The sequence below is a fragment of the Phoenix dactylifera genome, chromosome 2, assembly GCF_051530095.1.
Source record: "Phoenix dactylifera cultivar Ajwa chromosome 2, Ajwa_hap1_PhDact_Kaust_v1.1, whole genome shotgun sequence".
Taxonomy (NCBI): Eukaryota; Viridiplantae; Streptophyta; class Magnoliopsida; order Arecales; family Arecaceae; genus Phoenix; species Phoenix dactylifera.
In genome coordinates, this window is record NC_143191.1 from 30,536,187 (window position 1) to 30,608,275 (window position 72,089).

The 72,089-nt window shown below is 38.6% G+C and overlaps 4 protein-coding genes and 1 long non-coding RNA gene across 12 annotated transcripts in view; 4 read left to right on the top strand and 1 right to left on the bottom strand.

Moving 5' to 3' along the window:
• Positions 1–7,355, top strand: part of LOC103718856 (mediator of RNA polymerase II transcription subunit 11) — a 9,640-nt gene extending 2,285 nt beyond the window's left edge. The window contains exons 1-4 of one of the 3 annotated variants that reach the window (XM_017845650.5): positions 2,331–2,486; positions 2,591–2,707; positions 4,480–4,674; positions 7,098–7,355. In XM_017845650.5, the coding sequence (XP_017701139.2) occupies positions 2,433–2,486; positions 2,591–2,707; positions 4,480–4,656 (348 nt within the window). In that variant the 5' untranslated portion in view covers positions 2,331–2,432 and the 3' untranslated portion in view covers positions 4,657–4,674; positions 7,098–7,355. Of the gene's footprint in view, positions 1–2,330; positions 2,487–2,590; positions 2,708–4,479; positions 4,675–6,363; positions 6,412–7,097 lie in introns of those variants that run through there. The other 2 variants (XR_015975268.1, XM_039130060.2) reach the window with 2 other exon arrangements.
• Positions 7,356–9,632: 2,277 nt separating this feature from the next.
• On the top strand, positions 9,633–15,039 carry LOC103718855 (small ribosomal subunit protein bS21c-like). Of its 4 annotated transcripts, none has more exons than XR_005513305.3 (4): positions 9,633–10,119; positions 12,975–13,109; positions 13,487–13,664; positions 13,936–15,039. XR_005513305.3 is itself a non-coding variant. In XM_039130049.3 (3 exons), exons 1-2 carry the CDS (start codon positions 9,713–9,715, stop codon positions 13,102–13,104), a joined length of 537 nt encoding a protein of 178 aa, XP_038985977.1. In that variant the 5' UTR covers positions 9,633–9,712; the 3' UTR covers positions 13,105–13,109; positions 13,936–15,039. The 4 variants fall into 4 exon arrangements, 2 of the variants coding, with proteins under 2 accessions (XP_038985977.1, XP_088571986.1); XR_015975269.2 differs by having other exon boundaries at positions 13,518–13,664; XM_039130049.3 differs by lacking the exon at positions 13,487–13,664.
• Positions 15,040–33,535: 18,496 nt separating this feature from the next.
• LOC148714668 (uncharacterized) lies at positions 33,536–37,062 on the top strand. Its single transcript, XR_015975270.1, has 3 exons — positions 33,536–33,656; positions 34,186–34,276; positions 36,925–37,062. It is a non-coding gene; the product is annotated as an uncharacterized LOC148714668 (long non-coding RNA).
• LOC103718854 (uncharacterized) lies at positions 36,098–42,304 on the bottom strand. Its single transcript, XM_008807850.6, has 5 exons — positions 41,831–42,304; positions 41,623–41,722; positions 41,307–41,406; positions 39,662–39,723; positions 36,098–39,491 (listed from the first exon to the last, which is right to left on the bottom strand). The coding sequence occupies exons 1-5, from the start codon at positions 42,009–42,011 to the stop codon at positions 39,164–39,166; spliced, it is 771 nt and encodes a 256-aa protein (XP_008806072.1). The 5' UTR covers positions 42,012–42,304; the 3' UTR covers positions 36,098–39,163.
• Positions 42,305–60,555: 18,251 nt separating this feature from the next.
• On the top strand, positions 60,556–63,994 carry LOC108511699 (putative pentatricopeptide repeat-containing protein At3g13770, mitochondrial). 3 transcript variants are annotated; one of them, XM_088715861.2, is made up of 2 exons: positions 60,556–62,514; positions 62,582–63,994. In XM_088715861.2, exons 1-2 carry the CDS (start codon positions 60,897–60,899, stop codon positions 62,614–62,616), a joined length of 1,653 nt encoding a protein of 550 aa, XP_088571987.2. In that variant the 5' UTR covers positions 60,556–60,896; the 3' UTR covers positions 62,617–63,994. The 3 variants fall into 3 exon arrangements, with proteins under 3 accessions (XP_088571987.2, XP_026664996.3, XP_017701144.4); XM_026809195.4 differs by having other exon boundaries at positions 60,556–62,397; positions 62,582–62,713; XM_017845655.5 differs by having other exon boundaries at positions 60,568–62,076; positions 62,440–63,994.
• Positions 63,995–72,089: the final 8,095 nt, after the last annotated feature.

A 72,089-nucleotide genomic window follows, 5' to 3' on the forward strand; every position in this document is an offset into this window, starting at 1 on the left:
AAGAAGCTTGTATTTGCTTTAAATTCTTGTTCTAATATCTTATAACTTGATTCAATCAAGGGATTGAATCAAGGGGTTAAGGTTTGTTGGTGAGCCAAAGGAAAAACCAACGGTGTAAGATTGTGGTTGGTGAACCGGAAAAAACCAACTGGGATTCATTGTGAATCCTGAAAAACAATCGGTTGGTTCTAGTCGGTGAGCCTGTGAAAACCGACCGAGTTTGTTGTGATCTCGTGAAAACAACAAGTTAGGTTGTGAGCTTGTAAAAAAACCGGCTGTAATCTGAGGGATTATAGTGAAATTCCCAAGAGGTCTTGGGGAGTGGATGTAGGTGCTGGGGTGCACCGAACCACTATACGTCTTTGTGTTTGTGATGCCTTATCTCTTGTGTTTCATGCCTTACATTCATACTTGATTGTGTAATATCTCTAGCTTTGTTTCCTATTGATTTATAAGTGACTGTTTAGAACTTGCTTAGCTTCCACTCCATCTTTACCATTCACATAGATTATAATTGCTCGAGCTTAATCTTCCACTACTTTACTTGTAATTGCCTAGAGCTTAAGTAAATAACATCTTATCATTTCGCTGCATTCAATTCAAAGTAAATTAAGGAATATAATTTTTTAGAAAACCCAGTTTACTCCCCCTCTTGGGTTGTCACCTTGGGCAACATACATCAACTATATAACCCATTTAACAAATGAGTCGAATAAAATTAAAAGCAGGTCTTAAATGGGTTTTAAATGTATTACACATGTCAAATCATGACGCGACCTAACTCTTAAACGAGTTGAATGAGCCAAAATGCTAAACTTGAGCTAAGATGTTAAACTTGAAGCAGAGCCATATTATAAATGGGTTAGGTCAACCTATTTATGACTTAGACCTGTTTATGCCAAACCAAAACCTGCTTAAAGTGAGTCGGCTATGGGTCAAGTTGGTGGGTTGGGTCATAATTGCTAACATAGGTGTATACTGTCAAACCCAAGGTTCGCCGAATCGGTACCGGGATCTGTGCTGGTCGGCTGCAGTACGGTACTGGTTCGGTATGGGGTGAACCGGATGGTTCACCCTATTTAATAGACCATGATCCAAGCCTTTTAAAGAGGTGGAGAATGGGGTTTGAACCCCAGTTTAATAGACCATGATCCAAGTCTTTTAAAGAGGTGGAGAATGGGGTCTGAACCGGTGCGAATCGAGTGCTTCACACCGGTTCTACTTGAAACCACTCGATTTAGGGCGGTTCGGAGTCGTTCGGGCGATGGGATTGCAAAATTTATGGCCGAACTGACACCAGTGGGTCAGTTCGGTACAGGGTGAACCGGGCAATTCGGCATACTTTGGTCAAATCTTTTGGTGTTATAGACTAACACATTAAAAAAAAATTTGTTAGCTATTCGGCATGCTTGCTTGATGGATCCATGACCAGGTTGATTTTAACTAGTCACTAACAAAGCAGATTGTGACCACTAGATTAAACTTCAATGTAGGTTGTGAAGGTAGATCCTGCTGGTGGAGTCCCCATCACCAACAACCCTGACCTATGACTGAAATCCTTCATAGTATCCCCCCTCCCTCATTCTTCCTTCAAGAAGGGCACAGTGAAGATAGAAAAGTTGACACGAGGCAAAAAAGAACAATTGACTAGGAAAACCAGCATACAAATGCTTAAACATATGTCCATGTACACTATTTTGAACATATAAATTGCAGCATGCTTGAAATCCTAACATTTTGGCCAGGCAAAAATCCTAACCAGAGACATATTTCAAACAATCATTAGTATTCAAAGTATACGGAGCCGAGTGAAAGTAGTCAAACATTGTGCTCTAGCATTTATAGGATGAATTTACTTCCATAGAAATATGCATGTTTTATCTAAGGCAGTCATGGAGACCTGCAGATCTGAACCCAATCCCAACCTCTAGAGGCAGAGGTCCAAAGACCCACCACGATCTGAACCAGACAGGCGTGGCTGGTTGGACTAGGAAATTGCTGAGCTGGTCTCTAGGCTAAACACCCATTAAAGATCATCCAAATTGGATGATTTTCTATTAAATCACTAACCTAGTAGTCTTGCTCCCACGAAACAAATGCAAATATGGAGGAGGAAGCCGGCTCCGATCGAGAAGAGGCGGTGAGGTCTCGCCGGGTGCCTGCGATCCGACGAGGCTATTCTGGAGGAGTGAAATAGGGCTATAAGTGGATCGGGTCGGGTCCAGATCCTGATTGACCCAGATCCGATTCTGGCTAGTCTTAGGTTTCTAGATCCGTATTGGACCCAGACATCTTGCGGGTCGGATGCATCGGATCCCCTCACGGGCGCGCTTCCTTGGCTCCTGCTCTATTTCTCTGCCCTCGGAGCCTCTCCGCCCCTTACCCTGCCACCCCTTTTCCCCCTTTCCCATTCATCTGTGGTCCGAGACGAGATGGGTCCTCAGGGCCAGACCACCTCTCTCCAACGCCTGTATCTCGTCGAGAAGGTAATACCCCGAATTCCTAATATCGGTTTCTTCTCTCCTCCTCTGGCTGCGTTTTTCTGACGGAAGGTCCTTTTTTTCTTGCCTTGGCGCTTGGGCGCGGGCAGCGAATAGTTCGGGTGGTGGAGCTGGCGGGATCGGTGATGGACGAACTTGCCAATTCCACTGGGGCCCGAACGGACATCCTCACCATGCACTGCCGCGAGTTCATGCAGTCCATCAAGGTATCTACTCTTCCCAGCTCGCTGGATTTGTCGATATTTTATTTCTTGTTGTTCTTCTCTGGCAAAATGATCTCATGGGCTCAAGTCACAAAAAGAAAAATTAGGAAAAAAGAGAGAAAAATATGGGCTCAGTTTCGATGAGTTTGATCTGGGGTTGGTCTCTGCCGATCTGGAAGATTTGTGGAAGGAGACTCCCCGTAGACGGAGAACACGGCATCTATGAAAGGCTTAAAGTGAGGATGGCAGCCTCATTTATTCTTGGAATGGTGCAAGATTTTATTGAAGAAGAAGAAGAAGAAGGTAGGTGCTTTGATGTTTGGTGACAGGGCTCTGGTTTGGAAATGCAAGGAGATGGCAGGCTTTTGGTGTTTAACATGAAACTAATCGTCAAACCATTTTATTTTGCGGCCTCCTAGACTGTGATAGAGAACCAAAGTGTGTGCTTTTATGCTCTAGTATTGATCAGGTCTGTTCCAAATAAAGTCCGACTATTGTTTGGAGAAAGCCACACGGAATTTGTCTAAAACTTACAGAATATGATTTTAGGTTGTGTGGTGGTACTTATGGCTTGGTAGGCACCGGCTTAGTTGTTATACCTGTTGAACTATTGAAATCCTCATTTTCTAATAAATTTAACTGTTTATGTATTTATTTTCTTCATGGAAATATAGATCTGCTATTTTGAAGTGCACAATTTGGATTAAATGATGGCATAAAACTAGTTTTTTTAACTGATAATTATATTCTGTATTACAATTTTGGCTTATTTGGCCCCATGATCACCTATAACAACTCAAAACGGCAAAATATAGTCCTCCAAGAAGCCAATGCTGAGATACAATATCATAAACCTTTCCATAAAAATTTGGGAAACATCATTATGATGAATGATTTAGCCCGTAATGTGAGGAGACTAGCCAAATGTATGGTCTTGGATCTTGATTGCTATTTTTGTATGCTGCTCGTGATCTTAGTAACAAATCTGAAATCTCAACAGTTTATGTTCCAAATTATATTCAAGAAATCATTTCTAATCATCATTAGGAAAACACTGTTTTAGGAAACAAGACTTCAAAAGCAAGAACTTTGGTTGAAGCGAAACATGCAGTAGGATATAGATGCCAAAAATGTTAAATTCCAAGTTGATCTGTTGAAAGATAAAAGTGAAAGTTTGTAAGAGCCAAATCCCTCACCAAATGCAATTGTTGATAAATAAAATACCTATTTGATGAAAGATATTACCAGCAGTCCGTTAACTTGCGTTACATTGGGAGCTTAGTTGTAGAAAATTGTAATCTTTCTTGTCATTATTTGTCATAACTAAAGTGCGGACAAAATGATGATAATCATATCTGACTGAAGTTGTATGATACATCTGTTAATGTAAAGCAGTATGTAGTAAAGAAGGCATGCTAACATTTGGCTTATCAGCTGCAATGGCAGTTTTTGGTCAAGTTGAGCAAGTTATTTTTATTTTCTTTGGGCAAAGGGTTTAATGTTGTTGTTTTCTGCATAGGAGCCCATAAAGCTCCTACTTCTGAATGTCAACAATGAACTATATATTTTACGCATGCTAATATAGTAGATATTTTTCCTTTAAAACGTGCACCGTAAAGTATTTCCTCTTTACGCTTTTCTTTGACATCTTACTTTCTTAATATTTTCATAAGGCTTGTTTAGTACGATAGTTTCTTTTTATGTATTATGCCTAAACAAAATAAATATATGTCATGTGATTTAAGAAAGTCACAGAAAGTTCTATTCTGGAACAGGAGATTCAAACAACATTGCGTGAGGAAATCAAAAGTGCGTGTGAGTATCGTCCATTCGAGAAGTGTGATTATAGTGCCAGAATTTCTAATGAGATTTGTTGCAAGAAATTGGAATACATTATTGAGCAGTTGGATGGCATGCAACAAAGCATTGATCAGTGTAAAGATGGAATATGAGAAGCTAAACTTCATCTGGTAAGTATATAAGTATAATACTTCTCCCAGCTTAAAATTATCATGACACAACTGCTTATCAAATAAAAAGTGTTTTCTTGCTAGAACACTTCCTATCGCAAGAGACATGCTTTTTGATGTTTATCCAGTTTTCCTAAATTCGAGAACTTGACTGGGATATATTGTGAATGCAATTGATTATATAGAGTAGTGCTTATAATATTTCCAAGGAAGAAAATACCCTGCACTGTTCAATAGTTAATCAATCTGTTGTGTACTCTTGATGCATGAATCATTCTTAAAAAACCAATATATTATAGCCTAACAGAATGTCATTGCATACATTTACTTTATACTGTCTTATAAAATCAAAGCCCAACATATCTCCCTATAGACTTAGCATAATTTTCCAAGATTTCGTATAAAGAACTGTGAGAAAAGAAAGGAAACTAAATTCCTTTCGAGGTTTTGCATGATAGGATGACATGACAAGTAACATGCTGAACACCATTGTTCTTAGCTTGACACTTTGCAGTTACAAGCACGTTACATTAGTAGACTCCACAGACATCCTTTATTCCAACTAACATCAGACCACATTGTCACTTGTCACCTACATATCAATAGATCCACCATCTCGGTCATTTGCATCCTGATGAGGAATTCCATAAGATTTACCATCTCAAGGTCTGCATTTTTATTATTACTAAGGTGTTTAATACCTCATTATGTGTTGGAGACATTTTCTACTTTCCAGTACACCTATTGAAAGGTTAAAATGAGTGGGGTCATTCTGTTCTTTTCTTAAGGAATATGTGCCTGTTTTCTTCCTCATTAGCTATTCATTGTTGCATGGACCTCTCTGAACTTTGTGTACTTTATGGAGTTTTCTCACAAACCAAATTACATAATTGAAGTCATAACTTGCCATTTTATATGATAGCATAGTTTCTCGAAGTCACCTTTTGAATGCAACTACATGAAGCATAATAGGGAACCGATTCAACTTAGTTTTCAAACAATGGGAAACATGCCAAAAAATGTTTGGCTGAATCACAAGGGGAACCAGTGGAAACATCATGGACTTACTTTGTCATGATGCGATTTGACCAAGCTAGACCCAAACATGCGCTAGACATCCCTTGCAATCCTGGGGGAGGGGGGCACTGAGCCAACTTCTGGGCTGGTCATACATGCTTCATCATTCAAGCTTTGCTTCAGCTTGAGTGGATCTCAGCTATGAGTATTCATGCTTGAGCATTTTAGTCACTTAAGGTAGCTGATTATGAAGCTGAGCCAGGGTTATTAAGTTCACAGTCCAGGGCCTATCAATGTTTTTCCTGCTTGCGAGTCAAGTCTGTAGCTTCAGCTTGGCCATTTCCCAATTGGACAAATTTAAATGACCTTAGGCTGAGCTGTTCATGAACAATTTGAAACCTTACTTTGTAGCCAGATGAGCATAGATCTGCATCTCAAACTTTTTGCATGGTTTGAGGTTGGCCTTAGTGGACTGGACAGGTCTGTAACTGGGTAACAAGTTTGGGCATCTTCCCCCCAGCTGCTTGACACTTGGGAAGCTGAGGTGGTGGGGTTGGACTGCTGTTCCAGCTCATTGTTCTCATTTATCGAAAAAATGAAGAAGAATATTATGTAGATCCTGAAACTATTATTTCTATCATTAGTCTTAGGACTATGCATTACATTTTGCAGGGCAAATGACATAAGATTATTGCACATAGCCTGTTTCTTCCAAAGCAGGTAAATAAATTCCCTTGTCAATTATTCATCTGCAAATAAAACTTCGAGAATCTGAGGTTATATGTTGTATGTGCGTGGTAAGAATGCACCAAGATTTTCTTAGATTGGTACCAGAGAGAAGTATTTGCATCATAAGAACATTGCTCGAGACTGCTTTCTTATTTGCTGATTTGCTTACTTCCACATTCTTGTTATTCTGCTGTGCCTCGGCACTTAAGCCACGAATGACTCCTTCCAGACAAGGCAACTTTTGGGATGGCCTAGTGACTGTCTTTTCTTAGGTATGCAAATCTCCTTGTTTTGCCGCGCAGGTTCAACCATCTTGAGTTTGAGCCTCTTTGTGATAATGAGATTCAGTTACCCTTGTTTTGGTACATTATAGATACCAAATACATTTGCATAGTAGCTCCCAGTTTTGTAGTTTCCCATGGACTACTTCCTCGGGTCGGTTGATTTAATTGAAAACACATTTTGGGTTATTCCTTCTTATTGGACCTATGCTGGTTCTTCACCTATCTATCATCGATACGAAGTCCTTCAATGTGTTTATTATTGGCACATGCTTCTGCTCATTTAACATCTCATGCAACAGGAAGGCCATTTACCAGTCAGCTCCAGCAAAATCATAATTACAATCAGTAGATTTGCATGATGTTTGACTAATGCACTTCTCAATTTCTTTTCAGGATTAGACATGCAATTTTCTTTCTTATGGTGAGATCAGCTGTGAATATTATGTCGTCGGGGCTGCAATACAGCTTGAAGGAAATCGGTCAACATGGAAAATTAAATGCCTCTTAATAGCACAGGATAATGAATCAATGGATGGAGAACTTGCTACTAGCAATTATTTGAACTCTCGGCTCTCTTTTATATTATGAGATACATTCGGTAAACTTATTGTAGAATGGAATTTAGTTATGACTTCAGATGCATTAGTTGGATGGGGTCATTGTTTGAAGGCCATGCTAGTGATAATATGCTTCAATTATATTTAGCATTACTTTACTCAAGAATTTATAGACAAGATTCATGAATGCCTAGCAAACCACTCAAACATAGAACATGATAAATGATCCAAATAACACACCCAAGGCGTAACATCTTTCTTAATAATTGTGACTAGAAGAGGCACCGGACCTTAATTTGACCGCCTAGTGAATAGCTCCATAGCTGATCACTGGAGAGTATCAAAGACTCGAGTACCATGAAATGCATCCATACGTGAATAGGTGGCTATGAGGCGCAAGTTATCACAACCTAGAACATATGTGAAATTTAGGTGTCTATGAAGCACAAGTAATCATAACCTAGAATCTCATTCAAACAGGCCAAGAGCGTCATCCAAAAATACTAATCGGAATGTATTATTTAAATTTCTTGGTCAAGTATTCAATATTTATTTAGTGAATAACTGATGTGGGACTAAACACATATTTGCATGAGTTTTTACATGTTTTTCTCATTTAAGCTATGATATTTTCGTTAAGTTAAGAATTCAAATCTATTTAAATTTAATTACAAATATCACGATCAATTTGTGGTCAATTTTAGATCTGTTCTGATATCATTTGTCACAATTTAGGATTTTATTTTTGTTCTTTTATGAGTATCTAATATTTATTCAGTAAATAATGGATGTGGGACTAAACAAATGTCAAGATGAATCCTCAAACAAGCTTCAGCAAATGGCCTGAGGGGAAATAATTGTGGTGATTACGATCGCAATTGTTTACTTCAGCGATCAAGTGGTCGACATGGATCCACTGTTCTCTCGGTCCTTATGGCAAAAGGTGGTACGGCGACCAGTCTACCAGGCTCTCTGGTCCATATCTTTCAAGGTTTTTTTTTTTTTTCACGGTGCCATCGCCTAGTAATGCTGTCCATCAAAAACTATAATTTACCGTTATAAGTAAACAGGCATAACGGTTACTTTTCGCCCGTTTCAAACCCTATATTGAAATTTCTGAAAACAAATAATTTGTTGGTATTAGACGTATATTGAGAAACAACAAAACATAATACTAAAATAATAATTTCATACTCAATTAATGAATAAATTTTCAAAAATTAATATTAATAAATTAAGTTTATTTAAAGTACTACAATCAAACAAAACTGAAAATACTAAAGATGGCCGCAATTTTCATCATTTCATGAGATTGCATCAAAATAAAAATTAAATAATGATCATTGTTCCGAACCTATGAGATATAATTGCCTTGCAGATTTTTTTTTTTTTTTTTTGCTTAAACGGGTTCTTCAGACAACGCGTGTCCGAATACACCCAAGAACATCAAAATACAGAATCTCACGTAGTGCCAATGGCAGCTCCCGCTCTCCTGCCCACAGGGCGTATCCCGAGTGGTGTGCTGCGTATGCAGCTACCCAATCAGCCGCCCCGTTGGCCTCCCTAAATACATGCTTAGCCTCAAAGGCCGCACCATCCCTCACCATCATCCTAATGTCCCGAATCAGAGGATGGCTGCAGATGTATTTAATCTAATCATGATGAGCAATTTTGGTCAATGCAAATTAGAATAAGATTTTTTACATTGATATTTTTTTAAATATCGAATTTTGCATGAATATTCTTCCAAAATTGATATTGATATGTATACTCTCGCAAAACACTTGTTTTGCTATTATATTTTTTTATCTTTATTTTTGCATACGTACCCACGCCATCTAATGTCGTTAAAAAATTAACAGTTTCAAATTAAAAATGACTAAAATGCCCTTAATGGGTCGATGTGCAAAAAGAAATGCTTAGCCGAGAAAAAAAAGCGATTGCGATTGCATTTACAAGAGATAAAAAAGTAATTTTAAATTTTATTTTATTTTAATTAAAATACATATGATTTTTACTAATGGTGTTAGAAGAACCGTTATATTAAAGGCATTTGTGCAAAAAAATGTTTTATAAGAATAAAAAATAAAAAAGTATTTACGTAAATATGAATTTTTAGAAAGATATTCATGCAAAAAAAATCTATTAGAATACCATAGTAAACTATATTTCATTCACATACTCATTTAACCTAAAATAATAATAATAATAATAATAATAATAATAATAATAATAATAATAATAATAATAATAATAATAATAATAATAATAAAATATAAAAAGTAAAACAATTTTTTTTTTAATTTTTAATTTTTAATTTTTTTTTGGGACAAGAAAATTCCACCCTCTTTTCCCTCCATATAACATCCTTTTCCCCGCTTCTCAACGGATAAGCTCTCCAGTCTCCACTCTCCAGCACCCTCTCTTCTCCTCCTTTGAACAGGAAAACCGATGGCGGCTTCCTGTAATTTTTTCCAACTCCCCTTCGCCAGGAGCCCCGCCTTCCCCTTCCTCCTTTCATCTCACCCTTACCTCCCAACCCCCTCCCGCCGCTCCTTCGCCCTATGCTCCGCCTCGCTCCCTCTCCGGCCGCCGTCCGCGGCGGGGCCGCTCGACCCTGCCGTCGCCGCTGTGAACCCGGCCCTCCGGCACGCGAACGTGCTCTTCTTCAAGTCGGGCTACAACGTCCAGGTCTTGGTGGACGATAACGAGTCCGAGGAGGCCCTCATGCGGCGGTTCCGGCGGGAGGTGTCGAGGGCCGGGGTGATCCAGGAGTGCAAGCGGCGGAGGTTCTTCGAGAACAAGCAGGAAGAGAAGAAGCGGAAGGCTCGTGAAGCGGGGCGAAGGAATAGGAGGAGGTGATGCGCCAATTTCCCCCTAATTTCCCTTTTCTGTAGTATTATCTGTGATTTTTCGGTAAAAAGAAAGAATTTTCAATAGAAATGGAGACTAACTAAGGAAATGTATTCACTGGATTCTAGATTTATATATTTCAATTAATTGTTTGGATCTTGTCTTCAGCGAGAAAAAAATCCAACATCGATGTTGATTTATAAAGTTTTTTTTTTTTTTGAATCATGGAGGAATACTGTTGGTCACATGATGCTTCCTCTCCAATTCACCTAGGTCTAATTATAGTACATATGTATTCAATTATCTCTCCATTTTTATTTTTTTTTGAATTATAGGTCCAGAATGACGAATTCAATTGTGCACTAGTATCTCTTTGTCATCGATTTTGGCACCAGACTCAAAAATATCTATTTTCATTAAAATGGTGTTTTCTTCCAAAATGGAATGCATATTAATATTTCCAGTTTCTTCAGAAATGGCATTTAACCTTTAAATAATAGTATGAAGTGTGTAGACCCTTATGCGAAGTTCCATTCATTGCAAAGAAGTGGACCATCTTCTATGTTGTGTAAATTAAATGAAAGAAAGCATATCCATTAGGGTTTGGGGACAATAACTTTAATCTAGAGAAAACAGATGTCCGTTTGTGGCAGAAAAACTGCTAACTACTGATGACTAAGAATCAATATTACTTGCTTGTTGGGCTTCAGCAACAAGCTAAAGAAAGGTTGTCTGATGATAGCTTAGAGTACCCTATACTATGGGCTTGTGGTGTCTGTTGAGTATGCGCCTCCATGAAAATTCCAGTCCCTGTGCTAGATAGATGTAGAAGACAAGGTGTAGGTTCTTAGTTTTTGTTTGGACAAGATAAACATTGGAGGTTCATCATGATAGGTTGCAACAAGGTAAGTATAACCTATCTAAGGATGAAGGGTTTAGAAGAGGTTTCTTATAGGAAATTGACCACAGAAACCTTGAAATGGATATGGTACGAATAACACAAGGATCTAGTTTTTTAGCAAACCAGCTAAAAAATGCATGTAAAATGCAGGGAAAGCTTGTTGATAGCCAGGATGCTATAAATATGGGTGGATATTTGCTGAATATCGGATGAACAAAATAATATGGCTTTATTAAACAGTTAAGACTATTTAAAGTCATATCTTATGGGTATCTCATTAAATAAAAGTGAAGGTTGGTGTGGTGGAAGTAGAGACACCAAAATAAGGGTTGCCACAATATAATGCTTATGACATATAGAAATTAAGTTGAACTACCTGATTATTGTCACACTCCTACTCTGTTTGTTTGTTACAGACTGATATGTACCAACACAGACCATAAAATTCCTTTTATATTTTTTCTTTATTCATCATTTGAGTTTATTATGTCCTCGTTGAAGTGTAAAATCTGGTTTCTAAAGTCAATCCTAGGATTAGAAACATTCATAATGCAAAATGATCAGCTACTTGAAATTAAAGTGCAAAGATCTGTTTTCTATTCTTAATGAGGTGAAATCAAACCATTTATAATTCCATACATACCAACACTTCATGTATCTTTAGTCAATACAGACTGTTTGTGTTGTTATCATGCATATCAAATTTTCTGAATTGTAGATGTATATGTAACCATAAAATAGAAAATGCATTAAAATGGAGAGTAATTGAATACATGTCTAGTATGTCCAGACAAAAAAAGAGTAGACTAAAGAGATGATATATGTGGTATATTTATAAAGTATTAAATATTCATCCATTAAATTATAACTTCTCAGGCATGAAACTTTATGTGAATGATTCTTTTTTTTTGTATCTTAGTACTTAATATTACTCGATTGCCTATTACATTGTTTTTTTGTATATCCCAAGTTCTTAATACTTCATTATTATTTCTCTTAATATGGAAATTCAAACTTATTACTTGTCCTAGGGGTTTCAACCACTTTTGTTGTGAATACATGAGCATGCTTGTATATATAAACTTTTTAACGAAGTTTTTTCTTCATACAAATAATCCATAAGCAGTTAGAAATAAATTATAAATTGTTTTAGTTACAACCCAGTAAACCCAGGATAGTGTATCCATGCATGTCAAAGCCGTGCTTTCTATGCTGGATTGCACGACATCATCATGCCACATGTCGGCACAATGAAGTATGTGGTATGCCAACATTTTAACTGGCAGCGGTACAACAAACATTAAATAAATACTACAGATAGATGGACATAGATCTACATCCTACCTTTCATTTTTCCATGTGGATTTGACCAGTCCCACCAACCAACCCATTGTCAAATGGTTAAATAACTCATAGAGTTCTTTATGGAAGAATTCCGAGCTGAGATGAACTATCTCAAGCTTGTCAACGCATTCCATGCATGTCAATGCATTGTCAGCGCATTGTCAAATGGCTCAACTGTCTCAAGCTTGAAATACAGCATTGTTAACGATCCCTGTGCCCTAGCATCCTAAACTGTTTGCTGCTTTGTGTAAACTGCTGGTCACATGTCCCATATTAATCAAAGACATACTGTATTTTATATAATTGATACAAGTTTGCTATTAATTGTTGTATAATCTTAGTCGGAGTTATATTGATTTACTTATGCTGCATAACTACATATGTTTCCATGTAATATTTTGTACGGTTGATCAATTAACTGCTTAGAGTTGGTCCTAGACATGCTTCTGACAATTTCATTCTCCATACTAATAAATGAGGTGCTTCTGATCCATTCTATGTGGCTATTGCGAACAAAATAGTACATATAGAAATTTATGCACCCATAATTAAGAATATTAATTACCATGAGGTCCATGACAAGAGTAAATCTCTGAAAGCTCCTATTCTTTTCAGACGATCAGGGCCAAGATTCTTCTCATCGCCATCCTCATCGTCGGCAGCAGCAGCAGCAGATGGTGGTGCTGCTCCTAAAGACGACGTAGATGACAACTGGGATCTGCCAGAGGGTGACCTTCCTTACTGAAAGTTGTAAGCATTAATGCTCAGTTTTTACAGATGCAATCTTTGTATGATCAGTTACTAGTTCTAATGAATTGTACAAATTGCTCTTCCTTTGATATCTGCACCTTCAATAGCATGGATGGTCGCACAAGTTATCAAGGACCTCGTCTGAGTTCTTTTAAAATTTTTATGAGGATCAAGTGGTAGAGTTGTACTTATGCTAAAAATTGGTTCAAATTGTACTCTGAACATTTATATTCTTTGCAAATCATGTCTTCTGGTATCTTTTTTCTTTCAAAATCAATTACTTACAGGGTCGGCCCTATTCATAGATAATCTTTTCTGCTATCTAGTCCAACCTAGCACTGTAAATGAAGATAAAATTAACTTAAATCCACTAACAGATGAGTCGCCAAAATACCTGCACTCCTGCAGGGGGTTTCGGATGTTATGAAACATTACAATCTTTGATGGCATGATTACTGGTGTGGCATGCCCGCGCTGCGAACCGAATTGCATTGGTTCAAGCATGTACTCACAATGTGGGCTTGGGGTAGCTGCTTAGTTGTTAAAGGTTTAAAGGTAATGGACATTTTTTTTTTCCTTTTAAGCATCCATATTTCAATTCTACCTATAACTATTCACATACAAGACCTGCCTTAATCCACACTTCTTGTATGATGCACGCCAATTATTGGTACTTTTTATCTCAGAAAAAATATTGGTATTTAAAAAAAATAAAATAAAAAGGGCTAAAAAGAAAAAAATAAAAAGAGAAAGAATATTCTTTCTTCGTGTAAATAAATAAGTAATTTATTTTAATCAGATCATATGACAACTATTTTTCTTTCAGGTAGTACATATTTATCGGAAGGCGAATAGTACGGCAGACTGAGTCGTCTCTTTTATGGCCCGGCATTTGGGTGGAGTGATTTGGACTAGGGTTGGCGATATACCTTACTCTCTGTATCACCTTTTTTTTCTTTTGATTTGGCAAGTTGTACTCATGTCAAAACTATATGAATGTCATTTTTAACCAAAAAAAAATGAAAAAAACAAACACCTTGCTGCAGATGCCAGAAATCAAGGAAATATATCTGTGGGAGCAGGCTACCTTCAAAACTGAAAAGCTCCAACAAAAGCAAATTTCGGACTCGGTCATAGGAAAGAGCGGTCACCAAACCCCGACCACTCATTTTCCAACGGCTCCTAACGACTATTGTTTGAAGAACCTCCCCTCAAATTAACCAACCAATGGTTTTCCCTCCCCTCCGGCCCTTTTTAAGTGCCTTCCCTCTCCATCCCTTCCTTGTCACCTTTTCTCATCTCCCTCAGCACCCGATCATCACATTCCTTGACGATGGCCTCCGTTCGCGCATGCATTGTCCTTGCCATTCTCGCATGCTTGCTGCTGATGAGATCAGCTCAAGTCGCCGGAGAGACGGTAGAGACGCCCCAAGAGAGCGCTGTGGGGACGAGCGCCAGGACCACCGGCCACCACTGCGATCCGGCCAGCGGGACCTGCCGCCCCGGCGACCCTGACTCATCTGAGAACCAAGCAGAGGGGTCGGCGCCGACCGATGACGACGAAACCAATCATGGAGACCTCGACGACGACGTAACAGAGATGCTTGAGCAGGAGTTGATTGTCTTGGGTCACTGAGAAAGCTATGCCATCTTTCTTCTGTTAATAACATCCCTCCACTCATCAGCTGCGTTTGTTGTTTTGGAGGGCCGTTTTGAAGGGACTGCATTTCAATTTTAAGTATTTGCTTTGGAAAATGTAGCTGAGATTCTATATTTATGCAATCAACTAACTTCAGCAGTTTAGGGAGTTAGAGCAATTTCATGAGAGCTATGCTATGTAGTATATATGGTTGTTGCATATTGTACCAATATGGTGATATGGATATGATCTAAATAAAATAGTTGCTGGATAGATGTGGGGCTTGGATCAGGAAATCTAATTTTTGAGTCATATATATTCTCGGTTTTGGAGTTCTAAGGCTGGTTTAAGTTTGTTTATATCCAACTATAGAGGTCTGTTTGCGTGCTAGATCACCCAATCCATGAGATATCTCTCGCATGGTGCGAGCTGCCAAGTAGAGATCGAGGAGGGAGAGAGAGGTCAAAGGAATTGGGAGGAGTAATATCCATGGGATATCTTGATCTCTAGCCCCTGGCTTTCGGTTCCGAGGTCCATTTATTCTCGTACAACAAATATTATTATGGTAAAACAAACGGGCTCTCTCTCGGGCTTCTTCTCTCTTCCGCCTTATCCCATTGTTTAGGCTATCGCACTCTTGGGGCAGATATCACTAAATCGGCTGGCCTTAATACCTGATTTGGAGTGCCATGGTCACTGGGTTTTTTGACTGTGACATTATACTTGGAATATAAGGAAGAATAGGTTAGAAGAGAAGACAAAAAAAAAAATGAAAGGAAAAAAAAAAGATGGCAGAATTGTAAGAAAGCAAGCTATTATAGTGCTGCTACACTAGCTTCCCTTGCCAAATGATTCTTTATTTAATGAACATTCAAGCAAATCCATCTTTGGATAAAGAAAAAAGAATAGCAGGTCAAAGAGCCAAATATCCATTAAAATTAGTGCGTCAATCAAATCCTTGAAAATGAATCATGTTGATTAGAAATATGTGGTTCTATCTAGGAACTAAACCCATGCCAACTTCACTTTGGTAATCCTCCAAGATAAGGTAACCTTGTGAACTTACCCTAGAAAGATCAATTTTTTGAATCGTGTTCTCATATTTTTATTTGAGATTCATTTTGATGCAACCATTGATAGTTTATTTCTTATGAATTCTTCACCTAGCACTACAATATCCACCAATCATCTCTACTACTATAGTGCAAACTCCTATTAAGCTATTATAGTACGGCTTATAAATAAAAATCCAACTGCCTATCAGTCCAATTATAATTAGAGGAAAAATATCCCCTAGACTAACTTCTTGCCTCCGTTGCTCTCTTAGATATGGACACAACTATATATGGACGAGAGTGGCCTCTTTTCCTCTATATACCAACCTGCTTATTTACTTCATGATGTGAATGAAAAACACAAGAAATAAACAAGCTTGAAAAGTGTGCACAAACGTGCATGCACATGCATGCGTATGTTTATGTGTCAAATATTCTACAAACAATCTTAGTCAATAAGATCACATCCATGATCGATCCATCTAATGTCCATGCTCTTCAATAATCCACATGCATTGGAGTACCGAATACCTTCATGCCATGTTAATTTAATAATTTCTTTTGGTTGTTCATTGTAAGACCAGTTGCAGTTCAAATTACTGCAACTTTTTTCTGTTCTATTCCATGTCGCATTGACCTTCGGCTTTCTCCATTCCCAGCAGACCGTGGCATCAAAATGCCATCCTAACATCCTTATTTCTTAAAACAAGTTCCGTGTTGTACAGATTGATGGAATGCCACTTAGAGCATCAGATTGATTAATTTTCAGATTTGTCCAATCAAATTGTTCTTGTATAAAATTTTCATATCAAGTTTTCACCACCCTTCTGTTTTTTTTTTTTTTTTTTATCTATCTTATTTGATAATTCATATAATATTGTTCAAGGAATTTGTAATACTCATCATCACACGTCTCCTTCCATCAAAATGGGATTAGTTGTGTAAGAACCCGGAACTGGGCCCGGTCCACTCGACCGGCCCAGTCCCAAACCTTGGCCTCACGTGCAACGCACGTGAGGCAGCGGGATGGATCCTCCATCCCGAAGAAGAAGGAGGAGCCCTGTTTTAGGGCTTCCTTCTCCTTCCTCTCCTCCTTTGAGCTCACTGAAAGAGAGAGCCGCCGCACGCAGGGGGGGTTCTTCTTCGTATTGCCACCGAGAGAGAGGGAGAGAGAGAGAGAGAGAGGGAGAGAGAGAGAGAGAGAGAAGCCACGGCACCGGGTGGTCTTCTTCTTCCTTGCCGCCGCAGAAGAGAGGCGCCAGATCTTCGTCGGGGCTAAGGTAAACTTCTCCTTCTCCTTGCTTGGTAATTAGCCATGGTGAGTGGTGATTTTGAGCCGGCCGATCATCGGATTTTGGCCCAAAAAAAAAGAAGGATGCTTTGCTTCGGCTTGATGCGTTAGCCGACGGTGTGCTCGCCGCCGCCTGCCGCCGGGGGTGGTCGGGCTTGTTCCGCCGCCTTCTGTCGCCGTCGGGGCCGGCCACCATGGCCGCCCCGGAGTCCGACCGAGAGGGAAGAAGAAGAAGAAGGGGATTTCACGGGACCCCCTGTTTCACCGAAGGAGAAGAGGGGGAGTCGGGAGAGAAAAGAAGAAAGAAAAGAAAAAGAAAAGAAGAAAAAGAAAAAAAAATGAATAAGAGAGGGGGTGGTTTACGGGTATGAACCCGCACTTGGGGTGCTAGGCACTACTGCAGGGCCACCCATGGAAGGATATTAAAAATTTAAGTCTTTGTATATATATATTATGATGAATTTTAAAAGAAAAAAATGGTTTTTGAATATTAGGTTCTGCGAGGGATTTGCGGAATTAATTAGATTTATTGTGGATCGCGTTCGCAAGGTAAGTGATGTAACCTCTTTTCTAGATTTATCAGCAAACTATAGGTATGTTTTACGAATCGAATTATTCGTGATTTCGAATTTGATGCATGGATTATATGTATATTTTTAGAATATTGTATGACTCTGATTGAACGTATTTGCTTCTGATTTGAATTGTGTTTAATTGCTTTGACATTATACTTTTCGGCTTGGAACACTGAACATAATATAAAAAAAAAAAGATAAAGACTTGAAATAGATTCAGACTTGCAGTCGGGCTATGTTGAGGACCCTGTCAATGGGGGCTAATACATTGGTACCGCAAGAAGAATAGTCGGTGATATGATCCTGCCACAGGGAACATGTGGCCACAGTTCCTGGCTGTTGAGTTGAATCCGATAAATTGAAATAACATAAGATATGAACAATATTTGGTTTTGACACTGCAGGTTTTCATGACTGAATTATGAAATAGAAAACTAATTGAACTTCGACCTGGCTATGTTGAGGACCCCGCCAATAGGGGCAGATACGTTGGCAATTGATTGTCCTAAAGGACTCACCGCAAGAAGATTAGTCGGTGTTGATGACCCTGCCACAGGGAATATGTGGTCATAGTCAAGGATCGACAAGATGAATTGAATATGTGAAAGAATCTCGAAACCGTGAAAAGAATCTTATTAATTTAAGACATATTTGACTTGTACTTTGGAACTGCATCTATATTTATTTTTCACATATTACTGCTTGATTTATCTAGTTAGAGTGTTCATTACTTACTGGGCTGTCTAGCTCATTATACCATCTCTTGTTGTTTTACAGATTTCGAGAACTAGACTATTGGGGATTCAAAATGGAAGAGCGACTAGAAGAATTGTGGCCCAAATTATCTTAGATTAGGGTTATTTAAGTTGAATTGATTATTATGGACATTTATCATGATTATTGGACTTTGCAAGGTTTTGTTTTTTTAAGAATTAGGTTTCTGCATGTTGGTCAATTATTGTTCCTTTACGTATTTAGAACTGTGAGACCTTATGACTTGAATCAGTCAATGGAATAAGATTGCATTAATTCAGTTAAATTAATTTAGATTTATAAAATTTAGATGTTTGGTGAAGATGCCTTGCATGCTCGTGGGGAGAGTTTCCTACGGGTGTGTGGCGGTTGGCGCGACCCCCGATTCGCAATCTCGGGTCGGAGGCATGACAACTTAAGTGGTATCAGAGCGGACTTGGATAGAATCTAAGACAAAGAATCATACCCGATATGAGTATAGGTGGGTAGACACTAGGGACATTGGGACGTTAGGTGTAAAGAATGTGATGATTATTCTTATAAAAAAAATTATTTTAATTCGGTGAGCTTTCTTTTTATGAATCTGCTGTTATTTGATGCATATAGGTTAGGATGCCTCAACGTCGGGCGAAAAAGACTACTATTGGTGCTACGAATGAGACACCGAATCGGCACGCTGACAGCACACCCCAACGGGCTATGAGGATCCCTCAGCAGGAGGGAGTCGTGAGCCCTCAAACAGGACAGGAACCGGGCTTAGGCCAGGTTATGCAGACCATAGTAGGCCTTATGCAAATGCAACAGCAGGTGCAACAGCAGTTGCTCCAACAACAAGCGCAGTTGCTCCAGACACAGCCACAGCAAGGACGAGGGGAACAGTGTGAACATCATAGCAGCATAGCTGAATTTAAGAGGCTGGCTCCTCCAGCTTTTCAGAGGACTACAGAACCTTTGGAAGCAGACAATTGGCTTACAGAGATGGAAAAAGCATTTGCTGTCTTAAGATGCTGGGACGATGAAAAACTTCTGTTTGCATCATACATGTTGCAGGGAGAAGCATTTAATTGGTGGCAGATGTTGGAGCATAAATTTGAGCATGATGGGGAACCTCTCACTTGGGATAAATTTCGAAAAGCATTCTATGATAAATATTTTCCTCGGAGTGTAAGGACACAGAAAGAACAAGAATTTATCCATTTGAAGCAAAGGGGCATGACAGTGGCCGAATATGAAGCCAAATTCACAGAACTAGCCAAATTTGTTTCGAAATTGGTAGAGGATGAGCAAGACCGAGTGCACAAGTTTGAGATGGGATTGAAGACTGAAATTAGGAAGCAAGTGGTACCCTATGAGTTGACTACCTATGCAGCTGTGGTCAATAAAGCTTTAATCATTGAAAGGGAAGTCAACGAAGCTTTTGCTGAAAGGGAAAGAAACCAAAAGAAAAGAAACAGACCTGCTGAATTTAAAGGGGGAAACAAGAATTTCAAGAATCCAGCTCAGAAGCCAAATAAAGATAGAAATCTCAAAAATAAGAGTGGGAAGTGTTCAAGATGTGGCGGTAATCATGAATTTGCAAATTGTCCCTGGGTTACAGGTTCTTGTTTTCATTACGGACAGAAAGGTCATAAAATTGCAGACTGCCCACAAAGAAACGAGAATAAATCTACGCAGGCAATGGAAGGAAGCCAAAGGCCAAAGACTCAAGGAAGGGTATTTGCACTTACACAGCAAGATGTACAAGCTTCTAATGCAGTGGTGACAGGTACTATTCCTGTATCTGATATTTATGCTTATGTCTTATTTGATCCTGGTGCCACACATTCATTTATATCCTCAAACTTTGTCAAAACACATGACATATTGTGTGAATCCATGACCACTAAGTTCTATGTGGAGACACCAATAGGCGGTATGTTGAGCACTGATGTTATATGCAAGTCATGTAAAATTAAAATAATAGCTAGGGAGTTACCTGTGAATCTGATTGTACTTGATATGCGGGATTTTGATGTCATTCTGGGGATGAATTGGCTTGCTACCTATCATGGCTCAGTAGACTGTTATAGCAAGAGGGTAAACTTCCAAATTCCGGGGGAATCGGCATTCAGTTTCTGTGGGAACCAGGAAACTGCTTTTCCTCATATTATCTCGGCTTTGCAAGCTGGACGAATGTTAAGGAAAGGATGCACAGGTTATCTGGCCTCAGTAATTGATATACAACAAGATGAACTAAAGATAGAGGATATTCCTATAGTGAATGAATTTTCGGACGTCTTTTCCGAGGAGTTATCAGGATTGCCACCGGACAGAGAAATTGAATTCACTATTGATCTTGTACCTGGTTCAGGTCCGATTTCTAAAGCTCCTTATCGAATGGCCCCAGCTGAATTAAAAGAATTGAAAGACCAGTTGCAAGATTTACTGGACAAGGGTTTTATACGACCTAGTGTGTCACCTTGGGGAGCTCCAGTGCTCTTTGTGAAAAAGAAATATGGAAGCATGAGACTCTGCATTGACTATACAGAATTGAATAAAGTCCCTATAAAGAACAAGTACCCTTTGCCTCGAATAGATGATTTATTTGACCAGCTGCAAGGTGCACATGTTTTCTCTAAGATTGATCTCCGCACAGGATATCATCAGCTAAAGATCAAAGCGGAAGATGTACCCAAGACTGCATTCAGAACTTGTTATGAACATTATGAATTCTTGGTGATGCCTTTTGGATTGACGAATGCCCCAGCAGCTTTTATGGACTTAATGAACATAATATTTAAATCCTTTCTAGATCAATTTGTGGTGGTGTTCATTGATGACATTTTAATTTATTCAAAAGGGAAAGAAGAACATGTGGAACATTTACGAAGTGTACTTCAACTCTTAAGGAGGGAGAAGCTCTATGCTAAATTTAAGAAATGTGAGTTTTGGTTGAATGAGATATCGTTTTTGGGGCATATCATATCTGGAGATGGGATTTCTATGGATCCAGCAAAAGTGGAAGCTGTAGTGCAATGGAACAGGCCAACTAATGTTTCTGAGATTCGCAGCTTTCTAGGAATGGCAGGCTATTACAGACGATTTATGGAAGGGTTTTCCTCTATAGCTATACCTTTGACTCGCTTAACTCAAAAAGGGGTTAAGTTTGAATGGACTGAAGATTGTGGACGAGGCTTTTAGGAATTAAAGAGGCGATTGGTTACAGCACCTATTCTTACTATACCTACGGGTGATGATGGATTCACAAATTATAGTGATGCTTCAAGGAAGGGACTTGGTTGTGTTTTGATACAGCACGGTAAAGTAGTAGCCTATGCCTCTAGACAATTAAAATCTTATGAGCAAAATTATCCTACTTATGATTTGGAGTTAGCAGCTGTGATTTTTGCTCTCAAGATTTGGAGACATCATCTTTACGGAGTACGATGCGAGGTGTTTACAGATCACAAGAGTTTGAAATATATATTTACCTAGAAGGAACTGAATTTGAGACAAAGAAGATGGCTGGAATTGTTGAAGGACTATGATCTAACGATTAATTATCACCCTGGAAAAGCTAATATTGTTGTAGATGCTTTAAGTAGAAAGTCAATAGTAAATATGGCCACTTTGATTACTAGCCAACGACATATTTTGGAAGATGTGAGGAAACTTGAATTAGAGATCCGAGTACTTGGCTCGGGGACTCAATTGGCTTATATGCAGGTTCAGCCGACACTCATAGAGAGGATCAAGACAGCTCAGCGTAATGACCAGCAGTTATTGAAGATTCGGGAGTCAGTAGAAGCAGGAGATATATCTGAATTCGGGATACATGAGAATGGATCTTTGAGGTATCGGAATAGAATTTGTGTACCTATGGATTTGGAAATTAAACAGGAAATTCTTAAAGAAGCTCATCAGTCTGGATATACAGTGCACCCGGGAGGAACTAAGATGTATAGAGATTTAAAGAAATTGTATTGGTGGAACAACATGAAAAGGAAAATTGCTCAATTCGTGGCACAATGTCTAGTATGTCAGCAGGTTAAGGCCGAACACCAAAGACCAGCAGGGCCGCTTCAACCTCTTGACATTCCAATATGGAAGTGGGAACAAATTTCCATGGACTTTGTAACAGGACTGCCAAAGACTCTCAGTTCTAACGATGCCGTGTGGGTGATAGTGGATAGGCTAACCAAATCGGCACACTTTTTACCTATCAAAGTTGGGTTCGGTCTGGAAAGGCTAGCTAAATTATACATTAAAGAGATTGTGAGACTGCACGGTATTCTAGTGTCCATTGTGTCTGATCGAGATACTAGATTTGTATCATAATTTTGGAAAAGCTTGCATAAGGCTTTAGGAACAAAGTTATGTTTTAGTACTGCCTTTCACCCTCAGACCGATGGCCAGTCTGAGAGGACCATTCAGATTCTCAAGGACATGTTAAGAGCTTGCGTCATAGATATGAAGGGTTCTTGGGATGAGCATCTACCTCTGATAGAATTTGCATATAACAACAGTTATCAGAGTAGCATACAGAAAGCACCTTATGAAGCTTTATACGGAAGAAAATGTCGTTCGTCAATTTGTTGGGATGATATTAGTGAACGAAGATTGTTGGGCCCTGAACTTGTACAACAGACAGTTGAGAAAATTCAGCTAATCAGAGATCGCCTTCGGACTGCACAAAGTAGACAGAAGAGTTATGCGGATAATAGAAGACGAGAATTAGAATTTCAAGTTGGTGACCATGTATTTCTTAAAATATCACCTACAAAGGGAGTTGCAAGATTCGGTATTCGAGGAAAATTGAATCCTATATTTGTTGGTCCGTTCGAGATCTTAGAAAGAATTGGTAAGGTGGCTTATAGACTTGCCTTGCCGCCTTCTCTGGCTGGTGTACATGATGTTTTCTATGTCTCAATGTTGAAGAAATATATACCAGAACCAAGTAGTGTCACGGAGCTTGAGCCGTTACAAGTTAGAGAAGATCTATCATATAAGGAGCATCCAGTGCGAATAGTGGACAGAAAAGATCAAGTTTTGAGACACCGTGTTATACCTTATGTCAAGGTGCAGTAGAGCCATCATACAGAAAGAGAAGCTACCTGGGAACTGGAAGATGAGATGAAGCAGAAATACCCTCAACTTTTTTGAAACTGCAGGTACGGAAATTTCGGGAACGAAATTTTCTTTTTAGGAGGGTGGGATGTAAGAACCCGGAACTGGGCCCGATCCACTCGACCGGCCCAGTCCCAGACCTTGGCCTCACGTGCAACGCACGTGAGGCAGCGGGATGGATCCTCCATCCCGAAGAAGGAGGAGCCCTGTTTTAGGGCTTCCTTCTCCTTCCTCTCCTCCTTTGAGCCCACCGAAAGAGAGAGCCGCCGTACGCAGGGGGGGTTCTTCTTCGTGTTGCCACCGAGAGAGAGGGAGAGAGAGAGAGAGAGAGAGAGAAGCTACGGCACCAGGTGGTCTTCTTCTTCCTTGCCACCGGAGAAGAGAGGCATCGGATCTTCGTCGGGGCTAAGGTAAACTTCTTCTCCTTGCTTGGTAATTAGCCATGGTGAGTGGTGATTTTGAGCCGGCCGATCGTCGGATTTTGGCCCAAAAAAAAAGGATGCTTTGCTTCGGCTTGATGCGTTAGCCGACGGCGTGCTCGCCGCCGCCTACCGCCGGGGGTGGTCGGGCTTGTTCCGCCGCCTCCTGCCGCCGTCGGGGCCGGCCACCATGGCCGCCCCGGAGTCCGACCGAGAGGGAAGAAGAAGAAGAAGAAGGGGGGGTCATGGGACCCTCTGTTTCACCGAAGGAGAAGAGGGGGAGTCGGGAGAGAAAAGAAAAAAAGGAAAGAAAAAAAAAAGAAAAGAAGGAAAAAAGAAAAAGAAAAGAAGAAAAAAAATGAATAAGAGAGGGGGTGGTTTACGGGTATGAACCCGCACTCGTGGTGCTAGGCACTACTGCAAGGCCACCCATGGGAGGATATTAAAAATTTAAGTCTTTGTATATATATATATTGTGATGAATTTTAAAAGAAGAAAATAGTTTTTGAATATTAGGTTCTGCGAGGGATTTGCAGAATTAATTAGATTTATTGTGGATCGCGTTCGCAAGGTAAGTGATGTAACCTCTTTTCTAGATTTATCAGCAAACTATAGGTATGTTTTACGAATTGAATTATTCGTGATTTCGAATTTGATGCATGGATTATATGTATATTTTTAGAATATTGTATGACTCTGATTGAACGTATTTGCTTCTGATTTGAATTGTGTTTAATTGCTCTGACATTGTACTTTTTGGCTTGGAACACTGAACATAATATAAAAAAAAAGATAAAGACTTGAAATAGATTCAGACTTGCAGTCGGGCTATGTTGAGGACCCTGTCAATGGGGGCTAATACATTGGTACCTCAAGAAGAATAGTCGGTGATATGACCCTGCCACAGGGAACATGTGGCCATAGTTCCTGGCTGTTGAGTTGAATCTGATAAATTGAAATAACATAAGATATGAACAATATTTGGTTTTGACACTGCAGGATTTCATGACTGAATTATGAAATAGAGAACTAATTGAACTTCGACCTGGCTATGTTGAGGACCCCGCCAATGGGGGCAGATACGTTGGCAATTGATTGTCCTGAAGGACTCACCGCAAGAAGATTAGTCGGTGTTGATGACCCAGTCACAGGGAACATGTGGTCATAGTACAGGATCGACAAGATGAATTGAATATGTAAAAGAATCTCGAAACCTTGAAAAGAATCTTATTAATTTAAGACATATTTGACTTGTACTTTGGAACTGCATTTATATTTATTTTCCACATATTACTGCTTGATTTATCTAGTTAGAGTGTTCATTACTTACTGGGCTGTCTAGCTCATTATACCATCTCTTGTTGTTTTACAGATTCCAAGAACTAGACTATTGGGGATTCAAAATGGGAGAGCGACTAGAAGAATTGTGGCCCAAATTATCTTAGATTAGGGTTATTTAAGTTGAATTGATTATTATGGACATTTATCATGATTATTGGACTTTGCAAGATTTTGTCATTGTAAGAATTAGGTTTCTGCATGTTGGTCAATTATTGTTCCGCTGCTTATTTAGAACTGTGAGATCTTATGACTTGAATCAATCGATGGAATAAGATTTCATTTATTCAGTTAAATTAATTTAGATTTATAAAATTGAGATGTTTGGTGAAAATGCCTTGCATGCTTGTGGGGAGAGTTTTTTATAGGTGTGTGGCAGTTGGCGCGACTCCTGGTCCGCAATGTCGGGTCGGGGGCGTGACAAGTTGTGAAGGAAAACTTTCAGTCATGAATGAAGGGAAAGCAGATTCTCTCAACGAGGTCTAATGTTTTGAACCTGGCTTCAGGACTGAATTGGGCTGACGCGGCCTGTTGCTTCGTTTTGGAATTCTCACCACCGCTTCTAATTAATATGGCCTCGTAGTGCGGAGGTCCAGTGCCAAGCAACCCCGCTTAGTAGAAGGAGCTGTCCTCCTTTGCCTTCACAAGCAGACAAATGCCTTGGCCTCATTGCCATGCATGATTGAAACATGGGCTTTCCAAGCCTTCATCACTTACACGCCAAGGTGGTCCATATGCCTTTGGAATGAGAGAGATAGCGAGGAGGAGGAGAGAGAGGAGAGAAAGGAGGAACAGAGAACTTCCCTTTCCCCTAACACACTCATCCTCTCCACCAGCACTACGCAAAGAGAAATGCACCACCTCAAAAGAGCCGGATCTTCAACTACTCACGAAAACATCTTTAGAAGTACTCATCTTTATAGAAAGTCGCCAACTTTTTTTTTTATTTAAAGCCTAGTTTTCTCTTAAGATAAGTAAGAAGTCGGTTCCATGTCATCATGATTAGAAGTTCAGATGAATGCCCCCATGGATGACTTTCAGATATTTAAAGCGTGTTGGAATGCAAAAGTGATCTTGGGTCTTCATCTTACAATTAGACGAGTTATATCGGCATGAGGAGATTCAAGTGTGTGGGAGCAGAGAAATGGTGGCCCTAAAGGTAACAATGAAACACAGAAGCCTAAAGAACAAAATAGCTAAAATAGACTCCTATATTAACAATACAAACAGCAGCTTGCTCCATTTAGGAGTTTAACTTCCACCGAGATACGAGGCAAACTGCCACCAAGTTCGACCCTTAAATTTAGGACTGATTATTATATTCCTAGATGACCATAGAAGAGAACCAAGAGACTATTGTTACTGAAATATTATTGTGGAAGGCTTCTTATAGGACTAAAGCTACCATATCTTAAAAAAAGAAATCTATTATACCTTTTGAGTAAGGTTATTATTATCATTACTACCATTAGCTTTGTTGATCATGTTGTTGCTGATTATATTGTCATGGTAATTAGTTTATTAAGCAGGAGATGGAGATACGCTGAGCATTGCTAAGATCATAACGTAGCATTACAAATCCAAAAATTGTCTGAAAAAGAGAGTATTGTAGGAGAATAAATGAGGAGGTTTTATATGCAAAGCTGCTTGGCTGCATTGCCATATGGATCGACTTTGAGACATCTCAACATGTTCTTATTAATATTCCTTTTTTCAGTATAATGTAATGATTATTTCCTCAAAAGAGATGGGAAGAGGCTGACTGCGCATGCGACCATATGATTGTGCATGTATGTGCATGCGGGCGTGCATGTGTGTGCATGTGTGCATGCATAGGTATGTGCACTTAGGAGTCATCTCAATCTAGTGTTAAGTTTGCGAAGAACATATATCAATCATCATAACATCTACAGGTTGTAACTAATTATCAACTTAAGGCTAGTCAATATGATGCAAAAGAACCAATTCATAGACCACCAACCTAGTGATTTTCTCCTAATTAATTGGATGAGAGTGAACATTGCACAAATAATAATAAAATTTTACTACATACCCTTAATTTATAAGAATTTCTTTCAGCTAGGGTGTTTTAGAGATCATATCCATGCTCTCCTACTCGATCTAGGCACCTAACTTGACAGCTGTTAGCACTATTTTTGATGGGAAGGGAGGTGAAGAATGCCACGCTGCGTTTATTAAACCATAAAAGGTATTTAACGACAACAGTTAACACTAATGATGCAACCACACTCCACTTGGCAACTTCAGGATGTGAAGTTTTTGGAGAAAAAACTTATCGAATCTGTATTTGTAACTACTTTTTGCTTGCATTTTGCAAACCATATTAAAATTACCACTTGTTCAAAAAACTTTAGTTAATAGAATAAAATAGATTTATTTATATATTTTATATTTTCTTACAATTAAGTTTATGATAATTTGCAAAGTATGGATACATGGTGTTTCACGTGCCATATGCATGCAAAATATCTATTAACTACAATGTTAGGCAGAACAAAACAAATAATAAAAACTATTGTTGAATACAAATAATGTTTGCACTTCCACTATTATTATTGTTGGAGCTGCTTCTACTGCTAGTGCTGCTATTGTTCCTACCGTTGTTGTTGTTGTTGCTGCTGATGCTACTATCATATACTCTCTCACACACTCTCTCTCAAACATTATACTATTTAATACATTTGATCATTATATATATATATATATATATATATATATATATATATATATATATATATATATATATATATATATATATATATATATATATATATATATATATATATGAAAATATCTATGTGATCGTAAGAGCTGAAACTTGCCACTTTGTTAGGAGTTATGCACTATGGAGTCTATACCCATATTTCATGGTTCTTTATGTTTGAGAAATTAGGCTGCAAGTAATTAAGTAGCATGGCAATGCTTGAGATGCAATTGAGTCGAGATAAGCTTGGAAAGAACTTGGATTGATGAGTACTTGAAGGTTGATTTTCTTTCAAGCTTGGATTAGTCTAATCGATTTGAACATGAGCATGGAAAAATTACACACATTCAACCTAGGATTACCCAACCATGGTTTGGGCTCTAGCCCAGCGGTTGCACTCCTTTTCCACTCAAAAGAGGCTTAATGATAAAACATTGGAATTGCAAGACATGGTTAATTAGTGGCACTACTTCCATTTTTGAGGTCCAAAAACTCTTGCCACTTGTAGCACATGTAGTTGATGCAGGCACGATTTATAAAGGTTATCCAATCTGACCCACGCCCTCGCCCTCATGTGCATTGCATGATCGTACGTGCCCCATGTACCCCCAAACCCAACCGTTTCAGCAAAGATATGGCTCCATGGATGAACACCAGCACCCAAGTTAATTACCTTCAAAATTTATGGTAGGATAAAAGCCACGAGCATGTTAGTTTGCCTTTACTACCATGTTGATACCGACAAAGAAAAAAGCTTGAATCACTAGAAAGTAGACTGCACAATGGCATAGGAACATAAGCATGCCCAGTCTAGAGGATCTTTTCTGAATGATGGGCAGTAAAAGAGGCGACCCAATAGTAGCTCTATTCGCCTCATAAAGTACGTGTATGGCTTGGAAGGCACAACACTCCCTCAGCAGTCGCCGAATTTCACGCAGCAGCAGATGCTCAATCTCTCGCCCCACCTCTTGGATGTGCTTAATATCCTCGGTTGAGTCTTCCTCGAGGATGATGCACCCCGTCTCAAGCACCTGTCTCGCATAAGAGAGCCCCTCTTATGCTGCCTTAAGCTTCGTTCCAAAAGCTGACACCTCTAAGGATCGACGTCCCCTTGCAACAACCAACTTGGAATCCTGGTCTCTGATCACGAATGCCACTCCAGCTCTGTCTCCATCAATAGGCACACCACCATCGAAGTTCACCTTTAGATGACCAGAAGGTAGAGGCTCCCAAGAAACAAGAACATACCTGAGCACTGCTATAACAGAGAAGGAGTCCCAGATATTCCTAGCCATCCCAGATGAAGCCGCCACGGTAGCCTCAGTGACCTCTGTAGCCTGACAAAGAGCCCTCTCCATGACAGACCTCAGGGGTGCCCTCTTGTCCTCGAAAACTCTCTCATTCATGTCCAGCCAAATGTGATAAGCCAAGTAGACAGCAACAATTTCCCACCAAGCGATACTTGGAGATCGCATGGCAGACCTCACTAGCCGAATAAGATTCCCAGCTGACATGACGGACCCCAATAAGGAGAATGAGGCCCTCCTCTAGATCCGTGTGGCCCATGGGCACTCAAGCAAAACATGGCTGACAGTCTCCACCGACTCCGGGCAGTTCACGCATATCAGAGAGACCCTGACCTCCTTCTGGCCAGCAGACTCCTGGTCGGCAGACAATCCCAATCTACCTTCCAAGTGAACAGAGTCACACGGGGTGGACCCGCATCCTCCATATTCATCCACCATCAAATTGCCGAAGGCCTTGCTAACCATCCCAGTTCGTAGGTCCACAGAGCGCACCCTGGACCTCCATGTGGCCGCCCAAATTTGTCTGTCCTCTGAAACACCCTAGGGTAACGGGATAGCTAGGATCCTCTCAGCAAGCTGCATCCCGGCCGGACGCCTCCCTGATCAGCACCTTGTCCCACCGACCCTCTCTAGGGATCAACAGATCACTAACTCTGAGCTCGGCCACCCTCGCTGCATCGACCATCGTCGGCACCCAACATAGTGGAAGCTTCGTCACCCACATATCCTCCAAGACATCAATGGACTGTCCATGCCCTATCACCCACCTAATCTCCTATAGCACTAATGGGGCGTGAGAGTAGATCTCTCTCCAGATAAAAAAACAGTGATCGCCATGAGCGCCCCATACTTGGCCCTCAGTAAGGTGCTCCACAGGTTGTCCAGTTCTAGGACAAATCTAGCGGCTCATCTCGCAGTCGAGACCTCCTGCCTCGCCACCAGTGATTGAATCCCCAAGCCACTCTATTACAACAGCTGACAGACGACCTCCTATGCCACCAAGTGAATGCCTCCCCCGCCATGCCGTCTACCCCAAATAAAGTTTCTGAATAGCTGCTCCAATGACCTCAGTAGTGACAGTAGAACCATGGTATTCGCCAATATATACACTAGAATCGAGCTCAACACCGACCGCACCAAGGTGATTCTACCCATCATGGAAAGAGCATCCCTCTGCCAACCCTCCACTCTACGCCTGATACTCAGCTCGATATCAGAACAGTCGCTACAGCGAAGACGACGGCCAGTGATAGGCACCCCAAATACCTCATCATACTCTCCTGCTTGCCTACCCCGAGAATCTCTTTGATAGAGGCATTTGTTTGTGGCTTAGTCTTTGGGATGGAGCATATAGTAGACTTGGCCCTATTCACCTGCTGACCAGAGGCAGAATAGTAACCCACCAGGATGTCTCGAATCACCCTCGCTGCTCGTCTAGTCGCTCAAATCGACAGCAAACAGTCGTCGGCAAAGAGAAAGTGCGATATCTGAACCGACTCCGCCCTCGGTCTGTAAACCTCGAAGGCCTGAGCCTCCGACATGCATCATAAAGCCCTGGATAAGGCATCCGAACACAGGATGAAGAGCAAAGGAGACAGCGGGCAGCCCTGACGGAGGCCGGCTGTGGACTCAAAGAATTGTGTGGATGAGCCATTCACTCGAATGGCGAAGGATGAAGTACTCACACAACCTAGTACCCAACTAATTTATTACTCATGAAAGCCAAAACCCACCAGAGAACTTCGTAAGAACTCCCAAATCATCCTGTCGTAAGCCCTCTCCATGTCAAGTTTGATGCTCATCAAACTCCTCCGTGCTGGAGTTCTCTGTAAGTCGAACATAAACTCCTGGGCAATAAGGACATTGTCCGTGATACTTTGCCCTCCCACAAAGGCTCCCTGCTCCGGACTGATCAGTCTAGATAGGATGCCCCACAGCCTGGTGACAAGCATCTTTGTCGTAGCCTTGTACAATATAGTACATAGACTGATTGACCGGTAGTGACACGGCTCCATACCATCCTGTCTCTTTAAAATCAACGTGACAAATGTCCTCTTTCAATCTGCTGGTAGAGATGCTGAGCTAAAGAAGAATTTTTTTTTTTTCAGAAACAAAGCTAACACATAAAAAACTATATCGAACAATAAGTAAATATTAATATATATATATTATATCCCATACATTAATGATGTCGCAGATGACATTCTATCCAAAAGAAGCGAAGGGCCGGCCATGCTATTATTCATATGCCTCAGAAGATTGGGAAAGTATGTGTGCTTTTAGTCTTTAATATATAATATCAACATGTGCATGAGGGGTGGAAATCGGGGAAAAGATCAACGTGCGCTGAGGGTAAGGATGCTGGTGAGAGCAAAACATGGATGTCTCTTTGTCCACCACCTTGACTAAGACCATGTTGACCTCCAAATCCTTTTGAGTCATCACTCCTATAGAAGAGATAGAAAGAAGAGAGATACCAAGTCCTAGGATCTGATGTGTGTGTGTGTGTGTGTGTTTGAGAGAGAGAGAGAGAGAAAGAACTAAAGATGGAGAGAGAAGGGAGGATGATGGATTATGGTTAAGGCGTGGGAATCTGGTTAGAAGGTAGAGGCACGCCACCTGAGCCAATCCTATCATGAGGTCAAGAAGGCTTTCATACCTTTTTCCCTTTGTTTCCCTCGCTTCACCTAATTTTGAAGGAGAAAACCACCCGAGCTCGGACCCGATCTATTTCTCGGTTCACCTTATCAGATAACAACACTCCACATCTGCCATCTGCCACGTTCCTCATCTTTCATGGGGCCCAACCAAAATACAAATGTCTACCAAACGTTCCTTCGTACCAAGATCTTTTAGCAGGAAGTATAGAAGAGAAGGTGAGGGTTCTAAGTTCCTGGTGCTGCCAAAAGAGAAAGGAAATACGAAAAGAGGGGGTGCAGCCCAAGGTTGGTTGTCCCCGCCTGCGGTGTCATGGCAGAACCACTTTAACGCCGTTGTCCCCGCTTGTGGTTGGGGGATTGCAAGTGTGGGAAGTCGAGAGAGAAGGGAGAGAGTTCATCTTTGTACGTGTTTCCGAAACTTCTTTCTAGGCGCACACATTCTGCGCTCCTGCTCCCAAGGCTCATAAAAATAATAATATAAAGATTCTTCTCACTCCTTCCCCAACCAAACCACCTTAGCTTCCCTCTCTCTCTCCCCCCCTCTAACTCTGCCCTACGTTCTTCCAAGAATAAAATTCTAGATGTGAAGTGTTTTAAACAAATGAGGTACGTGGAAAAGGAGCGGTTTGGTGTTATCCGAGTGGGGGAATATTGCAGGTGGGCATGCGCAGGAGAGGTGGTTCAGTAGAGCCCTTTCTCTCTCTCTCTCTCTATATATATATATATTCTATTTTATTTTTATGATGTATTATATTATGGTGTTCATTGATGCATGGTACAACAAGCTAAGCGTGACTCACCTTCTAAAGTTGAGTTCCGGCTTTGGTTCACCCCCCCTCCCTTCCATCATTTCCCTCACCTTCTCCTCCCCATGACTCAACATCCCGAGGCACCGCTCCCTCCTCCTTTATATCCTCCATACCCTCCCCTTCCCCGAACTGCATCGCTTCCTTCCCCTCTTCTTGTTTCCAACACCTATACCTTCCTCATTCTATGACTTCTATGGCTTCCTCAATCGTTTCTGGCTTGTCGCCCAGTCGTGGAAGCCATGCAAGAAAGCAACATCATCTATAGATCTAAGCATCATCATCCAATGCCACAAGCCATGTAGAAGAGCTAGCAAACTCTGATGTCATGGGTTTTTTAAGTTCTAGGATAGCTCGGGGTGAATGCTAGCTTGTTGGGACCCTAGCTAGTGAAGCCAACCTGTCCTCCTCCTTCCTCCTTTGCCATGAACCTTAGTGTGATCCCAAGGGATAAGGATAACGCTATCCCGCGTAACACTTTAGCCCTGGCACACGCTCCACCAACTGGTGCTTCCCACTGAGCATTGTTATAATAATTGCTCGGTTATCTTTCTTGCACAATAGTAGGGTGGAGGAGACAGTGGTGGGGTGTTTTTAGGTAAGGCTTGCAATGAGAAGCCATGACCTAAGCTAACAGCATATTCTATTGGATGTGCGGCCATAGCTGGTGGATTAGGTAAGAAGGCGACGTTGCTTCTATCGGGTCGAAGGAAATTAAGAGTTCTGCATGGATGGTTCAGTGGATGAAAGAAGCGATATTGGTGAGGTTCAATCCGATGATGGGCTTTACGTATGATCGCAAACCAATCTCAGATTGAGCCGCGCCAATATCACTTTCTCCATTGCTCGATCTCCTTCTCAACAACAACGCAGGTTCTTCCTTTCTACTTAAATATCTTCTCCTCCGTCGCGCTCTTCTAATTCTTATGCTTTATCCTGCCTTTCTTTTCAAATGAATGTATATTATGCATCTATTGATCCATGCAATATCTAGATTGGCCAACTTATGGATGTTACTTGGAGATTAAAATTGTTTCTCTTAATCAAGAATCAATATTTCGAAAATTTGTGGTCTTCAGGGTCTTCGGCTTCCATTAAGGTTTGATAATTGCTTCCTTGGGGGAGGCAACGGTTATGCATCTGCAAGCTATAAATGGATGCAAACGAATCATTAACACATCCAATTTAGCGTGGTTAATTGCCAATGGTGGAATTTTTCATTCCTTTTATTGTACGTCTACAATTAGTGTTTACTATTACGTATTGTTTGTTTCCGTCAAATTGTTTCTGTGACAAGTTTCTCCATGCATGCTAATACTGATATATGAAACAGATTCTTTCGAGCAGAATTTTATGAAAACAAAGTGAATCTACTACCTGCTAAATGTTTCCTATGGTTTAGGTAGCTGGATAAGCTAACGGTTTGAGAAAGGCTTCTTGGATCGTAATCCATCATCATCTTCTTCGGCGATATTTCACAGCTTCTGATCACAGTTATGTTTTCATTTCCCCATTTCCTGAGAAAAGATTATAGATGTGCAGTTATCTTTTATATTTATCTAATGAAAACTTTCTAGAGTATGCTTCTCTACGTTGTGTATGAAGGCCTCTTAGCATGTTTTCTCATGTGTTTCACTTTACTTCTATACCCAATACTTACAAATGTTAAAGAGTACCATGTATTTCAAGTAACATTTCAGTTAGTATCTGAAAGTGATTTTTCTGAATGCTGTAGCACAAGTTAACATGTATTTGATAACAAAGCATGACAAGCATTTGAGCAAGCTTCCAGAGGTTGTTATAGTTAGTGAACATTGGAACATGGGTCATAGCAGTCCATTCAACATATCTGCATGAGCAATTGCAAAATAATGAACATCAGTAGTTAGACAAGGAAGCAAATTAGAAATGAGATTTTCCAATATCATGCTAAGAATAATTAGGATTTCCAGCAAATTAAAGATGCATGTCATTCGCTTGATGAGAAATAAAATGAAATATCGAAATTTCACGTGGCTGAACAAGAAATTGAGATGAAGAAACATAAAAAAAAAAGGAACATAAAAAGGTCAGTTGTAGCATTTAGCTAGAGAATTCTACGATATGTAATACTAATATTTAATGAATATAAAATTATAAAATATTTTTAAGGATAAAATTAATTTTTAGATGACAAAACAAAAAATGTAGATGACATTTCATGTCTGAATGAAATACATGGAGGATGTTGGTGATTTATAAATGTCAAATATCGCTCTCAATTTTATATATAAAAGAAACACTTCTTTAGATCAAAAAATAAAGGGTTAAGAGAGGACATAGATTTGATATACTGAAGAATGATGTGGGTTGCTTCCAACGGAAAAAAAAAAAGAAACAATAAATTCCAGTGTTGCTGCCTTCGGCCATGAGAGGATATAGAAATTTCTTTCTTCCAATGACTGGAAAACAGGTCTCCTAGAGACCTGAGTTATATGCATTTACGGCTCATGTCAAGTCTATATTTATTGTGTAATTGTTGAAACTCCAATTCATGAATTTGAAACTCCAAAGGCTTTTGAGCATCTTAGAGTCCGCAAGCAAATGGAAGGATTCTTTTTCTTTTTTTCTTTTTTTTTTTTTGTTGGTTGGTGGGGGGGGGGGGGGATCGTATACTACTTTCCTTCCTTCAGAGGACTGACTTCAACAAAAACTTCATTCGTGTATCTTGGGTACATCTAAGATAGAAGGTTGAAGTTCTCTAAATGTACTCTCTCTCTCTCTCTCTCTCTCTCTCCCCCAAAGAAAAATCATCCTATGTCGTTTCAAAGATAGTGCACTGTATTTGTGTTTCATATTTGAAAGTGTAAATGGTGGTTCAAAATTCAAGAGCTACTATAGTATCAAACGACCAAAATCACTTATCTAAAAGTTTCAACATTTTGTTTTTCTTTTTTGGTACATTAAATGTTTCTGTTTTGAAAGTAGCATGAATGTCATTTGGTCTTTACTCAAACAAATGGAGAAAGCATTGAAGAGATTCTTGTTTTGAAGTAATGTCCTATAGGTAGTTCTACAATCAATAAGTTCTTCACATTTAAGATGAATTTTTCCCACCACCTGTATCAATAGAATATTCACAATACTTTCTCCATGTCATAGTTTACTGTTCTTCTGATGATACTAGTGTGCTTTAGCGTGGAATCTTTTTCAATCTTTAGCTGATAACAAGATTTTCTTTTTGTGACCTTTTCTTGCTATGTATATTGGAACTACAGGATCTCAAGTCACACTATCTACTCTACATGAAGAACAACTCTGTGTGAGACATTGAGTTGTTTTGATACTTAAAGATATATATCTTCTCATCCACATTTGAATTTGCAGATCCTTGAGTATAGTAGTATGGTGGTTAAAATTTTGTCAGCCATTTAGCGATGCGCATTAAGGTTCATGCAAGATAAGAAAAACTTCAATCCATCCCTCCTCAATAGTTAAAGCTACTTGGAAGCTTAGTTCTGCATTTAAAACTGCAACTAGTTCTGGCCCTTTATGCTAATAGACCATGGAATCTGGTTACAGTAGCTCATATTGCCTCCAGCACACAAGCATAAGAGCATTTCTGACAGAATACCTAAGATCTATCATATCAGGAATTTTATCAACCATGCCTCCAAGTTGATTCGTTCATAGCATTTTCTTGTTTCTTTTTTTTTTCCCTTTTTTCATAGGTTAACCACTATACAAGTTGAAATATGCAAAAGCCTCTGCTTTAAAGTTTATAGGTTAGAAATCCCCTGGTAATAATAGAAGGATGCTGCAACTAAGATGCCCAAAGAGAAGATGTTTAAGACCCGTTCTCCATTAGCCCATAAAGCTCTTTTTTTGAAGATCTGTTTTACAGAGAAAGAGAAGCACATTTCTCCTATCTCTTCCACCGTAAACAGTTGCAGAAAATGTCTCTGTGCTTCTCTCATGACAGGCGATGAATTCTCCAATCATATATCTTTTTGAAGAATATGCATGCCCATTCTAACTATCACCTTTAGTAATTGTCATGCCATGGGCAACTTTAGACTGTTTTGCTCTTTTTCTTTCCTTTTTCTCTTTTCAGACCATATTCTTTCGATAAATTCTAACTTTTTTCTTTTGACTGCTACAGGGGATTCTAACAAGTTTCCCAAGAACATGCTTCCTTTCAGTGTTTTTCGCAAGCTCAAGTGATTCCATGTTCCTGAACTGGTTTGTTGACCATGATTGGAGGGAGTAAAATCTCTATGATCATATGCACGCACCCAAGTGTGAGATTTCTCATTCTGAAACCAGCCTTGCCATTGCTATAACATTTTAAAACTAAATTTTATTTGACCGACCACCCTTCAGCACACCAAGATTTAGTGTGTGCTTGTTTAATAATTGTGATCTTGAAATGACCCTATCTGCTTCTCAACATTGAGATCCTCCAAGCCTTTCTGACCCATATAGGAAAGAACAGATGCTCAATAGGGGCATAGAGGTCATAGCACTGGCTCAAGAAAATGCATCCCTTCAATCTCTTTATAACTTCTATCTGGCTAAAGATTGTAGTGAGAAAAAATATATATTTCATTAGAGCTATAGAAATCTAGTGCACCTGCTTTTTTTTCTTTTTTTTTTTGTTTGATAAAAGTACGAATACGTTTGTCTTAAATCAGTCACCAAGAAATTTGCATGGGGACAACAGTATACTTACAGATCATCCAAGCAGCGAGATTATATCAGCCATTAAGGCTATGTCATTTTACTTTCAGAAAAAGAGAGTCTATGTTGTCCGAGTGGAGTGCACTTGAACTAACTTGACACGCAGTTGTTTGTGCTAGCTCCTCCCAGAATGTGATGATTTCTTCTATTATTAGACCAAGAGGCTACATAGTTATGAGGGCATTATAGAACCTTAATACGAGGTCGACATGATTGAGTACCCTAAAGGCCTTGATAGGGGAAAGAGGATTTCAATAAATTAGAATTCACTTGGTTCCAGAGGAAATATATTTGCGCATGAACTGAATTTATAAAATTAATGGATACTGATTCTTTTCATCACTGAAATTCCAATTTTATCCCATCATAATCTTTTCCGATCTCAAGCTTACTGGTCACAGATTTCCAGAGGAATGCTCCTTGGGGAGACCATAGCCTAGTGACAAATATTTTTAGTAGTATTCTTATATGACTTTGAACAGGTTAATTAGTTTGCGATCCAAAACTATTAGCTGGGCTATAGTCCCATGAAAAATACAATACATTGATCATGTTCCACTCTTGATCCAACTGATGATATTTCTACAATTATCAATTTTTATGAAAGAAAGCCACATCAGGACACATCTTTGACGAAAAGGGTCCATATACTATAGGTTGCTTACTGACTATGTTTGTTTGAATACAAAATGAGCCAAGCTCAAGATGTACTTTAAGGCTCCACTAGTAAAGGACCCGACTCAAATTAAAGTATGGGTTCAAGAATACTCGTGAGCCGGTCTCGAACAAGCTGACATCTGCTCAAGCTGGAACATCCTCTCAGACATGATCAACCCAAGCATAAAACAGCTAAAATCTTGGCTTGGCTCTGCTCAGTTAATTGCTTAATATATGAACCATGTTCTCCTTAGCAATGATATACACTTGTAGACAAATAAGGTGGATACAGTCTGATCTGAGGACAACAGAACCTTTTCAAGTCTTAAATTATAATTCACTAGTATCTTTCAGGTCCGATCTCACAGAAATTGTTTTGGTTGTCCTTTACTGTAACAATCATGTTCATAAATCAACAGTCTTGAAAAGCTTTAGTTTCCTGTCGATTCAAGAACCTAATTTTCTGGCACTCAGGTAAAGAGCCTCTTGCAGTCATGATATTGTTACATGTCCTAACTTAGCTCCTTCAGCTGACTGAAGTACATTGCTCAGAAAACTACGTCATACCTTTCATACAGTTTGTACTAGTTATAATTATATGCAAAACATACCATTATAGATGCTAATTATTCTACAAATATGGAATTTACTCCTTATTAATTATGGTTGTATCTACGCAATTTGGAAATTCACTTAAAGTTGTCGGAACATAAATTATTTCTCCATGCTAATTGAGAGGTTCTAAATATGTTATACATCACATGAAGTATTTAAGTTTAAAAAACAAAGAAAAAAGAAAGAAAGAAATAAAAAAAAAAAATGATCAGCCGAAATCATTTACGCTATAACCAACTCTGAGTTCACCAAATTAACCCAAGAATGCAAGATCGGGGTGTTTATAAGGCATATAGAGAGAATGAATCTTATCTGGGTGGGCAAAATGTAAAGTGAGTCCTTGACACAAAATGTAGCAATTCTGGGCTGCAGGCATTCTCGTTTACTCACTAAGGAACCCAAAAGCACTTCGCTTCCACTATGGAGTTTCTATTGGATTGATACTGTCTCACCTTTGATCCCACTCTTTGGTGATTGCTGACAGTTTTTGAATGAAGAGACAGGTCATCTGATTTTGATCTCCGTGAACTCCTGGAGTTGGACAACCACCCACGGAAGAAATGACCCAATTTGGATTCCTTGTGTCTTACAAGGCTTTCACCTTCATCATAGTTATCTCCATGCTCATCTATGGATGGACTGGCATCCATATAATCACCATTCTTATCCTTGTCATTCTCCTCAATTACTTCAAGGATCTCTGGTGCTGTCACCGACCTTTAAGACAAAAAGAATTCAGTTGTGTGTGTCATAAAAGGGCCTTGCTCACAAACATATAAACATAACAAGCCTGCTTGCTTGTAAATGAAATAGAAGCTCCATATGAAGAAGCTCAACAATCACAAGTGGTTCTAATAAATAAAAGAGTACATTTTGTTGGGCCTTACCTCCTGTGGGGTCTCCAATTGCTTTCACTGTAGTTCAGTGAAACATGTCTCATAAAATGGAGCTGCATAAAGGATAAAATAAATAACAACTTTTCAGTGTAAATACAATTGGATTTAGAATATATGGAGACTAATCAATACAGCAATAATATGTCAAAGCCAGAAATAAACACACGTTCTACTTAGCAGATGTAATGTTCGCATGTAATGTTCATATGTTCTGTATATGACAAAAGAGTATGCGATACCGATTACAACATTATGATGATGAAATTCAAAACAGGAAAACCGTTAAGACAAATGAATTGGAAAGAACATAAGCTAATAATGCCCAGATCAGTTTCTCCTTTTTGAAAGACAGTTCTTCAAAAAGATAAAGCTAATTTACTCTTTGGGTTATATCCCAAGGAGCAGATTCAAGAAGTGAGGTTGTTAAAGATTAGGAAAATTTAAGAAATTTCTGCAAAAGTTAACATTATATATTGTGAAGCAATAAAATTATTTCATGGTTCCACTTTTCCTCAGCAGAATGTGTGTAACTGTGAAGCAATGAAGAACTGGACATGAACCAAAAGAGGGAGAAGGGCAAAAAAAAGCAAAGCATGAAACAGTATACTTCAGTATATGGTCCGAGTACCTGATGTGGTCTGCCCATTTTTACTTAATGGTAAGAATAAATGGCCATTGGAACCTTGTAATGTTGGACAAGCGTTGAGAAGTTTTGGGCTAAGGTCAACCACAATTATGCATCATAAGATATAGGGGTCCAACTCAGTTCATATTATAATCATAGAAGGTGGGACTTTTTTACAATTTAATAATATTGGAAGGAGTTTGAGAACTATCCAATGAGTAATAAAAAGGTGATTCCTGTCATCATGGTACAATTTCCAGCCTAGAAAGGAAAGTAAAGTTCATGCTTGTGCCGTTGGTATGCTCTTGCACATTTTCATAATATCCAAAACATATATTCTTATAGGCTCCGTTACGTACTTAGCAAGGTTACACATACTAATGAATATTTTCAGGTATACCATAAAAATAAAAGATGGCTTCTAGCATATTAAAGATATTTTAAGCTAAGTCCACCAATTATAACCTATTACCTAACCATGATTTCCATAATCAATTGATGAACCCACGTAATCATTCTAAGAGGCTAGTGATCCAAAAGTAATTTGCATTTTTAAGTGCAAAGGATGAGTTTTAATAGCACCAGTAATTACATATTAGTAAATCTTGTATCAACAACACTCAAGAACTTCAAAAGTGAATGACGACATGAGTCCTAAAGCGAACTCACAGGTGGCACTGGATATCATACAGGCACACCTCTAGTCCACAAACATTACATTATCTAGCCACAATGTTGAAGAGCAATGGCTACCAAACTATACAAAAACATTTTATGAGGATTGAAAGCACTATACATCAAGTCAATATTAAAGGAGAACTTTATTTAATATATAAGAATGCAGCATAGGTTTCAAACATGATCTTAATTTCATATGAACATCGAGTGGATATCAAAGGAGAGCTTCATTTGAGATATAAGAATATCGCATAGCTTTCAACCATGATCATATTTTCATATCAACAAATAGATAGGCTATACTCAAAATCTCGTGTCATCAATCATGCTAACCTCATCGCCATCTTTGATTCCAAAGCTTCGAAGAGTTGTGTGATCATCGGTTAATTTAAAGCCTTCGTAGGATAAGCAAAAATGACCCCACACAAGCGACCTGCCATAAATAAGACAGACCCATTGGTATCCCCTGAATTAAAGAAATCTCTGACTGGTTACTAGTAAGTTTATGCTCAAAATCCCAATCTATCCGTTATCATAAGAAAAAACAGAAAGAATCGAAACCAATACGACATACACATGACTACTGTAAGCAAATAAAGGAAAATAAATTGAAGAAGGAAGAACAAAGAACAGGGGTAATGATTTGAACCAAGAAATATTGCATCCTCCATCCTTGGCAGAGTTGTTGAATATATTCTCGATCGCCATCTTCAGCTGCCACACGGCGGCCGTCCGCGAAATCTGGACATCTGCCGGCAACGCAAAACCAAGAAATCTCATCGCCCGCAGCTCGATGCCGAATTCACCAAGAAAATAAAAAAGAAAAAAAAAGATGGGGTTTTTTTTATTAATTATACCGAAGGAGGTGGCGTCCAATTTGATGATAGTGAGCTTGATGAGCTGCTCGGGGAGGCGGTGGTAGGAGAAGCTGCGGCGGCGATTGGCGGGGACGCCGATGCCGACGTCGTCTTCGACGCCTGGGAACAGCGGTGGCGGAGGCGGCTGCCGAAGCTCCTCCGACTCCTCATGGATGGCCATCGTACCGCATTCCCCGTCCCCTCACCTACCCCTCTCTCTGGGGGCCCTCCAGCCTTTTATGACGTCCATCTCGCGGGCGAGGGCGAGAAGGGGGAGGAGAGGACGAGGACAAAGTGATGTTCGGCCCTTTCGCTTTTCTTGGTATTGTTTCCTTTTTTTTTCTTTTGCCTTAGGTGGGGGGCGACGACGGCGAAGATTAATATTTGGGGGAGGAGGAGATGAAAAGGAGGAGGTTAGGATGTGAGGGATCATGCGCTGTGGCGGTTGCCGGTTAATGGCGGAGGGCTTGGAAATCGGGGAGATCTCTTGATTTGGTGGTAACGGCTAGATACGGACCCAAACCGAACCCGGAGCTCGGGCTAGCGCGTGCTTAAATTGGGTCACTTACCATTGCGGTAGCTACGTGGCAGAGAAAAACCCATAGTGGTGGCATGGCCAAGATGGTCTTTAATCAAGATAATTTAATCCCTCACGATCTAAGATCCAAAACTACGCTCCACATATTCCATTAAAATATATTCATTAATTATATCAAATGTAATATAATTTAATACTAATATATTTATTAATATAATATATATATATATATTATTAATTATATAAAATATTAGACTTTGTACTCCGCATCCCGTTCGGCCGGATCGCCCGAGTTGCATGCGCCACAACTGGAGCCATTTGCTACTGCCCATCCAGTACAAGCGATGCTTGGCCGGCACCGAGGCACCCTCGAACGTTTTGAATATATGGCATGGTATGCACTTGCTGCATGGGGCCGCTGATGCACTGAAGGGTTTGGTGCCGCACGGTGGCAGCCGCATCATACGGAAAGATTGCGTTGCCCGGCTGCTATATAATATTGATATAATATATTGAATCTAAAATTACAATTAATGGAAAATCTTTTATAGTGAATAATATATATATATATATATATATTATTCGGTATCAAAATAATTCTATTTTAACACAAAAATATCTATTCTAGTATAAAATACATCTATTCATTTAATAAAATTAAATCACAAAATTGCAAATCCTACAAATCCACTAATATTAAATTAAAAATATAAGTTAGAGAAAATAGTCTGATTGAAGGCAGGTCGAAGCGCGTAGACGCTATTCCAAAGAAGTGTTTGTTTATTTTTTTTGTTAGTAATATATAATTCAATAAATCATTCTAAAAAAATAATAATTTGTTTAACCTGCAAGAGGTTTATCGTACCTCCATTTGGACTCCTCAAGGAGTAATTTTCAGATCCCATTCAAACGAAAAATTCAAAAATTGGTTAATATATAATAATTAATTCATTGAATTGATATTTTAGATCTCAATTACAATAATTGATTTGCTAGCATAAAATTAGTAATTAATTATTCCAATAAGGTAATAAATCTTATAATTTATTGAATTGACATTTTAGATCTCAATTACAATAATTGATTTGCTAGCATAAAATTAGTAACCAATTATTCTAATAAGGTAATAAATCTTATAATTCATTGAATTGACATTTTAGATCTCAATTACAATAATTGATTTGCTAGTACAAAATTAGTAATCAATTATTCTAATAAGATAATAAATCTTATAATTCATTGAATTGACATTTTATTTCTCAATTATAATAATTGATTTGCTAGCACAAAATTAGTAATCAATTATTCTAATAAGATAATAAATCTTATAATTCATTGAATTGACATTTTAGATCTCAATTGCAATATTTGATTTGCTGGCACAAAATTAGTAATTAATTATTGCTAATTCGAAAAATTCAAAAGAAAAATTTGAAAATTGGTTAATTCGTTACAATAAATTTAAGTTTGCACTTAGGTTTTTGTAAAAATTGAATTTGTGTGATTTTTAGTGATTATACTAACAATAGTGTTAAAAAAAAGCTTGTCAAAAAGGCATACTTACCTAAGAAAGGTTGGTACTTAAGTGAGCCTAGTACTCCACCACCAATCTGGAGCTGATCTGACTATTATTTTTTGGATATATCAACTAGACATTCAAAATTTAATCCAAATTTTTAGTGCAATCTTTTGACATAGGCTTTTTGCCTTTATTCAGATTTCTATCCCTTCTCTATAACCTTGAACCTATGGCCTCAAATACTAGTGACCACCTTAGTGCCAAACCTGAAAAATTTGATAGCCATAACTTTAGGAGGTGGTAGAACCAAATGTAGTTCTGGCTCACCACATTAGGGTTGATCTTAGTCATAGGTGAAAGCACTACTGAAGTTGATGACGGGTCCAACCCAACTACTTCATGATATGATGCTTGCCAAAACTCAAACTGGAACTCAACCTCCTCCAACACTGAACCTTCTACCTCCACCAGCACACCCTCTAGGACACCTGATAAAATAAACTATCATTGCATCCAAAGAATCCTAAGCGCCTTTTCTGAGAGGCTGTATGATATTTATTACACAGCCAAGAGTGCCAAAGAACTCTGGGACATCCTAAAAAGCAAATATAGTCTTGATGATGCTGGGGTGAAGAGGTTGAAGGCCTCCGACTTCAATAACTTTAGAATGGTGACTCAAAGCCTATGAATGACCAAATTCATGATTTTGAAATCCTGATCCGCCAACTTAGTGCTAATGGAATCAATTTGGATGAATCATTCCAGGTAGCCTATCTGATAGATAAACTATCTAATTTTTGGTCTGATTTTGCTAAAACTCTTAGCCATACCCAAGGAGGTCTTACCCTAACCTAAGTTTTGAACTCTATTAGAATAGAAGAGCAGCATAGGCTCAGGAGTAAAACCTCTACTAGACACAAGAATAATGTTTATAATGTAGAAGCCCCATCTAGAAAAAATCAGAATCGACCCTTCAAAAATAAGCATTACAAAAAGAAACCTTACAACCCTAGGATCCCTAACCACCATAATGGAAAACCTATCCAATCCCAGGAGCAGAAGAAGAAGAAAGAGGATGGTGGTGTCCGTTTTAGTTATGTGTGTGGTCGGACCAACCATTTGTCTCCCCAATGCTTCTATAAGAAGACTGCACCTCTTCAATCCAAGAAGAAGGGTCCACACACAATCAGTGCTCAAGTCAACATGGTGACTTCCGACGCTGACTCCTCTGAGATAGCTTTTAGGCCTGTTTTCTTCACTCCTGAAGTTAACATGACTTTACAAGCCCTTGATTGATGGATTGATACCGGAGCTGGTATTCATATTTGTTCGGATCGCTCCTGGTTTTTTTCTTACCAGGTCTTAAGTGGAGGAGCTGTGGTCATGGCAAATAGCTCGGAGGCGCGTGTGCTAGGAGTGGGACGAGTGGACTTAAAGCTTACCTTTGAAAAAGTCCTGTCCCTGCACGGCGTCCAACATGTTCTAGTTGTTAGGAGAAACCTCATTAGTAGTTTCTTGCTTGTTCAGCAAGACTATCGTCTTATTTTTGAGTCCAATAAAGTTATAATTTCTCATGGTGTAATGTTTATTGGAAAAGGGTTACTAAGTGAAGGATTATTTAAGTTGAATGTAATAGCTCCTTCAATGAATGAAAATTCTTTGATTATGAATATAGAACCTCCTTCTATTTGGTATGGTAGATTAGGTCATGTAAATTATAATTCAATTAAGCAACTAATAAACCTAAATCTAATACCAAAAAGTGATCTTAAGAACCATGAGAAATATCAAATTTGTGTAGAAGCCAAACTTCCTAGGAAGCCTTTTAAAACTATTAATAGGAATTCGGATCTATTAGAGTTGATCCATACTGATGTTTGTGACTTGAGTAGAACTTCTAGGGGAAGTAACAGATACTTTGTGACCTTAATAGATGATCTATCCAAGTTCTGTTACATCTACCTAATTAAACCAAGAATGAGGTGCTTAGCAAATTTAAGATTTTTAAGATCGCAGTTGAGAACCAACAGGAGAAGAAAATTAAAATTCTCAAATCAGATCGGGGAGGTGAATATATATCAAATGACATAATTCAATTTTGTGAAGATCATGGAATCATTCATGAAGTGACTGCACCCTATTCTCCCCAATCAAATGGAGTAGCAGAAAGGAGAATAGGACTTTAATGGATATCGTTAACTCCATGCTTATAAGCTCAGGAGTACTAGAGAATTTGTGGGGGGGAGCTCTAGTTTCAGCCTATTATATCCTTAATAGGATTTCCTCTAAAAATAATGATCTAACCCCATATAAACTTTGGAAATATAGAAAACCCAATCTTAGCTATTTGAAAGTGTGGGGGTGCTTTGCAAAAATGAAAATACCTGATTTTAAAAAAAAAAAGAAAATAGGACCTGAAACAGTAGATGCGATATTCATAGGATATGCAGCTAATAGTAATGCCAATAGATTTCTGATGATTAATTCAGAAGAAAATGATATTAGTAATAACACCATCATTGAAGCCAGAAATGCAACATATTTTAAAGACATCTTTCTATTTAGGACTAGAGTAGATAGTGGTATAGCTAGTAGCTCTAGTAGAATAAGGACAAGCGAAATAGAAGTAGAAGCAGAATCTAGAAGGAGTAAGAGATCCAGGGTAGAAAAAACATTTGAAGATGACTTCTATACCTTTCTTATAAAAAACTCTCCAACTACCTTTGATGATGCAATGAAATCCTTGGATTCACCTTTTTGGAGAGAAGTTATGGACAATGAGATGTAGTCAATTATCCAAAATCATACTTGTGAATTGACTGATCTTCCTTCTGGCTGTAAAACTAGAGGGTACAAATGAATCTTTAAGAAGAAACTTAGGCTTGATGGCTCTATAGATAAATTTAAGACTAGATTAGTTGCCAAGGATTTTACTCATAGACCTGAGGTAGATTTTTTTGATGTCTATGCACTTGTAGCTAGGATTACAACTATTAAGGTCCTTATAGCATTAGCCTCCATCCATATATTAGTAATTCATCATATGGATGTCAAGATAGTTTTTCTAAATGGAGACTTAAATGAAGAAGTCTATATGGACTAGCCAGAGGGATTTGTAATCCCAGGCCAAAATAATAAAGTTTGCAGACTGGTCAGATCTTTCTATGGTCTTAAACAAGCGCCCAAGTAATGACACTTGAAATTTGATAAAACCATAATGATATTTGGGTTTGAAATCAATAGCACAGACGAATGTGTATATCATAAGAGAGTTGGATACAAATTTGTGATCTTATACCTCTATATAGATGATATACTGATCTTTGGGACAGATCTTCAGATAGTTGATAAAGTAAAATAATTCTTAAGTCATAAGTTTGATATGAAAGGCTTGGGAGAAGCTGAATTAATTTTAAATACCACAATAACTAGAAGTGCAAATAGAATTAAATTATCCCAAAGTCATTATATTGACAAGATACTCAATAAATTTAATCATTCCGATTGTCAGCCTATCTCTACTCTCTTTGATCTCTTTACACACCTTAAGAAGAACTTAGGAATTCCTATCCTTCAAAGCCTATATGCTTAAATCATAGGCTCACTAGGATTCCTAGCAAACTACACCAGGCCAGACATAGCATATGTTGTAAATAGACTTAGTAGATATACTGTTAATCCAAATAGAGATCATTGGACAACATTAGAGAGGGTCCATGGTATCTTAAAGGTACCACGTCCTATAGTTTGTACTTTAGTGGGTTTCCTACTGTTCTAAAAAGCTATAGTGATGCCAACTGGATCAGCGATACCTTAGATATTAAATCCACCACATGATATGTCTTTCTCCCAGGAGGTGCTGCTATGTCTTGGAAATCCACCAAACAAACCTTGATATCTAGGAGTACCATGGAGTCTGAACTAATAGCTTTAGACACCACTAGCACTGAGGCTGAGTGGCTCAGAAATCTACTTATAGACCTTCCTGTAGATGAGTCACCTTTACCGCCTGTCTCCTTACATTGTAACTATAAATCTACTATAGATAAGTGCAACCAAGAAAATGCCAATGTAAAAAATGAACAGGCACTTAAAAGTGCATCATAAATCATTAAGATATAAATTGAAAAATAACATTATTGCTCTAAATTTTGTAAAATCAGAATATAATTTGGTTGATCAACTTACAAAAGGTTATCTAGAATAGTGGTTCTAGAGTCGTCGAGGGGGATGAGGCTTAACCCATAGAGATAGATCACCACGGTGGGAGCCCAACCTTAAAAGGTTCAATGGGTAGAAATAAACCGAAATGTGACTAAGAGGAGCACTGTTTTATATTTTCCTCATCTCTATGGCGCTAGTGCTCGTAAAAGCAAGTGGTAGGATGAGTTTGTTTGTATAACTCTTAATGAGTCCGAGACCCAAGAAGCAGGAGCTTCTTTGCTAGCTTTCTTATTAGGACTCACCTATATGTGCAGTCGTGAGGCCGCGATTATGAAAAAAGGACGATTTCCTAAAAAGCACATGATAGATACCTGCTCATGGCCATATTAGTTCAACCCGCTTAGAATCTAGATCGGGTTATATTTTGTGTGCTGTTGATTTATTCTGAGCCATAGACCGAGGTTCAAGGTTAAGACCACCTTGGCTCCACAAATGTAATCAATTGTCACAAAGTAAAGGTTCAAACCGAATGGTACCTATACCTATTACATAATATAAGATATCCAACATTTTGTTTTGATTTTAAAATTATTTAAAAATTAATTTTGTGGGGGATTGTGGAAAAAATTAAATACGCATGCGGTCTTCTTGGGCTGCATGCATGTTTGAAATTGGAAACGCCCATTGGGCATTTTGGTGGGAATGACGTGGGCCAATCGCGAAACGTCCGCTAGGACGTTCACTTTGGGAATAAATGGGCACGCGCCAATGGGCACCAACTGGCGTCCACTGATGCACGTTGCCAGCGTCCGAATGAAGAGCACGGACGCATCCACAAAAAGATCCATTTGCCCCTGCACAATTATCCCTATAAATACCCCTTGATTTCATTTCTTTCGCAATACGGAAAAAAATAGAGAAAAATACTAAGAAAATTATGGAGAAAGTTCTTCCTCCTGTTAGCCACTTATGATTTTTATTTTTGCTTTTTTATATTTTATCCTTTTTCTTTCGTTCTTCACTGGATCTGCAAGTCCGATCGGATTCGTTTTAACTTCTTCTGAGACGTACCAAAGAAGTTGTAGGGTCGTCGTCGTATCTCATAGGAGAATTGTCTGGAGACCTATATATAGAGGCAAACACTTCTTTAGGACAGCGTCTACGTGCTTCGACCTGCCTTCAATCAGGCAATTTCCTCTAATTTATATTTTTAATTTAATATTAGTAGATCTATAGGATTTGCAATTCTGTGATTTAATTTTATTAAATGAATAGATTTATTTTGTGCTAGAATAAATTTCTTTTGTGTTAAAATAGAATTATTTTGATGTCGAATATATATATTATTCCCTATAAAGATTTTTCATTAATTGTAATTTTAGATTCATTTGTTTATTTAGATAATATATTGCTAACAATAATTTCTACGAGTGTGGTTTCGACTTGATTTAAATCTAGGCCTTGGTTTATAATACAAATTGAACTTATCTGCAATCTGAATGAAACATGAATCACAATTTTGATCGTTATCGTGGTTTAGTAAGATGCGCCATCTAAATTGCGTTTGGGTTTGAAAATATTTTCTTGCAGATTAAAGCTCAGAGGATTGGGTTGGCGCAGGTCCATTTTTGCGAGTTATTGATATGGTTTTGATCTATTTTGGGACTGTTTTGATCCTTTAACCCAACAAAATCAACCTGTGTTCAACTTGTATGTAATGCATAGGATACACCGGCATCTGGCCTGTTCAACATAACGTGCTTCGTTATAGGCCAAGTTGAAATATCTTCTAGTTAAAGAGAGTTTTGGATTGAAATTTTAGCTCTAAGTAATTATGGATCAAGCTTGGGATAGAATTTTGTGAATTAAATAATGTTGCACAATCAACTATACTTGTTTTAAATATGTATTGATATTTTGATAATCTAGGTTTGTTCATAATCTAGTTTGAACACTTTATTCTCAATATCTGATCTAAGTACCTTGTAGATAAAATGTGGCTCGCATCATCCATAAGCATTTAAGCCATGTTCATCCAAATTTCAAAGTGAAGCCAGCAAACTTTGACTACTCTATACAAAACTTATAAATAGAGGACTTAAATCTAATTCGGAGATTTAATTAGGAAACTAAAGTACGTTTTCTTAGCAAGCTCTACCTATAAAATGATACCAAAACCTTAGGCTATCTTTATATGAGACTTGGGACTGAAACACTTAGGCCCCATTAAGCAATCTTTCGGGAGAGCCAGAAAGTACTTTCTGACTCTCAAAAAATACTTTTGAATGATATAGTGGTATTTGGTAAAAAATCTAAAAACTATTTTGGTTTTATCAGAAAGTTAAAAAGGTCTATATGAGAAAAGCTCCATTTTGGAGCTTCTTCCCAAAAGTACTTTCTTGCAGATATCATGAGAAAATATTATACAATGTAATAATATATTAATATATAATAATAATATAATACGTTATATTAAAATATTGTATTATAATTGTCAAGTGAAATTAGCTATGTTTACTATTAAGTCATATTATATCATATTATCAGGCTATAAGTATATTATATTATATCATATTCCAGTAACATATTACATTATATTCTATCATATCATATCTTATCAAATTATATTATTGTACTATGTAATAATACATTGCTATATTATATTATATTAAAATATTATGTCAGATTATCTTATATTATAATATATTATACTATGTGATAATATTTTAATATGTAATATTACATTGTACTATATTCTATTGCCTTTTATTGTTATTTTATAATATTAAAAGTATTTTCTCAATTTGATTACTAACTCATATTAAAGTTCAAAATACTTTAGAAATATAGTTACCAATAGCAAATAGATTTTTATAAAAGCTCTACCTTGCAAAGCTCTGCTTCTTAAAACTCTACTTCCAAAAGCTTCAAAAACATGGCTTAAGTACTAAAAGAAAGGACTTAGAAATAGCTTGCCCTTACTATAATAAATCAACAAAACCTGCCAACTTCAGAATCTTGTTACCTAAAACTTGTTGGGATCTAAGTTTCATGTAGGAAAAGAGATAATTTTCCTTTGGAATCACAAATATAGGGTGAATTCAGCAAGTTTTGGTGACGTTATATGAAATAACTTTAAAACTTATATTTAATTTAACAATCAACTTAGGACATTGAAATGTTTTTTCTTTAACATATTTCCATTTGTACATCAACGTCGCCAGAGCTTTCCCGCTCTATTCCGAAGTTTTAACTTAAGAACTCACAAATAATTTAAGGAATAACAGACTTAGAAATAATTTTCTTCGAACAATTCTGTGTATAAAATGAAGTCAGCAGATCGCCTATTTCATATGAAGCTTGTAATTGGAGCTTGTTAACAATTCACGGATCAACTAGAGGCTTAAATCCTACTTTTTCTAAGTGCTTTACATAAAGTAGAGTCGCATAAGCCCTGCCGACTTCTTATGAAGCTTCATTCTCTCCATTGCCGGCAATGGGGATGGTATGTTCCCTCTTACACCAAAATCCTTTCTAGAATCCTTCTCTTCCTCCTCTTCAAATGATTTTAAAAGTTAAATGAAAGCTAATCAGCAGCAGCCGATTCCGTACGTCCTAATTTTGTAGATAATTGTCTCAAGGACAAATCATGGGCTTTAACTATTGAGAGACCCTTCAGCTAAGTTGAGATCCAATCTATGGTTGTACGTGATGGTTGTAGGCTTTTTCTTGTAATGCGATTAACATCACATCCTTTTTCACCCTTATATAAGGAACCGGGAGAATTTAATCTAGTCCAAGTTCTGCTACATCATGTCTTCCTTGGTCTCGACAGACTGAAATAGCTATAGGATTCATTTGGCATTGTCTTGGACAGGCTCACCTGTTTGGGCCTATTTCAAGCATAGCTCATGCACTGCCAAGGCCCAGCCCGTTGATTTTATTAGGCTCTTAGCCTTAACTGCCTTGACTATTATTTTAAAAACACTTATTGTGTAATTCATACTTTCTTAAATGTAAGCGATCAATAGTGGGGCTTATTGGACATCAATTTAGAGGAGAAATTTTCTTGCCAAATTTATTCAACAATTACTTTGTGTAGTCTTCTCTTTGTGCGGTTTTCTCATAAGAATGTATGTAGTATATATTATTTTTTCTTTTGACATTTGCTTGCATTGACGATGCTAACATATAACTTGTACCAATTTATCTACTAGTAACTTGATTTGATTTGTAAATGTCCACCCTATTATTTTTTTCAAGAAACAAAATGTATCATATCTTATCGAGAGAAGAAGGAGAGATCCACCTGCAATATAATTATCTGGTCTAAACTTTTATAGATGTATTGTCCAAGAATCTAATCCATAATCTTTAGTTGCTAATTGATATAATATATTTTTGCAACTCTTTCTTGTTAGTATATCTCCTAATTGTAGGAGACTTGATGTGACCCACTTGATCAAGTTTACCCACATCAGGATAAATACAACCTCGTTTAAATGGTGACTTAATCCAATCTGATTAGAGGTTATTCTAAGTTTATTTTATTAGGTGGTTTTCGTGATAGATGAAAATTAATTAGAGATAAACCTTAAAGATAAGGATTGAGGTTTCTAATCTAACACTTAAATAAGCCTGTGGATCCATCACCTAAGGCACTCAAGTCCCGCATAGGTTAGAAGCTCTGGATCTCTTCCTCACTCTCTCTCGCAGGTTTCTTCTTTCTCTTCCCTCTCTCGTGTGAGTGCTTCATCAGAGGTGGGTGGTTGGTGCTTAATCAGAAGTGTTTAATTTCGAGGGCGCTTAATCAACGATAGCCGGAGGTCAGTAAAAACTTTGTTTAATTTATTATTTCGCTGCGCAATAGTTTTCCCACATTTCTTTCCCTTGTACAACAGATTTTTGGTCATGAATAATGCAAGAATGAATCATAAATTCCATGAATAAATCATGACTAATCAAATATTTCTTGATTAAAATAATCTGGAGAATCATTTTAGTCAGAGGAAAAATAATACTTTGAGAAATTTTCAGTAGTACAGAGAATGTAGTTACCCTGATCTAATAATCTTTCGCGGAGTTGGCTTCAAACAAATCTCATATTCTCTCTTTATTTATCTTTCCAGTGGGGACTTCAGACTCAAAATAAAAGAATTCCTTAAAAAAGAAGATTGAAGAAATTTCTCTAAAAAAAGGAAAAGATCATGAAGAAGCTGTAGTTAGTGGCCAGGGCCCTTGCTACTAGACCCAGAAGTCAGCATCTCCTCCAAGCTCTTCCTCAAATGACTCCATCTCTCCTGGCCCAAAGCAATGGAGACTAAACCAGCAGCCGGTCGAGCAACGTCGTCGAGGATCTCAGCATCATGGCAATAAATCCCATTAATCTTTGATGGTGGTCGAAGAACTCTTGAATACACATAACGAGGGGGAGCCATCGCCACCAAAGACACCAGCACGACGATGGTCCAGGCTGTGCTCGTCATAGCCATCTTCCAGTATTCTCCACCTCTTGATGTGTTGTCTCTCCTGCTGCTATCTCTAACCTTGACACAAGAAAATAACTTGTGTTCCTATATGTGTGTGTGAGTGTATATATATAGGGCTTTGGACGGTGGCCATGCGTGTGAGCCTATAAAAAGTGAACGTGCCTTGTCTTCTGCTCATATTCTTCTTTAGCATGTACGAGTAAAGGAGACTTTCTGTTGTTAATTACGTTCAGACATGGGCGGTGGTCTAATGGCTCTCTCGGCAGTCAGAGTTTTACGCTCGCCCGTCTCCTTGCTGCTTCCTTACTTCCCATGTTTCCTTTGTGGAAGGTGGACGGTTAGCTGGATCGGACCCGGCAAATCGATCGGTGCACATGGAGTTGGAGAAGGGAGACACAGGAGTGAATAGAGGTTTCATGTGAGGTACCATAACCAATGCCGGTGTGATACGCCCAGCTCCTCCAAGGTGGTCAAACCATTAGACCACGTTAAAGGCAATTTCGATGGCGGCATGTCGGCATATGGAGTGTATGGTGGAGTGGGCTTTGTGATCATAGACCATCTCGGTAGGATGATAGTGGCGGGGGGTCGGCGCACCATCGAACTGACCGTCATTGAGGTAGAGCTTCGAGCCACCTAAGAGGGCATTTCTTTTGTGAGGAGGGTCTTTGGAGCGGACAGGTCCACCTTGAGGGGGACTTCTCCACGGTGATCGGTTGGATACGGAAAGTGGATCGTTATGGGGACGGTCACCCATTGATCAGTGAGACTCGTGGACTAGTCAGAGAGATAGAGTCTTTTTAGGCAACACATGTGTTTCGGAAAGCAAACAGAACTGCAGACTGGGTTGCCTCCTTCGTTGCCCGACACTCCAGAGATTTCATCTGGTCCACGACCGATGAGATTCCTTCTTCGTTGTATCATTTTCTTTTATTTGACTTGGCTGGCTGTACCATTTAAGAGCTATGTGAAACATCGTTTTCACAAAAAAAAAAAAAAAAAAAAAAGAATAAAAAAAAAGGGCGGTCAAACCATGGCAGCTCGCAGGGCTGTGAATGGGTGGGAAAACATTGGCATCCCGGTCTGTGGAATTGTTTTTTCCTTGATTTTTTTTCTTTTGATTTGCCAACTATGAAGCATAGTACGGTATATACTGGCTGGTTGAAGAAGGCTCTCCTTTACCTCTTTCAGAAGAGTTGTGAAGGAACAAGAAAAAGAAAAGATGAAGACAAGATAAAATACTCTGGTTTTTTCGAGGGAACCAAAACCTCCAATGAGAACACCAAGTGCTGCTCAGAAAAGATTAGCATGCCTCGTCATTATCCTCCCGCCCTTTAAATAGGCCACAATACAGCGAAAGCACCCAACAAAATAGAAAAAATCTCTGGGTGGTGGAGAGAATAAGATATCAATGAAAGATCTCCATTCCTAATCTTAGTTTGAAGAGTAAGCAAGACTGGTCAAGTTGTATCGATTTTTCGTTATCTATGTCCATAAGTCAATCATACGTAGTCAAACCAACGCTTGAGTGATGTAATGCATTCATTTTTTCTAAGGCCTTGGATAAGAAAAATTATCGATATGGACCTCTGCTGAGGATTTCAGCAAACTGCTGCACTAAACGTACACTTAGCCCTTGAGCACGCAAGACTAACGCAAAGTCGTGGGTAACTTTTCTTCGAACAATTAAAAACTTGTAAGACGACTCCATCTTTTTGTTAGGCGTACATTACTAAGTTTGAATTTATTTCTGGGCCTCTAGTCTCTTTCAAGTAGTGCTTGATTTCCAGTATATCCGTGCTTGATGCTCTAAAACGTGTGCATCTATATAACTTGTCCCAGTCTTTCACCCCAAAATAACACTACCAAAAAATTAGTGAAAAATGAGTCCCCTGGCTAGTTGGAGGCTGATTATCCGATGAATTGTTGATATGGTCTGCTAGCTCTCATAGTATAAGGTTCTTGAGAGTTAATCTTTGCTCAAACTAGATGATGAACCTTTTTCTGTGTCTGTAGTTGAGGCCTGTGGTTGCTTGAGCATGATGACGGAAGAGACAATTTATCTATGATGTTTCATTAAAAAAAAAAAAACAATTTATCTATAAGTTCTTGGATGATAAAAAAAAACAATTTATCTATAAGTTCTATAATTTGTCCTCTTGTATCGTGGTTTGTTAAACATTGAACACTTAATTATTTTTATATAAGATTTTGAGACTGATGGATCGCACGATTGTTTTATGAGAACTTTCTATCTGTATTCTGCCATCAAAATCATCACAATCATAATCACATGGTTCCACACGCGCTCACACAGGGAGGGAGGGAGAGGGAGAGAGAGAGAGAGAGAGAGAGAGAGAGAGAGAGAGAGAGAGAGAGAGAGAGAGAGATGTGCTTCTGGATTTAGTTGATATACCCTCGAAATACATAAAAACAGACAAGAAAAAACTTGACGGACATTCTTATGGAAAAAAGGAAACATTTATAAAAGAAAGGAAGCCAAAGGTACAAGCAAGTCCAACTGTTGTTCATCAAGCGGTCCTCTATAAATATTTTGAAATAAAACTGCACAAAGAAAATTATTGAACACTTCAATATACTCTCACCTAAAAAAAAAAAAAAACATCTTCAATAATTTCACCAAACAAAATTTGGAACGAGCAACCGATCACAAGGGACATGTGGAATCAGTGCCCAGGACCTCGGCTGCTTGGTCCAGAGTACGCCCTTGCAATCATGAAAGCAATAGAAGACGTAGAAGGACGGTGGTCATGACCATGTAACGGTCTCGAGCCCTCCGCCATAGACACATAAGAGAGAACAAGCAAGAAGGCCATTAAGAAGATGGAGTTGAAGACCACGCAACGCTGTGGAGAGCTCATCTTGCCGCTGCTGCAGAAAGAAAAAAAATTCAGACCGTGGTAGCCGTAGTGCATGCAAAGCCTTGTTAAAGGATGCTGAGGGGTTGCCAAGGAATGTCTTGTGGGGAAGAGGCCTGGCTTGAGCTGACTAGATTTATAGAGAGTTGGTATTTGGTAATGGGAGAGGAATTTGAAGAAGAGCGGAGAAGCGTGAGGTGCACGGTTTGAAACGAGTGAAAGAAAGAGGAGTTGACATACGAGAGAGTTCGGTGAGCTCTTGTCAGGCTCCAAAGTCCCCAAGAGGATCTACCTTCACTTTGTTTGACATTTGTCCGTGTCTAAGATCCTCACTTTATTTAATATGTGATTACATCCCTTCTCTTGCTTTGGTTCGCGTGTTATTGTGTTTATATCAATTTCATATCCCTAAGGACTCAGCTAGTTTTGACTTGTCATGCATGGCTTTCTGAAGATGGAATTGTTTCCTGGGACGCCACATTAACCTACCACCACCTATCTTCTCAGTACTTTATTTCAAACTACCAAAGCCATGTCAAAACCATGTTCTTGTTCACCAGTAGACCTGCGCGAGTCAGAGAACCCATCTTATCATCATGAAGTTTATGTGCAATTAATTCATCTAAAGCTTTTCCTGTGTGTATTTTGTTGATCATTAATTTTTTCACCCTCCAAAACCAAGCTGGCTCCTGATCTGAACAATAAATAAGTCTAGAACAGGCAAAAGTCTGTTTAATGGGAATTTTAAGTATTAGAATTTAGGATTATACATTCTATACTAACAATATTATTTAGGATGTCTGCATGTATGTTGTATGCACGTAGCTAGGTGGGAACCTAATTATCCTCTCTTCCTCTTAAACAAATGTTTACTTGCATGTTTCAATCTTCATGATGTTGCTCCCAAGTATTCAATAGAGGGTGGAGCCGCGGATGTGGACGTAAGGCTGCAAATGGTTTGTAGATGGTGCACCTTCGTGCATAAATGACTTGGCTTTGGTTGTTACGTCTAGTATTATATATCAGCCTAATATGACTTAGTCTAGATTTATTTTTGATATATACTGAAAAAAGTGTTGGAGTATTTCAAAATTTCAATCCTGCCTTTTTTTTTTTCTTATGTACTTTTTTTAGTCCCACATTGGAAAGAGATGAGACTCAAATAGTCTCTCTTTTCTGCTTGATCATCATGCGCAGGGGACCATCTATTCTTTTTCTAACAAAAAGATCTGCATGGTCTCCCGTATTTAAGAAGGAAAAGGAAAAAAAAAAAAGGAGCAGAAATTTTCTGCCAACCACCCACATCCCCACATGTTCCATTCTGCCCCTAAACATGGTCAAAGATCTTAGCTTGGATTGGAAACCAAAGATCCTGTTTGGGTTCAGACCAGTCCATTTGTCATTCTTTGGGCTTACGACAACCTACCTGGTGGAAATATTTGTGAGAACTAATAGGAGAGAACTTTTTTTCATTTCGGAAGCTGTCGTCCCTGGACTATGGAACATATATATTTAACCAGTGAAAGCAGGTATCATTCGATTCATGCCACGTAAGCCATCGAGGAGATCCAACGGCACATGATCTGCATCTTGGGCCATACACCTCTTCCCAGTGCGTAACATTTTCCCCAAAGAGGGGCGAGTGTTGACATAAGAGATTTGAGGTCAAGTGTGAACACGGTGTCGGTCAATACTTTTGCTAGGCTAACATTTTCCGGTCAATACCAGCCGACTCCATCCTTGTAGCGGAATAGTGATACCAAGTATCGACAAGATTGGTAAGATTTGGCATGATTATTGGATGGACCAGATCGAGTGGACCAATCTGATAATTAATCACCATATTACCTCCTTATATTTAAACAATTCAACATCAAATGAGGGTTGCCTGTTATCCACCGTACATGTGCCCTGAGATTTGGACTAGTCCATTGCATCTGATCCGTATAATAATTTCTTCTATAGCAACACATGGAGATGCGTGCCTGATAAATGTAGCATGCAGGAACGAACGGCTGTGAACGGGGGCGTGTCCCGCGTGTACGGTCACGTGGCGCACGGAATAATTTCTCCAAATGTAGGCATGCGCGGATGCAAGGATGAGAAATTCAAACGGAGAGGTGGCCGCTCTTTTTGGTCTACGGACCGTACACATATCACATATTCACATGACGGTCCGCTTCGGTTATCCTATTCCGTGCGGCATTTGAAAACGGGTGTTTCGTATACCGGAAAAAAGGGGGGTGATTCCACAAAGGACGGCATATCAAATATTTGACTTGCCGGTGGAATGGAATTGAGCTTCACATTGGGCAAGGTAGCTGGTGTCTGAGACTATCTGATTTTTTTTTTTTTTTGGACTGAAGAAGCTGGGTTGGCAGTGTATTTATTGAGAACGTCATCTGACGTAAATGTTGGGTGTTGCAAGCTTTTATAGGATAAAAGTTGCTATTGCCTCTGAGAAATGGACGGTGCTATGTTATTCCAAGGGGTGATGGCACGCCGGGACACGCTATCCACCGACTGCCTTTTTGCCGTCTCCGCCAATGGTCTGATTAAGATGAGGCCCAAACCGGCTACTGCTTTAGCCACCCAAGTGAACGAGTAGATGGCGGCGCCTCATCCACCTAATTTCACTTTTTTTTTTCCTAATGGAACACCTAATTTCACCTTGCGACGAAAGTTGTGCTTTTAGTTGAGAAACGAAATGCAAAAGTGATTAGGGTAATTGTTTTAGTTACGATGTAGCTGCTTTAGGAGAAGATGTTGTGAGTGATTTCGGTGTAGGACTAGAAGGGATTACAAGAGAAGAAATTGTGGTCAACTGAAAAATAAAGAAAGACCTCTTGTTTAGTTGGAGTTTTCTAAAAAGAGAGATGACAACGTAGCATTCTCAAGAAAATAAGATTCTCATGTTTCATAAAAAAAAAAAACCACGAGGGACGTAGAAAAGTAACTTTTCCACTAGTTGAGAATTGAGATTTTTATTTTTTTCAAAACTATTTTTAAAGCATTAAAATCCATGGATAAGCTCTTTTGCTTTATTAAAGGTACAATAGTTATTTCACATAACTTTTTTAGAAAAATAGATACTCAACTAAATATAAGCTACTCTGAAATATACCACTTTTCTATAGTCAACTAAACATGCCAAAATATTTTTTCAAGCATCATATTTTTAGAAAATAGCTTCTCAAAAAAAAATATTTCGGTGATAGAAAATTTTTTCCACGAGCCAAACGAGTCCATAGTGTTCAATAAACGCAATGGAAGATTTCTTTTTTTTTCTCAAAAAAAATAATTAGTGATTATTTCAAGAAAAGTGCAATGCTAAACAAATATTAAAGAAGATATTACTTTACAAAGAATTAGAGACAATATCCAAAAACCTATTGGTTTATAGGGGTCCTCCCATCCAAACAACCCCTAAACCAGTATTGACCATGATTTTCAAGATTATTTCTTATATATACTAAACCAACAATGAGTGGTTGCAAATCGATTTTTATGTTAAGTAAATTGTTGATGATGTTTACACATTGTTGGAATGTTTTTTCTTCATAGTCTAGTCACAACATTCAAATAACTAGTTTGTTCCTTTTTTTATGAATTATGTTTGGTTATTCTTGACATCATTTGATTCAAAAAGTTTAATGGGTCAACAGAATAAAGTTTAAACTTGATTCAATTCCAAAAGCGACACTGCAATAAACTTAGGTTGAAACTTTTGACCCCATTCAAATCAAGATATATTGGCTTACCCCTATCTGATCCATCACCCAAACCAATTCACTTGCAGCCTTGTGTACCATAGTTAAAGCTTTCAGATATTTCTTCAAAGAAAAACCTGATCTAGTCAAGCAGTTTAAAGTGAAATTATCTATGAAAAAAGCCACCAAACAGTACTACAATGAAAGTCATATCTCTAATACAATCGCATGCGTTGCAAAATTAAACCACAACCCATTTTATTTTGTTTAGAGGACTCATGAGTCATAACCAAACCTTATTTAGAGGAGGTCATTGGACCAGTTCAACCCAAACCAACACGTACAAAGATTGACAAAAAATTTCCTCCTATTTCTTTTTTGTCCGTCTTTGTATGTGTTGGTCCGTGATTGGACAGCTTTGGTCCAACTAAAAATTTTACAATCTTCACATACCAACCAAGAAGAAATTATTCCTTGCATCATCAGAACCACAAGCTAAGCAGTGGACCAGTTTAACCATAATAAGTCAAATGCATAAGGACCAGAAAAAAAAAAAAAAAAGGAGATAAAACCAGCAAACATGTTCGTTCGTGGTTGGATTGATCCGATCCAACTAAAAAATTCAAACCATCAACCCTTTAAACAGTGCAGGTGGTATTTATTCTCCCACTAGAACTGCATTGGGAATGGATGAGGGGGGGAAAAATGAGAGACATTTCGTTGCTCACATAACATTCTTATTATCCGTTTAAATCCTCGGTTAGATTATGGCACTTGTGCCATCACCAATCTCATGCTCCAACGCACGCCTCCCATCTCCAACCCTTGTGAGAAACCCCCCTACCACCTCCGACTCCCAAGATGACCCAAATTCTCCCCACCAAACGTTCGACAAAATGCCCGGCCAGCAGCACTCCTGCGCCTCCTCCTCTTCCACCTCTCTCATCCTCGCCCACACCAAGCGTGGCGACTTCTCTCGAGCATTTGAGCTCTTCACTAAAATGTCAAGTTCCGGCTGGACCCCTGACGAATTCGCTCTCGGGAGCCTCCTAAAAGCCAGCTACGGCCTCTCCGACGTCAGCCTCGGCGAGCAACTCCATGCCAAGTCCATACGTGCCGGCCTTGCTTCCGAGCCTGGCGTGCGTGCTTCTCTCATAACCATGTACTCCTCTACCGACCTCTTAGAAGACGCCCGCCAAGTCTTCGATGAAGTCCCTCCAGTCCATGAGGCTGATGTCCCCACGTGGAATTCCATTCTCTCTGCCTATGTCTTCCACGGCTGGTACATGGAGTGCTTTCTCTTGTTTGCAGCCATGCTTGAGCTGGCGCAGTTGAACCCAACCGACGCAACATATGCTATTATGATCCATGCATGCACGTCGAGCAAAGAGGTTGGAATTGGAAAGGCATTGCATGCAATGATCGTTAAAGACCAGATACTCGATAAGATTAAGATGCATAACTCTCTCATTACCATGTATGCAAAGTCTGGACTTTTGGAGGATGCGAAGAAAGTTTTCAAGGCGATGGACAGGACAAATGTAGTTTCTTGGAATGCCATGATTTCGGGTCTTGAACAGAATGGGGAGTGCGAGAGCGCGATAGAACTGTTCCGCAGGCTTGCTGAATTTGAAGGTCAGGTACTTGTGAGACCAAACAGAATTACATTTCTCAGTGTGCTCAATGCTATATCTACTGCTTTGGCTTTCAATTTAGGCCGGGAGGTTCATGCTAAGATGATTCGATCAGGGCTCGAGTTTGAGACAAGCATAGGCAATTCACTGATTACCATGTATGGGAAGTTCGGCCAAGTGGTGAAAGGGAGGTTGGTCTTTGAGAGATTGAGTTGCCGTGATGTTGTCACTTGGAACTCAATGCTTGCCGGGTATGCACAAAATGATCAATTCAAGAGCTGTTGTGTGCTATTTAGGGAAATGCAGTCGCAAGGTAACAAGCCTGACATTCGCACTCTTATCATCCTTCTTGGTGGATTATCTTCAGATCTTTCAGTTAATACTTCTTGTGGTTTGGGTAGGGAGATTCATGCATATATATTAAGAAGAGCGGCACCAAAAGAGCAGCTACTATCAGCATATAATGCAGTCATAAATATGTATGCAAAGAATGATAGGTTAGGGGATGCAGAGGAAGTCTTCAAGGGGATGGGCGAGCAAGATTCGTATACTTGGAATGCAATGATGGATGGATATTCTACAAATGGCTACTTTGATGATGCTCTCACATTCTTTATAGAGATGCATAAGCAAGGTTTGCAACCCAATCACCTGACACTTTTACTACTTCTTGCAGCATGCAGCGGATTGGCTTCCATTGAATTGGGCAAGCAGCTCCATGCTTTCACCATAAAACACCGCCTCCATCATTGTAATTCTCAAACTTTTCTCTTGTCAATCAACAACGCATTGATATCCATGTATTCCAAATGTGGCAGCATCAGCGATGCAGAAAAAGTTTTTAAGAGGATAGCAAGGAAGGATGTATTCTCATGGACATCCATGATAACTGGGTATGCACACCATGGAATGGCCTCTGAATCCCTTCAACTCTTTAGGAGAATGACAAGAGATGGTGTTCGGCCCAACTCGGTCACTTTTCTTGGGTTGCTTTCTGCTTGTGCTCATGCAGGTTTAGTCAAAGAAGGGATGCACTGTTTTGCTTTAATGAGGAAGGAAAGTGATACAAAACCAAGCATTGAGCATTATGCTTGCATGGTAGATTTGTTTGGTCGTGCTGGCCGATTTGAGACAGCACAAGCTATTATTTGGGATGGAATTTCTTGCCTGAGGTTGCAACGTAATTCTTCTTTATGCCTCTGGAAAGTACTCCTTGGCACATGCCATGCACATAAGCAACTTGATCTCGGAATCCATGTTGCAACTAAGATTTTAGAGCTTGATCCTGATGATGAGACTACATATGTCCTCCTCTCAAATCTATATGCTTCATTTGGCTTGTGGGAAGATGCGATAGGTGTGAGAAGCATGATGAGAGAGAGAGGACTGAAGAAGGAAGCTGGATGTAGCTCGGTTGAGGTTGAAAATAAAAGGCATGTCTTTGTAGCAGGAGGTGGTTGCCACCCAAACCGGAAGGAGATCTATAAGGAACTTGAGGAGTTGGATGAGAAGTGTAGAGACATTGGATACGTTCCCATGACAGAGTGTGTTCTCCATGATGTTGATGAGGCTCAAAAGGAATTGATTTTAAGTTGTCACAGTGAGAAGTTAGCTGTATCATTTGCGCTACTGCAGACCAGGGCAAGGAAGGGAGTAATTCGGGTGATCAAGAACCTCCGTGTATGTGGAGATTGTCATAATTGGATGAAATTTGCTTCAGAGGTCGCAGGCCGAGAGATTATTCTGAGAGATTCTCGACGGTTTCATACTTTTAAGGATGGGAAATGTTCATGTGGAGATTATTGGTAGCACTAATGGAGGGCAGATTAGAAAAGTTGGCCTTTTTTCTGAGAAAATAGTTGGCTAAATTTTAAGCAGACTGTTTAAGGGAGTGGATACTAGATCTTCTCAGACTCCTGCAATACGCTGAGATGTTCAAATTTGGAATAAAAAGACATTCATTTGAAGGTTTCTGCATCAATCCAGTCTGATATGTGTGGCTTGAAAGTGGATATGATGCAATACTCTTCTACGTCAAGCTATTCTGCTCTCCGGTGTTCCAAGGAAGCTATGTCTATACTGTAAACTTGATAATTTTTTTGATGTAAATGTCAAGCTTGATAAACATTAACACACACCTCTAATACTTTGTATATTGTCGATCAAAGAAAACTTGGCAGTCAGTTGGGATTGTTCATTATATGCAAATCATTAACTTGGAAATTTTAATAGTGCGTGATGTTGAGTCATTGAGAACCGGATCATGAGAGTTCTTTTATTTGCATCCTCTGGGTCATTATCCGAGGTTTCCAAATTGCTGCCAATAAAGGCAATAACCCAACAATTATATGCTGTGTTGTAGAATCTAATTCATACTTGTCATATCCAAGTAAACTATATCGTATCAGTTCGGTACCAGTACACAGTACAAGAGATGTACCGATATTCGGTACACCGAACCAGCCTTTATACCGAGCATACCGACATAGTGACAAGGTGGCACCGGTACAGAGCCTGGCATCGAGACAGCGTACTTTGCTTCTAAACCAAGAGCCTTTGTGAATAAAAGAAGATTGGATAAAACTATATAAAGATAACCAATTAATATGGGATTTAAATTTTATGGTGCATGCTATTTGGGAGTGTGAAGACAGAATAGGGATATCTAGAAATAAAAATTAGAGAGGTTGCTAGTTTTAAGTGATGCTTGACGAAGGCTAGTAAATTTTAATTCATCAAAGGGTGAAAAGTGAAAACTCAAACTTCATCATCCAGCCTGTGACGGAGTCCATTGTAGATGATCAAACAATAGACACATTCTCAATGTCTCAAAGGACAGCCTCGTCAATTGCATATTGTGAAAAATGTGAGCTCTAGATGCGGTTTGTGGTTCAGTAGGAAGGGTAATGAAGTTTGTAAAATCTAGTCGTCAAAGAAAAATGGTTGTGGAAATTGAATGTTTCCAAAAATGAATATTTTCATATGCAAGATAGAAATCAATATCACAAAAGGGTTTTTCTTCTCTTCATCATGTCATCCATTTGCAAGAAGGAGGAGAAACATAAGAAGAAGGCAGAGATTGGAGATGCTTCAGAAGCAGCAAAGGTGGGGAGGAGAGAGAACTCTCAGCAAGTAGGGGAAGAAAAAATGCCAACTTTCTCACCAGCATTCAGCAAGGAAAGGAAGAAATGTCTTAGTTCTGGTGGTAGGATACAGTTTAGGACATTGGGTTTCATTTTTCAAAACTCAGCCATGGAGGAAGGAGGGGGCTGACGAAGGGACTAGACGAGGTGAAAGTAATCAAGCAATCCCTGAGTAAGTACTTTAAAAATAATTTATAAATTAGCAATATTTTATAAGAATAGTTTTTGAGCTTACAATATAATAACGATATAATCTAACATAGCATTAATATAACAATCATATCATAAAAATATATTTTATTATATGATATGATAGCAATATTATATTATTATGATTCTTAGTACTATTATAATAATATAATATTATTACAGCATTGTGATATTGTAACATAGTACTTCCATAATATACTAAAAAGTAATATCATATTATGGTATTATAATAACATTATTATTTTATAAAAATATTGTCATTTTTATAGTAATATAAAAATTTATTATTTGTTAGTTATTATATTATTAAGATGAACTATTAAAATAAATTATTTTTTTATTAAAAATACTTTATAATAATAATTTTTGATAGTTCAAACAACAAGATAATTGGAAGATGTATGTAATATCTTCTATTATTATTTTCTAATACTAAAAATGCTTTCTCAATTTGATTACCATATATATATATATATATATATATATATATATATATATATATATATATATATATATATATATATATATATATATATATATATATATATATATATATATATATATATATATATATATATATATATGAAGTTCCATAGTATCTTAAAAATATAATTACCAAATAACAAATAGTTTTATATTAAAAATTTTATTACTCAAAGCATGGTCTACCGTACTGGTCCATATCGGCCGCTACAGGTCGGTACGTACCGGTCCGGCCTGAGATCGGTACTGGATCAGCGTGGAATCCGGTACCGGTACTTTATTATTGAAGAACCGATACGGGACCGGTTCGTACCGATCCGAGCCGCCACCGGTATGCCGACCGATACCGGTACGGCTGACCTTGACCCAAAGTTTTGCGGATAAAAACCTCTGCTACCTACAGCAATGTCAAATGGAGCCTTATTAGTTCATAGCTTTGAAAGGATAATGCCATTTTAAGAGAAGTTTGGTCTCTTTTAGCCAGCTTGCCCATCACACGTCCAACTTGGTTCAAGTTTTATATTTTATGGGATCCAGCACCCAAGTTTGTCAAATTTGAGGCTCTGCAGTGAACCCGTTCTTGGTTCAACCATCATGAATTAAATTGCTCCTTCTAGGTGTAAATGCCTCATAGGCATGTTACCAAAACTATATATGGCGTAATGGAAACAATAAAGTGAATGGCAAACACAGAGGTTTGATAAATCCAGGTTGCAAAAACTTGAATTCATAACTGAATCACTGTAGGAACTCTGTAATATAACTCTATGACTAAGAACAGGTGATTCCTGTTGTTTGACAGCATGCCTAAGTGTTCACTTTACGCATATATTAAGAAGAAAGTGAGCAATATCGAAAGAACTTGATTGAAAGCTTGGAATCTCCTGGATGTCAAAATAACTTGATTGTCGAAATAACCTCAATGTTCCTCAAAAGAAAGATCTAGCATGCTGGAATCTCCTGGATTGCCGAAATAACTTAATTGATGGTTTGGAATCCACGTCTTTCCTTGAGAAGCATTTTAGCAAAGTCAGGGGCACGGCGTTCACAATATGCTTGCTTGCTTAGCATCAGCAACATGAGCCCCTCCCACTATTCTCCTGTAATCCAAGAAATTCAAGTAAATGTCAGGAATGTTGAAATTCTAAGTATGAGATGCATCAACTTTTTGCAGTAGAAGAGTGCAGCAATATAGATTAATTCAGACAAATTAAATATGGAAGGAAAACAATGTTCTCCTCGTCCAATTTTTGTCTTTTCAACATTTTCGTATAATAACAAATTCTGATAAGGACGCAGGTTTAACAACTGTTTACACTTTCCAATGGATGATTACCAGTTTCCAATCATTAGTATATACTATGATCATTTAAATGTCATCAACTATCTTGTAATTTTTGCAAGAGTATCAATTATAATAAACTAGAATGCCGCACATTCACTGTGTATGGCCTGGGAAATTTTTAGCTGCAGAGCTTCAAGAATGCTCCCTATTAAGTTCTAATTATATGGCAGAACTGCAAACGTTTAAAGAAAAGGATATGGTGGTGAAACTGCGAAAGTAAACACAAGGATCCATGCGTAGTGCCACAACCAATATGAAGTTATAATAAATCTTCCAGGTTTACTCCAAAAAAGAAGCCTCAATCTCTCATCAAACGAGTACACGCACACACACAAGTGATAATGAAACAAAAGCTAATCTGCTGATATGTATAATCTTCTTACAGTCATATAAATAGTATATCTAGTTCCTATTATATATAGTTCTGTTGGAAATCAGCATTTTAAAACTGTCGGTTCTTTGTCTGACACAGATCAAGTGATAGTTTTGTGAAGCTGTTAAAGGTGTATCAGAACATGTCTGCCAATATTTTGCATAATTATTCTTTATGAAACATTATCATGTCCAAGAACTTTGCTTCACTAATCTTGAATTAGTAACGAAGTAATTCTTAAGTTGAATAAAATGAAATAACATAACAAAATAATTTTTTGCAGGATTACCTTATCATTTTCGCAGTTCCAAATCCAAGACAATCATGGAATAAATCTTCCATGTATCTCTTCTGGACAAGGAGATGAAGTTCAGCCGTTCAGGCACGTTATAAATAGAGACAGGATATGCCTTACCATTCCCATCCTTGTGTTTATCCCAGAGGGAAATGAACTTCTTCTGAAAAAGATTCCAAGTTTCTTCAATTGTCCTCAAGATCCACTCTTTGTATGCCTGCAAAATATGATAGATACAACTCATTAAAAAATAAAAAGTTGTTTCAGTGTCAGAGGAAAGATTGATAAACTGCACTGGTCGTGAACTGCAATGTAAAAATCCAACTAATGCATTATTATAATCTTACGACAAGATTGAGAAATGACAATCAACTAAGTGAACAAGAAGTACATGAAAAAACTGAGTGGAATTGAAAGTGAACAATATATGCAACAATTAGAAAGTTGGTTGATCAGCACTTGCGAATATTAACTGAAAGGAAGAGTAACATGCAATCTCCTGGCATCATATGTTAGGAGGTGTCTACCGGAAATCTATAACCTGCTTCACTTTCCCTTGACCGCACATAATGTATTAGCAGATACAAGTTTCATTGAAAATCAGGAAACTTTGTGGAGTCATAGCTGCTTCCAAACTTCTTCCAGTAATAGTTTTAGATTTCAGTTGGTTAGCAATCCATTTTTCTGATGGAAGAGTATTGGTCTCCATTAGTGTCCTGGATAAGTCTAGTAAATCATAACTTTGGCCCTACGAAGTCACATAGTCATTAAGAGTGCTTCTCAGGACTCATAGTCTATGTAGGGTTCCCAGGAAAATGATGTCAATTAAAAAAAGAAAAGGAGTGGGGGGTGTGGAGGTGGGCTTTTTCTTAGTACTTGCATTCTCCATTCCCATATTTCTTGTTCATCTCCTTCAATTTCTCACTTCTTATCCTTCTTCCTCCTTATCTGTCATCTTCCTTGTTTTCATCTTTTACCTTCTTCCTTCTCTTTTATTCAATTAACCTGCATTTTTTGCATGTCACAAACTTGACCTTGTCCACATGTTCTTATGCATCTGACCTAAGGCCAACTTATTAAACCAACTATAAGGAATCTTTTTTCTCTAATGTAGATCTGGAAAAGAAACCATCATATCCAACAATTTTTAACACCTACCTTGGCCTAAATTAAAGAGCAAATTGTAAAATCAACAATTTGTGATATGGTAACTCGGTTAAATGGACCAATCAGCTGGATAAGCAATCCAAATGATTGTCTTCCTAATTTCACATGAATTTGATAAACCTTTGCATTAGAAATTTGAATCTGGAATTTTTCATTTTTTCAGACAGAGGGAGTCACTGAAACTGATAATTTATCCAAATAAAAAAGGCAAGCAACGATCAAAGAGATAGGCTTCACCATGTCATAAAGCCTATTATCATCTATGCCGGTCTTTCATTCATAACCCTGTTCCATGTTTGACTATTTATTTACAGTCAGCTTTTTTACACATACTCTGCCATCATCTCCACCTAAGAGTCATCTTTGACCTTGGAAATAATAAGGATAAAGGACTTCAGATCCCCAATGGGTGTGCATAATTTCAATGATAACATCAAAGTATAATGAGCTGTATTATATACTGCACAAAAATTTATGATCACTAAAGGATAATTCTTCATGATAGTAATTAAAGTGGTTCAACACCTACAACATCAAGGAAAAAGAAATTAACAATAAAAAATTAATTTGTTTTGATGAATTTCTCAAAAAAAAAGTGGAATATAAAAAATAGGAATGTGACAGGAAATTGAAATAACAAGGCTAGTTGAAATCTTTTGTCACAACTTACAAGAGTTCACAAACCATGTAGAATTCTCAAAAAAGTGTTCTGTATTAACCTGAGTTCAGAATGCTAGTTTGACCAATAGAAATTGATTAATTTGTGAGAAACCAGGCAGACTTAAATATTTCATAAATAGAAGAATTACACCTACATACACAAATGAATACAGGAACAATAGTATCTGCGATATATGGTCAAAAAAAGGGGGAAAGAAAAAAAAGAAAAACTCGAACATACCTGACGGGCATTCCCTCGATCAGCATGTCCATCTTGTGCAAACAAGGCCAATATCAGGTTTCCTAGAAAGGCTCCTATATCAAATCCCATAGGTCCATAAAAAGCAAACTCTGGATCAATAACCTGAGTAGAATCACTAGTTACCATGACAGAACCAGTATGGAGATCTCCATGAATTAGGGCTTGTGCTCTCTCACAGAACCTACACAAAGGGAACTAGATCTGACATGACTTTTCATGTGCAGTGTGATACAAAAGTAATATATGGAGTGGTATATAGAAAGAAAGCATGATTAGCAAGAGAGGAATTACTTGGATTTCAACTCAGCCACCTTAATCTTTAACATATCGTCTTCTCAAACTGCCTCAGCATCATGATCAAGGTAAGGAGAAGTCCGGCGATTATACTTAGCCACCTTATATGGGTCTGCAAAAACAACCTGCTCAGTGAGCCTACAAAGCTCCACATTCCCACAAAATTCCGCCACTGCAAAGTGCAATTAGAAGACATGCATGATAACTAAATGATCATATACATAGTACACTTACTTGAAGAGCTTCAGTGATTCAATGAACAGTATCCGGGACGCCTAAAGTTTCAGAGAGAGAAAGTTTCAGAAGAAGGAAGATTTCATTCTATTGATCATAACCTTCTGAGATTACTACATTCCCTTATATAGGGATCAAGATCAAATTCAGCTTGAACTGTAAACTGTTACAGCTGGTTCTGTTAACCAGTTTTAACTAATTCTGGTGTAGGTAACTTCTGGAACTAGTGACCTGTCAAGACCCCCCTTCAAGCTGAGAGGTCGAATGAACTTGAAGCTTGAAACATAAGAGATTATGCCGCTGAAAAGAATGGGCTTTCGTAAACAAGTCTGCTGGTTGGTCAACAGAAGATATGTGACTGAGTTTGATTTCACCAGAATTTACCTTCTCCCTTACAAAGTGATAATCAATTTCAATGTGCTTGGTTCGCACGTGAAAAACCGGATTAGTGGCAAGTGCTAAAGCAGATACATTATCACACAAAAGCTCAGTGGGAGTGGAAATAGGAATGTGAAATTCATGTAGCAACCGGCGAAGCCAAATGAGCTCAGTAGATGTAATGGCCAACGCCCTGTATTCGGCCTTCGTAGAAGATCGGGCAACAGTAGGGCTGCTTCTTGGAGTACCAAGAAACAGGATTATCACCTAGAAAAATGCAGAAGCCAGTCGTGGATTTGCGATCATTGGGGTCACCTGCCCAATCCGAATCACAAAAGGCAGTAAGGACTAAAGAACTGGGACGATAGTGCAGTGAAAAATTCAGCGTTCCTTTCACATAACGAAGCACTCGTTTAAGCAGCTGATAGTGATAATTCAATGGCCTATGCATGAATTGACACAGATAATTCACTGCAAAAGTAAGGTCAGGTCTAGTAATAGTCAGATATTGAAGGGAGCCGGCAAGTCATCGATGGAGTTCAACATCAGAAAATAAAACAGAATCTGAAGAGGAGATGAAATGCTTTGTAGGTAAGGGAGAAGCCACTGGTTTACAGTGCTCTAACCCAGCTCTTTGCAGAATAATATTTGCATAATACTGCTGATTAAGAGAGACTCCTTGAGAAGAAAAGACAGACTGAACCCCTAGAAACTGAGACAGAGTTCCCAAATCTTTCAATTTAAACCTGATCTGAAGTCTGAGCAGAAGATCAGCAATTGCACTGTTATTATTTTCAGTTAACAGGATATCATCAACGTATATTAAAATGTAAATATGGATGCTCTTGCAATCAAAGAGAAATAGTGAGGGGTCAGCCTTGCTAATGGTGAAGCCTTGCTCAAGAAGGAATGAAGAGGAAGTGGAGAACCACTGGCATGGCGCTTGTTTCAGCCCATACAAAGCCTTCTGAAGAAGACAAACATGCTGAGGACAGGAGGAGTCAACAAAACCCATCGGCTGTTCCATAAACACCGTTTCATTGAGTGTTCCATGCAAAAAGGCATTGGAAATATCCAGTTGTCTAATAGACCATTTAGATGTCAAAGCAACAACAAGAAGAACTCTGATCGTTTGGAACTTGGCGACCGGACTGAACGTTTCGGTGTAATCGATGCCAAATTCCTGATTGAATCCTTTAGCAACCAATCGTGCTTTGTACCGTGCTATAGAGCCGTCTGAATTTTTCTTGATTTTATATGTCCATCTACACCCAAGAACGTTTTGATCTGTTGGTCTGGGAACAAGTCTCCAAGTTCGTTGATCCAATAAAGCATTAAACTCCATAGACATTGCCTGACGCTAGTTATAATCCAGAACAGCAGCAGAGTAACAGGTGGGTTCAACAAGTGAAGAGGTATTTGTGTTAAGAGAAAATATTTCCTTAGGTTTTAGAGAACCAGTTTGTGATCTGGTTATCATAG

Coding starts and splice junctions, on each gene's coding strand:
- LOC108511699 (XM_017845655.5), top strand. CDS start 60,897: ATGGCACTTGTGCCATCACCAATCTCATGCTCCAACGCACGCCTCCCA. Junction 62,077..62,439: donor TAGGGAAATGCAGTCGCAAG/GTAACAAGCCTG, acceptor TACTTCTTGCAG/CATGCAGCGGATTGGCTTCC.
- LOC103718855 (XM_039130049.3), top strand. CDS start 9,713: ATGGCGGCTTCCTGTAATTTTTTCCAACTCCCCTTCGCCAGGAGCCCC. Junction 10,120..12,974: donor GGGCGAAGGAATAGGAGGAG/GTGATGCGCCAA, acceptor TATTCTTTTCAG/ACGATCAGGGCCAAGATTCT.
- LOC103718854 (XM_008807850.6), bottom strand. CDS start 42,011: ATGGCCATCCATGAGGAGTCGGAGGAGCTTCGGCAGCCGCCTCCGCCA. Junction 41,723..41,830: donor ATTGGACGCCACCTCCTTCG/GTATAATTAATA, acceptor CGTTGCCGGCAG/ATGTCCAGATTTCGCGGACG. Junction 41,407..41,622: donor GGAGGATGCAATATTTCTTG/GTTCAAATCATT, acceptor TATTTATGGCAG/GTCGCTTGTGTGGGGTCATT.